The following is a 72,089-nucleotide window of genomic DNA, read 5'->3' on the forward strand; positions in this document are numbered from 1 at the left end:
TAGTGTCAAGTCACTCGCATGTTATAGGCCAAACCATTCACATGAGAGTTTTGCATCATTTTTATGAATTTTACAATACTCTCTCGTTGCATGTTTAGATATAACTAGCAAAAAATTCATGCTTTTAGTATAATCACATGTTCAAATGCATTCTCTTAATGGTTTTTTTTTCCATTGAAATTCAAATTCAAACGCATCAAATCTGTCAGCTAAAATTGCACGTTGCTTAAATAGTTAGATGTGACCAAAATTTAAATTATTATACATGCACACGTTACTATCACAATCTAATTTTAAGCTCCTATCAACATATTTGACCAGTTGCATTGGCCAAATATATACTTATATACATAAATATATACATACAATTACACACACACAAGGATATAAACACGCATATGTTGATGTTACAAACCCAATATTTAGCTTGTAAATATTGTTTATAGATATATACTACGCGTGTATAACTTTTGGTAGCTATGCATGCGCACAATCAGCGGTATCTTTGATAATTCTTGAGGGGGTGATATTAATAATTTTGTCTCTTTGACTTAGCTGAAAGTGAAACTAATTTATTTCCAATAAGTAACTAATAATAATATTATTATTTAGCTTTAGGGACGTTAAAAAGGAAAGAAACGCATATGGATTGTAATGGGAGTATGGGACCATGGCCATAAAAAAAATGGATTACATGATTAATAAAAAAACACTCATGAATTCATTATCATATATATAGACTAGAGAATAACTCATAATTATAGTCCAGTTTAGATATAGGATATTTTTTAAGCATCAACATATTGGCCAACAGAAATAATTAGTTTGATATGATGTGTGTGTGTGTATTTTTTTTTTTTTTTTTTTTGTGAAACGAATGTGTGTGTTTTGTGAAACGAATTCCATATCATTTTTTTTTTCTTGCTTTTGAAGTATAACAAATCATATGTCGTTGTCGTTATTTGATAAAAAAAAATTAACAGATAATACCTTAGTAGTACGGTCAAAAAAACAAAGATAGCACACCCATATCTTGTTCATTTGACTTGATTTTAACATCCATATATGTGGGCCCCATAAGACTATAAACCATGTGGGCAATCTTACAATCCGGACCACTAGCTAGTAATATGATTATTAGCTAGTAGTAATATATGATCATTGGAAAATTTTCAATGCTGAGTACTCCCAAGTATTACGCTTGTAGTTTTTTATTAAATAGAATATTACATATTAAGGCTAAACTACCGTTTACACGTAAATGTGACTTGATATACAGAATATTATTATTTCATATACCAAATTCTCGTTTTCTTTCTCATTGCTTTTTCGATTTAGAGCATAAATCAGGCTTCAAATGATTGATTAAGTATTTGATTTATCTTCTATGAACTATGCAGAAAACAATCTCTTTTTATGTATTTACAAATATGATATTCATTAGCTCCGGCTCTTCTTGGTCTTTCTATCTCGTTGGTCCTCTCTTTTTTAACGCTTTCAGTCTAAGCCCTTTATATAATATTCTTTGCTTTGCTTGATTTGTAACTGTTCCTATCAAAGAGTTAACTTTTCTGTCGTATTGATGATGTGGCCATTAGTGAAATAATCGGCTTCTCGATACATAAAGAGCCATGGGGACTCGTTTTTTAGTGCGACATGTCGTCGAAAACAACATTCAAATGGAAATTATGGGTATGACACCTCTTTAATATTCGAATCCTAAAGAGGGTCGAGGCACCTACAAAGTATTAGATACTGTCAAGATCGAACGAAGTAAATTTATCATTTGACTTAGTTCACCTTATAATAAATCTCTTAATTAAATATATATCCGGACTCAAATATATCAACTATAATAGAGTGTAACGTAAGATGCAGAAAATCTCCAATCAACTCACATTGAGATCTGTACTACATGTGCTTAAACTACACTGCAATCTCTTGTCTGTTTATAAAGTGAATAAAGACTCAAGTTGCCTAACAATATGTGATAATGTGACTGTGAAATTCAGGAAAAGAGATCAGGGATGACGATTGGCAGTGCTGAAATGTGTGGTGGACTCTATCTCATCAAGACAAGCACTGATCCCAGCAAAGTTGCCTCTGCCTCAACCTCAATCCTTCAAAATAAGTTAGCTTTCTCTCAAGCTGATAGAGATATTATGTTGCAGCACTATCGCTTAGGCCACCCTAATTTTGTATATCTCAAGAAAATGTTTCCCAAGTTGTTTATCAATAAAGATACAAATTTGTTTCAGTGTGATGTGTGTCAATTATCAAAGCATACTCGTAGTACTTACACCCCTAAGCAATATGTCCCCTCAAAACCTTTCTCAGTTTTACACAGTGACATTTGGGGACCCTCACGAGTAAAAAATCTAAATGGTACTAGAAGGTTCTTAACCCTCATTGATGACCACACTAGACTAAGTTGGGTATATCTTATGAAAGACAAATCTGAGGCTAGCTCAATCATCATCCAATTCCACAAAATGATCAAAAACCAATTCACCACAGACATACAAATCATACACTCAGATAATGCCAAAGATTATTTCAATTCACAACTAAGCAACTATTGTCAGTCTCATGGTATTATTCACCTTAGCTCATGTGTTCAAACACCTCAACAGAATGGCATAGCTGAAAGAAAAAATAGGCACCTATTAGAAGTTGCTAGGTCTCTCATGTTCACCTCTCAAGTTCTTAAATACCTTTGGGGAGAAGCCATCCTAACTGCCACATACCTCATCAATAGGATGCCCTCAAGAGTCCTGAAATTCAAAACCCCTTGTGAAAAACTGAGAGAATTCTTTCCTACAACTAGACTCATATCCACCATTTCACCTAAGGTATTTGGATGCTCGGTTTTTGTACGCACATATGATCACATCAAATTGGATCCTAGGTCCATCAAATTATGTCTTTATTGGTTATTCTTCCACTCAAAAGGGATACAAGTGCTACTCACCACAGAATAAGAAAACCTACATTTCCTATGATGTCACATTCCATGAGACCACACCATACTTTGCCACCTCTGAAGGACTAATGGAAACCTTAAACACACAAAACCAGCACTCACAACCCATACATGACCCTATAAGCCTCATAGACACCATACCAGAGCCTCAGCAAAATCCAACTCACTCCACAGAAGAACCTCACCAAGATCAAACATCACTTGAGACACACACACTTCAGCACTTCTATGAATCATCTCCGGCGCAATCCTCAATCAACAACACAAATGACTCTGAACAAGGTAATATTAGTCCTAACTCACCTATAACTAGTCCAGTTGACAGTGAAACAGATCTTGATCTCCCTATTGCCTTGAGGAAGCCATCACGTGCATGTGGCCCATATCAGATCCAAGACTTCATCTACTATGGGAATCTCTCCACAAAATATCAAGCGTTCCTGACTCAACTGGACCAAGTCACCACACCAGACACAATTCAGGAAGCACTGTCAAGCCCTGAATGGAGACAAGCTGCAATTGATGAGATAGAAGCACTGGAGAAAAACAAGACTTGGAGCATTGAGGAACTACCAAGAGGGAAGAAAACAGTTGGGTGTCGATGGCTGTTCACAGTCAAATACAATTCAGATATGGCTCAATTGACAGATACAAAGCTCGACTTGTGGCCAAGGGATACACTCAGTCATATGGAATTGACTACCAAGAAACATTCGCACCTGTGACTAAGCTGAATACAATCAGGGTAATCATGTCCTTAGCATCTAATTTGGATTGGCCATTGTTCCAATTAGATGTTAAAAATGCATTCCTCAATGGCACACTTGAGGAAGAAGTATTTATGGACTTGCCCCCGGGATTTGAAGGTGATCATAAGCACAAGGTATGTCACATCCACAAGTCCATCTATGGACTTAAACAAAGTCCACGAGCCTGGTTTGGGCGCTTCACAAAAGTCCTCAAGAACTGTCAGTTCAGCCAAAGCCATGCAGATCACACCTTGTTCACCAAGCATTCAGCTCAGGGAAAATGTACCATCCTCAGTGTCTATGTGGATGATATAATTCTCACAGGTGATGATGAAGACGAGATCATGAAGGTCAAAAGGGTTCTGGCTACTGAGTTTGAAGTCAAAGATCTCGGAGAGTTGAGATACTTCCTAGGCATGGAAGTAGCAAGGTCCAAGATTGGAATCTCAGTGTCTCAGAGGAAGTACACACTGGATCTACTCAAAGACACAGGTATGCTGGGGTGCAAACCTGCTGAGACTCCAATGGATTCAACTGTGAAGCTATTGAAGAGCAGCACTGAGAAGCGAGTGGATAAGGGTCAATACCAAAGACTTGTTGGGAAGCTTATCTATCTAGCTCATACAAGACCAGATATAAGCTTCTCAACAAGCCTGGTGAGCCGCTTCATGAATGACCCCTCAGAGATTCACATGGAAGCTGTAATGAGAATCCTCAGATACCTCAAGTCCACACCAGGAATGGGATTGATGTTCAAGAAACAATCAAGCCGTGAGATTCAAGTCTTCAGCGATGTAGACTGGGCAGGCTCAAAGACTGACTCTAGATCAACCTTAGGCATGTGCTCGTTCGTCTGGGGAAACCTGGTTACTTGGCGGAGCAAGAAGCAATCAGTTGTATCCAGGAGTAGTGTTGAGTCTGAGCTGAGATCATTAGCTCATGGAGTGTGTGAAGGAATATGGCTAAAGAAGCTGCTCGAGGACTTGAAGATCAAGATAGATGGCCCAGTGAAGATATTGTGCGACAACAAGTCAGCGATAAGTATGGCTAAAGACCCGGTTCAGCATGACAAAACGAAACATGTCGAGATTGATCGCCATTTTCTGAGTGAGAAGATTGAAGAGAAGGTGATCTCCATGCTATATGTAAGTTCTGCAGATCAAGCTGCTGACATATTTACCAAGCCATTGCCACGTCAACTCTTCACCAACAATTGTTCCAAGCTCGCCTTGATTGACATCCACCAGCGAGGTTGAGGGGGAGTGTAGAATTTCGGGTATTAGGAGTTGACGTGTTAGTCAAGCTCCCTTGTATTTAGGAGTTGTTAGCCGAGTTAGCTTAGGAAATAAGTTGTAATCGGTTCCTTCGTTATAGCTGATAAGGTTGTTGTTAGTTCAGCTATTTTTCCTCTTCTAATTCTTGTATTTAAGCATTGTTAATGAATGAGAATGATGATCAAGTATTCCCTCATAAACACAAGCCTAAATTCTATAAAAGTTTATAAATTAACTTCTTTTAAAAAAATTACTTTATCCCCCCTTAAATTTATAGTCTAGATCCCCTCCCTCGTTGAAGATTATAAGAGTGAAAAAAAGTGTCTTGATCATGTCTTGACCACGTACAAATTAGCTCTATTAATACATAATGGTCACCAAAAAACGGGTGATCATCTCGCATTGTCATTCCCGGACGAGTATATTTAGCACCAAATTATACATACATACAGATGTATAATTAGTTAGGTGCGTAGTGCTATGCAAATAGATAAGTCCACTTTGACTAAAGGAAGAAAAAAAAAACTAGTGCCATAAATCAATCTGGTAAGAAAAGTCAAAAGTACTGCTCATGGGTACATATCTCCACCGAAGGCCATTGGCAGATTTATAAAAAAATATCTCCTTTTGTGTACAATGCATCGTTATTCTTGACTGCACATCTAATAGTAGGGCTAAATTTAGGTTATCGTCCATTCAGAAAAAAAAAAAAAAAAAAAAAAAACCTAACATATTTATTTTTATATAATGATCTCTCTCTCTCTCTCTCTCTCTCTCTCTCTCTCTCTCTCTCTCTCTCTCTCTCTCTCTCTCTCTCTCTCTCAAGGGTACGTATGACTAAGAAGACAATTAGATTAATTAACCATTAGTTAAGTACGGAAAAACCCTAGGGTATAATGTAAGTGTATGTACGAGTATACTACACATATGGCAAGCACTTATGACTATTTCTAAACCATTTGTGTGTATGTATATAGTTTTGTCCGTTTTTGGTAACAAATAAATGACTATAACGCGATAAAAGAAAAATATGTATATGTGTATTGAGTGGCCATAAGAAAGAAAATGGAGACACCAAATTAATGTCAACCATAGTGCAAACTGCAAAGTATATAGTGGGGATTGTAATGTTTTGTGTTTTGAACTTATTGGGAAGACTATATATATAAATTGACGAACTATTTCGTGATCTCTACTTGTACTGTCTCTATTATTTTTTTGTCTATTGGCTTATATTCATGATTAACATGCATTCTCTTTGATGAGAAAACTAAGGGTTTCAACAATGAATTAATGACCACTCGATGAGTTCTTTGAAGGGAAAAAAAGTCTCTCCAAAGGCCAAAGAGTGGAGAGAATAAAAGCTGTCGGTTGTTTGAGATTCATTCCCTACAATGCTGGGGAATTTGGGACCGAAGCCAAATTTTGCAATCAAAGAAAGATAATATAATTACAATTAAACAAAACCATGAGCGATATGACCGTTGGATATCATGTCTTTTCTTCTATTATTAGTTAATCTCATATATGCATGATTCGGAAGTGTATCTAACAAACTCCATTATTTTAATATTAGAAAATATTTATGATAAAAACTTGTATTTTATTCATTTATTTATTATTAGCTAAGAATAGATGGTGGGAAATCCCATCTTATATCACTAGAAATGAAAAATCAAAGTGTGATCATTATATATAGAAATAAATTAAATGTGAATCTATCGACATGGATTATCGGAAGTGGGTATATTAGTTATTGTTGACGAAGATGATATTTATTATTTTTTAATTATTTATAATTAAGTAAGTTGGTATAACTAAATGCACATGCATGGTTCCATGCAGTTGCGACAAGAGAATTATTTTTAGTGGCAGTGTGATCATTACATAATTATGTCATCTTTGTATAAATTAACTATATTTGTCTAACATTAAATACACATATACGACATCTGTATCATATCAAGTCTATATGAGAACAAGACTGAAATCTTTAAAGGAATGTGAAAGCGAATCTCTACCGATTTTTATTAGATTTACTCTTGGGTAAAAATTCCACTTTAACTTTGAATCCACGAACGACTACGTACTATGGAACATTAACTAATTTTTTTTCGTTTGAAAGAGACTAATTTTATTGAATAGTCTTAAAAGTAACTCTACTTGTTTGACAAAATGAAACAAGTAGGCAGTAAAATAATATTATTAACTGCAACAGTTAAAGCGCAACACGTATTAAAAATTAAACAATAATATTTATAAATTCCCCTACTTTTAACTTTTAAGGGCTTGAAACATCTTATTCTTTCAACTAAGTTGACCAATATTAAAGCCAAATTTCCCTCTCTTAATTGTATCACGCTCAAGATATAGATATAGATATAAATATATATATATTATTGCATTCTATGTCATTGATGACTTCTGTTGTGTGTGTACTGTTTTTCTTCTTCATGTAAGCGTAGATCGTCCACTTCACAAATTAGTGCAAATATTACATTTATATGACAATAGCACTATGTGTATACTTTTCAAAAAAAAAAATTTTTGTTGTTTCATTGCTCGCCGACGTGTAGCACGTAGTCTTCAAAAAGAGAAGAAGAAGAAAAAGAAAAAAACTAGCATTAAATGTCGTGATATTCCACTCCATTCACGGTGAAAAGTTGAACTATATAGCTGCAAAAGGTGACATTGATTATGTGCTAATCCAAACTAATAAAATAGATATTTGACTTATAATTAATAAGTTATATAATGGTACCACAATACCTAATTATTAGTAAGTTAATATGCAAATATATATTTTCCCGTTAGTATAAGTGTATATATAATGACATCATACGATCGTAATCCCTTTTTTACGCATATTTTGTGTCTCCTTTCTAATTGACATTCTTAGTTAGAAAATGTATGCATGGGATCGTTTGGCAATATTGACAATTAGCTGCATATATATGTAATTAAATTATATATATATATATATATATATATATATATATATATATGATAATCTCTCACGTAGATAGAAGCATGGGCAAGCAAGATAATTATTTAAATAAAATAATATTACAAAATTAAAAAGTTACTAAAGGTTGTCTTTTTCTCGGCACAATCTTAATTAGTTTTTCTGCTTCGCAAGAAACTGATAATTTGGCCGGCCATGTTGAGTGAGAACGACCCCAATATATAACATTGCTCTCGTTTCTTCTCTTATTGGGTCGTCTCATAAATACCTACAACGACATACACTTGATAATGACACAACACTAACATTTGAAAAGGTGCAACAACAAAAACAAAAAAAAAATTAAATACATTTTTTTAGACATCTTATTATACAAAAATAAAAATAAAGCCCCCCTCATATCCAATCATAATACAAGTGAGCATAGGGATGGCAATTTGACCCGTTACCCGCGTTCCGGCCCGTTATCCGATTTATTCGGGTCGGGTAATACCCGTTCTTTTTGGGTAAACGGGTAATACCCGTTAAGGTTTTAACGGGTCCGGGTACGTACGGGTAACGGAATAATCATCCCGTACCCGGTTACCCAGGACCCGACCCGTTAACTTTTAAATATTTAAAAATATAATAAATCATATGTTTACCTAATTAGATGATATATTTTAAACATTGTTTTTATACATAAGAATAAAAAAAAAGTTGGTTCTTTCATATAGACTACAACCAATCTTTCATATAGCACTTTAATATTTTTCACCTAAATTTTATTATTTTTAAACTTTATATTGTTGAGAGATTTTTATTTTATAAACGGGTAAGCGGGTCTACCCGACCCGCTACCCTTTTTTTAAACCGGGTAAACGGGTAACGGGTCTAATATTTTTAACCCGCTTACCCGGCGGGTATCCCCGTTACCCGGCCCGTCTCAAAATTCGGGTAAACGGGTCCGGGTAACGGGTAAAAAATTATAACGGGTACGGGTAACGGAATAGGTGTACCCGGCCTTACCCGTACCCGTTGTCATCCCTAAGTGAGCATAAGGTTGTTCAATTTCCTAGCAAACTATGTGTTTCTTAATTAATAAAAATTTAATGGTCCCCTAACATGATGTCAGAGAAGCTATTTTCGAAATATTATACATTTAAATATATATATATAAATATATATATATATAATATATTATATATATATATACACACACACAGGGATGGAAAGATGCAGTTCCGTCCTGTGGATATAATTAAGGGTATACAAATATCCAAAATATAACAAAAGTTAATTTTTTCACATCACAATTTGAAACGTTAGCTAAATAGTATTGTTAACGTTTCAAGTGGTCTAATCAATTAGATCTATAAAAAAAAATAATCATCTTGTAAGATAATTTATGTCACATCTCTAGCAAATTATATAAAACTTATCTGAACTCTTGCACAAATCACAATTTGTCCCCGATTTTTTTGTTTACAAACGTTTATTTTCAAATTTTAAGTAGTTACAAATTCGCTCATTTGGTCTATCTTTAAAAGATATCATTTGAACACGTATCATGTATTGCTGAATAAGGTTACTAAAGTATCAATAGCAAATAATTTATAAAATAAGTAAATATTATATATATATATATATATATAAAGCTGAAAAATAAATAAAAATTCAAAATAGGTTCACGTAGATCTCACACTTAAAAAAAATTCAGAAATCTTAAACACAAACAAACCTCATATATCACTCTTTATTTATTATTTTTATTTTTTTTATTTTTTTTACTTAGAATATATCACTCATGTTCATTTCATAAGAATAGGCCTCATCTGAAGTGACGACGAACTTTTGCTCGCTGATGAAAATATTTTTCTTATATATCAATAAATATACTATATATTTTTAAGGGCGTACTTGTTTGTAAATGTGAAGTAATAATTAGTTAGCATAACCGGAGAGCACGTAGTTTGCATATAAACCACTCTATTTATGACACTAAACAACATCAAAGCTTATAAAACGAAAACTAATTCATATCGAGAAAATTATGTAACAATAACGACAACCTTGCCATAGTAATTTTTTTTTCCTCACGTGAACAAAAGATATTGGTGACATTAGTGGGTGTGTCTCCCCGAATTCTGAAAAACGACAAAAAAAAAAAATGGGAAAACACAGTGGCGTAGCAATATTTCTTCTTTAATACCCCACGGTTTAAACAAGCTTACCTTTATTATTATCAATTTTCGCAATATTGCATATACGTTGGTTTCCACACATTTCTCTACTCTTCCATATAAGATCATGACACATTTTCCTCTTCCCTATAATAAACACCTAACCAAGAAACTGAGGAGAGATATAAAACGGCAGAACCAAATCAAGTACACTTATTTATATTTTTTTCTTCTAATTTTTTCTTTTTTAATAATAATATCAAGTACACTTGCTATATATATGTTCAATACCCTCCTCAAACTGACCAAACTTATAATAATAATAATAATCACTCCTAGCTAACTTATCACTACTATATAAACCTTCTAGTCCCACTAGCAAGATTTCCAACACTCCTCCCACTCTCTCTCTCTCTAGAAACCCACAAAACAATAGTTTTATAAAAAAAATAAAATGGTTCAAATAGCCGAAGAAAATGGCCAAAAATACCCAACATCCTCGGAGGTACATATATATATTTATATATATATAAGTACATATTAAAATAATTATGTATATTAATTAATTATTTTTTGTATATATATAGGTGTTGGAGGAGCTAAAGAGCACAGCAGAAATAGGTTTCCCAGTGGCAGCGATGAGCTTGGCGAACTACGTGAGAAACATGGCCATGATAATCTGCATGGGAAGGCTCGGAACCCTAGAACTCGCCGGAGGAGCCCTGGCCGTCGGATTCACCAACATCACCGGCTACTCGATCCTCTCCGGCCTCGCCGCCGGAATGGACCCACTTTGCAGCCAAGCCGCGGGGTCCAAAAGCCGATCCGCGGCTCTCGACACGCTCCGCCGAACAACCCTAATCCTAATCTCCGCTTCCTTAACCATAGCCCTCCTGTGGCTCACTTTAGAGCCGTTGATGACGGGGCTTCATCAGGACGCTGACGTGGCGAGGATCGCCGGCGCGTATTGCCGTTTCGCGTTGCCCGACTTGCTGGCCAACAGCCTGTTGCAGCCCCTCCGGATCTTCCTGAGGAGCCGGGGCACCGCGTGGCCGCTGATGTGGACGAATCTGATTGGCGCGGGGATCCACGTCCCGTTGGCGGCTTTCTTGACCTTCAAGCTATCTCTCGGGGTCGAAGGCGTCGCCGTCTCCGCTTTCCTCGCCAACTTCGCCGTCCTCTTCTTCCTCTTGCTCTACCTTCGCCTCGCCCCGAAACCCGATGACGTGGACGAAGATAAGACGTTGTTGGTGGTGGTGACGTCATCGTGGAGCGGGGGTTTCTTGTGCGACACGCGACGAGGGCGGGAGAGTTGGGGGGTTCTGATCAAGCTCTCGATCCAGAGCTGCCTCGCGGTGTGTCTCGAGTGGTGGTGGTACGAGCTCGTCATGATATTGCTCGCCGGTTATCTGCCGAGCCCTAGGGCTTCGCTCGCCACGTCAGCGATAGTGATTCAGACCACTTCTCTGATGTACACTCTTCCGTACTCCCTCGCCAGCGCGGCCTCGACTCGGGTCGGGAACGAGCTCGGGGCGGGTCGGCCGGGGCGGGCCCGACTCGCGGCCCGCGTGGCGGTCGCGCTGGCGGTCGCCGCGTCGCTGGTGGGGCTGACGTGGACGACTCTGGGGAGGGAGGCTTGGGCTAGGGTCTTCACCGATGACGTGGAGGTTCTGAAGCTGACGGTCTCGGTTCTTCCGGTGATCGGGCTCTGCGAGCTCGCCAACTGTCCGCAGACAGCTGGCTGCGGCGTCCTACGTGGCAGCGCTCGGCCGGGGATCGGGGCCGCGGTCAACTTCTACGCGTTTTACCTCGTCGGAGCTCCGGTGGCCGTGGCGTTAGGGTTTGTGTGGAAGCTAGGGTTTCTGGGGCTGTGCTTTGGGCTTCTCGCGGCGCAGATCGCCTGCGTCGCGTCTATGCTAGCTGTCGTGCACCGCACGGACTGGGAGAGTGAGTCCGTCAAGGCAAGGGACTTGGTCGCTAAAACCGATCACGTGTTCGCACGTGCGAACCATATCGAGAAGCTGGTTATAAATTCGGTGTGAGGCTTTGTGAGATAATAATATATATATTCCGGATAAAATGTCTAGCTAGATATATAATAGGTCTAGTTTCTTGATATACTTTTCGGATGATATATAATTAGTTTTCATATATATATATATATATATATATATATATATATGTTTTGTCTCTTTCTAGTTTTAGTGATCCCACGCGAATCTCTCGTGATAGTGCATGATCGTTGTATTATTGTATCAGAATATACAAATGAGATATAATCTAACCGAACTGATGATCAGTTTTTTATTTTTTATTTTTATTTTTTTATTTATTTACATTCGAGCTTAGAAAAATGTCGTTATATAGGTATGTAACATATGAGTGTACGTAACATAAACACTTACTCTCGAGCTCTCAGATAATGACGTGGTATTCGATCAAAAGATTTTTTTTTTCCCTCCAAATTTATTACTTGACCTAAAAGCAGATACATGTACGTAATGAGTGTATTGTGACATGTGTGTACATTTCAACTACTATCTATGTATTTATGTGCAACATGTATATAGCATCGCTACGTGACAGCTCAAATATGTAATAATATAATTAATGAAATGAAACCATAATTAATTGTTATATAATATCATTTCACATCATAGCATATAGGCCACTATTCGTTAAGGAGCGTATAGAATGGCCTAATGGGGTTTATAGAGAGACAAAACTATGACCCATCTTTGTAGGAAAAGTACACAAATATGAAACAGAAATGTGTGCTATGAAGCAACATGCATGTGCAAAAACACATGCCCAAACAGAAATATTTTATCAATTATTTAAAGCCAGTGCACGTCATTGTCCAGCCCTAATTTATATTATAATTTTAAATCAGAATTTAGTTAGAATGTCATTTAGTAATTAGTTCGATCCCAATACAAGTGCTAGTGGGCCAATAATAACAATAAGTAATAATAATAATAACAATATTCATAAACAAATAATAATAATAATAATAATAGTAGTAATAAATAAATAAAAATTTAAGTTTAAGTTGTGAAATAAAAAAAATAACATGTATATTGGTCGATTTTATCTTTTTTCTTTTGGGATTATATTGCTAATTATAAATTACAGTAATAGTAATCGTTATTGTCGATACAGCGCTTTCTATATGGATGAAAAATAACTTACCAACCGAATTTGATCGTATAAAGCAAACACACACACACACACACACATATTTATATATATATATATATATATATATATATATATATTCATGGAAAGGAGTTTTTTCTTTTTTGCTTTTTTTGGGCTTTATATATATATATATATATATATATATATATATATATATATATATAAATATGTGTGTGTGTGTGTGTGTTACATGAATGGTGTGCATTACTGTGGCAAAAGAGAAATGAGAAGTTGAAAATGTGTTAACGCTATGGGGGACTAAGAGCAAACATTTCTCTGTGTGAAATTTCTTTGTCGCATAATGAAACACATTTTTGACTTCACCATACTAGATATCTTTCGCATACGACACAATTATATACCATCACTATTCACTACTTCTGCTAAACTAATGGGTTCATGCATAAATATTATCAGATAATTCTACTATCAACTAAGCATTACGGTACTTTTTTAATACTAATATGTATAGAAATAGGCGATATTGCGATGAGTTACTACTCCATTCATAGTTAAATATTTTTTAACATATATATATGTATTTTTTTTTTTTTTAAATTTACAATAAATTCTTTGAGTACATAAGAATAATATGAGGACATAGATATATACTATAAAATAAAGTATAATCATAAATTTATTTAATTTATATAGTCAATATTTATAGAGATTAATGGTAATTTAGTTCAATAGTCAATTAAAAATGAATGAGCGAAATAGTATAAATTTGTCTCACAGTCAAATTGCGAGTAATATTTGTCAATAATTTTTTTATCTTGTTAAATAGTGGTAAATAAAGTTGAGCGTTTGGCCATAAACGGTATCCGTCAAACATAAATTCCGATTCGGGCGGGAATTGAACGTTTTAACTATTAGTGCACCGAACTTCTGATTTTTCGAAATGGAAAATTCTTGGTGTAAAACAAAAATTCACATGCTGAGATTAAAATATTAAAAAAAAAATTTGATTTTTTTGTTAGATTTAGACGGCTAAGAAGGAGAAGAGGGTCGGGAGCTAGGTGAAGCCAATGGGGAGGAAATCCTTCTCGAGGTTATAGATCTCGGTGCACACACTAGGAAGAAAAGAAGTTTTAGAAGCGACATAAATCACTTCTAAAAACCTAAAAAGAACGAGAGAATACATAACTAGGTCTATTTTGTTAAAAGTTTAAAATTATGATTATTTTACTAATTTATTATTTTCAAACCGCTGTTTGAATACATTTTTAGTTATTATTATTATAAATAAATGACCCAAAACCGACTAAATCTTCTGTGTGGTCCACATGGATTATTAGTTGGGTCTTTTGATACTAAACTTTTATTATTATCGGATTTAAAATTGGCACTAAAAAATAGCTATAGTCCAAATTATAAGCTAGAAGTCAAAATGCAAGACTGGTTTTTTTTTTTTAACGTCAGCTAAATTCAAAACTCATTCTGGTTATCTTTATACAAACAAGGTTTTCAAGAATGATTTTTGTTGTTACAAAAGTGACACACTAAAAACACTTTTCTTCTCTAAAGGAAGCCGTGGATTATAATTTATATTCATCATGGTCTAATATTTCTGCTGATCAAGGTTCAGTCATTATAAATATCAATTGTTATAAATAATTTGTGGAAACGTTGATCTCTCTTTTTGACCGTTTTCACAAATGAAGCCTTGCTTTGTATTACTTTTTACCTGTAGTTTTTTATCCCAAAATTGCATATAATATATTTTCTAAAATTTGCCTCATTCGATTCTTAAAAGTACATCCGCACATAGTTATTGTGCTTAATTAAGTATTATGCACAATAACTATGGATATATATATATATATATATATATATATATATATATATATATATATATCGTGTCCAAAGATTGACGTATAATTATAGCATGCGCTATGAATCTATATTATAAATAGATATTTTGCAAAAATCCAAGATCTCCCATTAGTAACAGGTCAAATAACTCAGCATCCAAATAAGGGATTCCCAGTCAATAAAAGTTTTTGGAAGAATTATGTGTGGATATTGAGCGAACATATCTATTTTGCTTGCAAGTTATATGATATCTAACTATCAAAGTAAACAATACTTTACAACTTTTGTGATGGTGGTTTCATATATAGTCCATGCCGCTTTATACGCTGGACCATACATAATATATATAATATATGGTATATACATATATAATCAATTCGAGCTTGTTTATGTTCTAAGCTCGGAGCTCCCCGAGCTAATCATAGATATCGGAATCGAAAACTATCAAAAATTTCGTTCCGATGCTTATATATAACCAACCAGAAGTATCGCTTCCAAGGACTCGATCGCTTAACGAAAGCCTTCCTTGACAACAAAGTACCGGTAGAAGTCTTGACCTCCGATAAGTACCATTAAGAGAGAGAGAGAGAGAGAGAGAGAGAGAGAGAGAGAGAGAGAATAGATAATGTTCATTTTTCCTATTTAAAGGTTTGAAAGCAATCTAAACTCTTTATTTCCTATTTAAAATTGATTTTTTCCTTTATTTTTGTAATTGCTGGAAATTAATTGAAATCATTATTTTTCAATAAGCATAACGAAAATACCACTTCCGTTAAGCTAAAAATCCGATTTTTAGCTAACGAAATTACCGTTTCCGTTAACCATTGGAAGACACACTAATGAAAACGGTATTTCAGTTAACTTTCGATGCCCATGATTACTCTAAGCTCACTTTTTCAACTGGCTTTCAGAGCTATGATTAGTTTTTTAGAACTAGTCTCTACCTTGAAAATAACTCTCATATCAAAATTAGTATTGTACTTGTTGTTTGGTAGTTTCTACATATATATTTCCACAAAATATCTTACATTCATTCATTTATATCTCATCTAACTAGTATATATAAGTATAATTTAACATCCTCAATATACAAGTAGAAAATCATCTCTATAGATGAATATAGAAGAAAATTAATATTCTTCGAGTCAATACCAAGCTCCACGAGCACAATTCAATTCATCAATTCATGGTTTCCATTTACACATCCGTATCTATTTTTATAAGAAAAATTACATATCTAGTCCAAAATGTGCGTCACTTTTCATATCTCACTCATGTTTTCAAAACATTTCAGCAGTAATCGTTTCTTTTTTCTCCGGAAAAATACCATTGTGTTCTAAATATGATCAATAGTTATTGAAATTTGGTCAACAACTATTGAAATTTGGTTAATACAGTTTTTAAAATCTGGCTAATAGTTATTGTATGTTCAACAGTTATTGAAATCTTGTTAACATTTATTAAAATATGTTCAACCGTTATTGAAATATAGTTAACATTTATTAAAATATGTTCAACCGTTATTGAAATATAGTTAACATTTATTAAAATATGTTCAACCGTTATTGAAATATAGTTAACAGTTATAAAGTACAAAATGGACACTTAAAAAATAAAATGATTATTTATGAAAAATAAAAATTCAGCGGTTAATATTAAAAAAAATATTACGGAAAAATGGTTATTGGAGGCTATTTCCACATCCTTATATACCCTGGCCGATGAACTCCTAACACTCCTATGGCTAAATGTGTCATTGGGCCTTTAAACAAGCCCAAGGATTTAAGCCACAGTTGAGCCTACTTTAGTATCAATAGATAATCTTTCTATGTTTTTTCTCTCTCAAATTTTCTACATGATTGTCTATAGATTCGCAACTATCTGTATATATATACATGATTTTCATACAGAATAAAGCAAGACAACGTTAATATCATTCACTAATAAGCATTTAAAGTAAACATTAATTACGATTAAGATATTAAGGGATAGTTTGTTAACCGTTCAAGGAGAATTTGCGTAGTTTATCTGATTTCTTAACCAACAAAAAAAGTTAGGTAACTAGGTAACTAAAACATTTGAAATTGCTATATAGCCAACGTTTCGTAAATCTTAGGTAAATAGTCGTAAAAATGACGTGACATTACTGAATTGCCGTTTCATTGAAATAAAAGGGTTGAGTATTTATATCAATTTACATATAAATATATAGACATTGCTATTTATTTAAAATTTACGAAACGTTGGTTTTATAATAATGTGAAACTGTAAATATGTCTATATATCTAATGGACCATTTCTTACTTCATACTGTTTTTAATATTAAATTTTTAGCCACGTTTGAGGATGACATTTAACATACCATATTGTCCATTTGAGGGCAAATTAAAACTGATACGCAAAAGCCTTTTACTTCTCATATTTTGGGTCTAAAAATTGCCCAAAATTGAATGGGAGATCCAATTTGGAGATGGTAATTACTTCCGCAGTTTTGTGAGTTGGAGTGTAAACAATGTAGCTGTACCAAATTTGGTATAAAATTATACCAAATTTGGTTTTTGGGTTGGAGGTGATCTAAGGCTTATTCTAGTCGGCATATTGGATGTTTAAGAAGAAAAGTGTTATAATAGTTTTTGTCATAATAAACAAGATATATTAATTAACTGTGGGTCTTTGATTTTCTTTAATTAACTTAAACATAACAAGTAATAAAATTAATAGCAATTAGCAAGATTCGTTGTAAATTAAACTTTGGTCACATGATTATATATGTCACACTCCCTCTTTCTCTCTCATGGTTGATGGTTCCTAAATGGCTATACGCAATATATGAATACATGTATATACATTCAAATGCTAATTATAGATGTACCGTAATCAAGTATCACTTGCATAATTATAATCTTTCAAAGAAATGTATATACCACTTGTATATAAATGTTACGTGCACGTACGGTAAAAGCCTTATTAATTATGATCAATATCTCACTCACATGTTTTTAAGCTTCAGAATTAGTTTTTTGTTTTTGTTTTTGTTTTTGTTATTTTAAAGGTTGTTATTAGTTTATGAGGTATCGCCGGACTCCGATAATAAAGAAAGAGCGTGAAAACTATTGAAACCAAATTACTCAAATAAACAAGTAATAAACTGATTATTATAGATTGCTTTATCGAGAAATCATAATCTCAATATAATTGGGATGAATTCTTTGCTATGTATCTATTTACCTATATACTAAAAGAGTGGTGGGTGAAACGTTTCGTCATTCTCTATGCATGCCACGAGTCAAATTGGTTTTTCTTTTTTCTTAAATTGAAATTCTCATGGCTTTTTTTTTTTCTCATTTTTTATTTTTATTTTTTTTATTTGCTCAGGTCCCTCTCTCTTGGCCTATCAATTAATACAATAGTAATTTTGGCTGACTCTCTCTTGGCCTATCCGTTGAACTTCTTGGGCAACAAGTTGATCTATCTCCTGATTTCTTTTTTCGAAAAAAAAAACTTCTCCTTTTTTTTTATATATTCTCTACAATACAACATTCAATAACTACATTAATAAATTATGTGATAAAATAATTATAGTGTTTCATTTAATTTCTGTCTACATCACTATCATGTTTATTTTTACATTTACTAATATAGTATTAAAGTTTGTAGAAAAATCTATTATCTTATTTTCTGTCATTTAAACATAAATTTACCTTTTATGTTATTTTGGGTATTATTTTCCCCTTTTGATTTATAAAACAACATTATAATAATCCTTAATTAAACAATCTATTTTATTATGTCCTTAGAATCAATTTAGCTTTCCTAAAAATGCAATTTAGATTTGAATGTTAAATTAGCACTATTTGAAATATAATATTTTAAAGGTGTTTGAATTTGTCCCACTTACAATAAATTATTCTCTTATATTATCTTTAAAGAAGTTTAATCATATTTCTTTTAATACATAATTAATAATATATGAGATTTGTAAGTAACTAGACCACTTTAAACAATGTGATTTTGGATCTAGCCTATGTTTGACAATTTTTAGGGATATAACCAAATGGCTTATGTGGCAATAATTAAGGTCTGATTTGCCCTTATTTATTAACAAATTCGTCACTTTCTCTCTCCTATTTTTTTTCAAATAATTTTTTTTGCATCAAAACTTCAAAAATTCGTATCTTTCTCATACGAACTCGAAATTGAGTGATTTCAGATCCTACAAATTCGTGGCGTCGAGATCTTCAAAAATAGACCCATTGTATTTAATGAAAAATTATGTTTAATGCATCATAGTTACGTTTCCATTTATTTTTTTGATAATTTCAAAAATTTCTAGTTATTTCCATATTTAAGGTAGTAACATGATTTTTTTACATCTATGGTATTAAACATGATTTTTCATCAAACACAATGGATCTATTTTTGAAGATCTCGGCGTCACGAATCCGTAGGATTTAGAATCACTCAATTTCGAGTTCATATGAGATAGATATGGTTTTTTGAAGTTTTTATGTAAAAAAAAGTGTAGGAAAAAAGTAGGAGAGAGAAAGTGACGAATTTGTTAATAAATAAGGGTAAATCAGACTTTAATTATTGCCACATAAGGGTGTTGGCTATTTCCCTAAAAATTGTGAAACATAGCTAAAAACAAATTTTATAGTTTCATTTTGGCTATTTCGCTACAGTGCCCATAATATATTTATGCGTATCAATTAAATATACATATGAGCCATGCAAGGGCATGGCTAAGAAACTAGTATTTTTTAAAAGAATATTGTGGAATACGAAACGTCAAATGCACGTATTAATTCAGGGAAATTTCACAAACACCACTTTCAAACATTATATAAATAGCTTGTATTTTTTAACTTTTAAATGTATTTTTATTGTTATTTTAAAGGGAAATGCTTTACATCACTACTCACTACTTTGAACTACCCACTCAAGTGTTGACATGTGGACAGATTTGTCCACGTGTCAACAGTTGAGTGGATAGTTCAAAGTAGTGAGTAGTGCCAAATAGCATTGCTCTATTTTAAATGTAACGGTAAAGAACTAAGAAAAAATTGAATGAAACTGTACACACTTAAAAAAATTAAGTTTAATAAACTGTAAACAGCAAAGAAAAAGTTGTATATTGATATATTTTCAAAATAAAATAAAACAATTATCAATAATAAGTATTCAAAATTATAATATATTTTTTTTACCAAATCTATCAATTGCTTCTAATTCCAAAATTATGAGTATTTATTGACAAGTTTGTCAATGAATAACTGTGTTTATTGACAAACATGTCAATAAATAATAGTATTTATAATTTTTGTCATAGTTTTAAAATTAGAAGCAATTAATAGATGTTAATTAAAAAAGTTTTAAATAGTCATAATTTTGAAATAATCTTAAGTATTATCAAAGATATTAAACACAAGAATTTGTTGTAAATAGCCATACTCCTAACTCCTTTCAAGTTTCTAGTGAAAACTTCATTTTATTAAAAAAAAATAATAGCCCACCAAACCCCACGGTAAATTAATTAACTAAAGCGTAAATTTAATTTACTATTTAGTTAATTGATTTAATGCTGGCTTGGTGAACATTTTTTTATAAAATAAAACTTGAGCTATATTTAAAAAAAAAAGAGTGGATTATTGGACTATTGCTCTAATTGCCCTTATTAAATAAACAATTATAATTTCTTCCCACTTAGAAGGTAGTTTAAATTTAAGCCCACAGGCCACATATGAGTCCATTATGACTTGGTTGAAATTTATACATAGGGCCCGAAAAAGTCCATGCATATAAGGGGTTTTAATAGATAAGCTTCCGAGGCTTGGGACAATTTCAATAATTTTTTGGGGAAATAGACGGATCTATTATCATTTTTCCCATAATCAAACAAAATAATAATTTGGCCAATTCTATTAGTGTCCCAGTGTGCAAATACATTTTTTCTCTTAACTTTATATTTTCTATTATCACTGACCAAGTCTGCAACCTCTCTCTCTATTTTCCTCATTTCTTTGCAAAATCCTATCTTTATCCCTCTTTCATTCAGCCGCAACACCGGAAAAAAAATGGCACGTTAATTCGGGATCCAATCTCTCTTTCTTGTTTAGCGATTGTCGTGGACTTGATTTTCACAGGATCCAATTCGGCGATTTTCACTGGAGCGTTCTTGGCTGGAGCCGAGGAGCGACCAATCATCAACATCGTTGCCAGAGAAGAAATCATCATCTAGGATTCCGACGCACGCGAGGAAGGTGGAGACTCGATTCTAAGAACTTCGGGGATGATTCGCTAAACCCTAGATCTACAACGACGAGACTCAATTCCAAGAGCTTCGGGGACAATTCGCTAAACCCTAGATCTACGACGACGAGACTCAATTCCAAGAGCTTCGAGGACAATTCCAAGAGCCTCGATCCCACTCATCGACCTCTCATTGCTTATGGCCAAGAGGAGAGACAAAGCTTTTTCGATCTGGTCCCTAGTCCTTTTCTCCGCGCTCTAGAGGGTCTTCAACGGCAAAGCGCCGTACATGGAGGTCTCCTAGAGTTTTGAAATTCTCAAAAAGTGCATATCTATGCGTGCCGGTTTGGGACACGAGGTCTCCTCGGCCGGCAGATATCGAGTCGACTGTGAAGTGGGCGTGTTGGAAGAGGGAGATGAATATATTGGTGTTCGTTCACTGCGCTTATGATATGGTATGGGATCTTGTACTCTTTCTCGTCGTCGTCGGCAGGCACGAAGCCAGTAGCAGTCCAAGTTGGACTATAGCCCCCCCACCCTTAATTTTTTTTTTTTGCACTTTTTGCCTATTTTTCATTTTATTTTTACATTTTTTTTACCCTCAAAATTTACAAATCAACTACCCTGAATTTTTTGTTGCAAATTAGCCCCCCTAATCTAGATTTCTGGCTTCGTCCCTGGTCGCCGGGATCTCGTACTTTGTATTCCATTCCAGAGGACTTGATCTGTAATATCCATTGTGTTAGATGATATGGTGGTTTGGAAGGATTCTTTTCCTCCCTTTCTTGTTGATGTAATTCTGGCAGATTTGCCATTTTAATTGTTAGTAAATTTTTTTTTTAATGTTTTCATGTGTTCATCTTTTCCTAATTTGAGTGACAATCCTAGTTTCTAGATTTGATTTGAGTCAATTGTTTCATTCAAGCCTAGTTCCAGGTCCCTTGGTTCTAACTTTATTAAACAAAATATTAAATCATGGCTGCTATAGTAGGGGTGGCAATTCGGGTCACGTGTCGTGTTCGTGTCGTGTCCTATTCGTTTTCATGTATTTTTTGACAGACCCAAACCCGACCCATTTATTAATCGTGTCTAGGAGCAAAACCCAAACCCGACCCACTATGTTTTTGCCAAACCCAGACTCAACCCATTAAGACCCATTTATTAATCGTGTCTTAATGGACCATGTAACCCACGAACCCATTTAGACCCACAAACCCATTTAGACCACTAAACCCGTTTGAACACGTGAATCGGTTTAGGCTCTTACACATGTTTATTTCAAAATATTAAAATTCTCTAAATCAAATTAATTAAAAAATTAGTCATAATAAGTAATTAATAAAAATACTCCATATAATCAACTAAGCCACCAACATAATATTTGTAATACAAAAGAGAAGTTCAAACACAATCTTTCAAAAAGCAATGTATCTCCAACAAATCATTAACTAGAGATTATTCTATGTAAAGTGGATACACTTCACTTATAATTTGTATTGTATATAATATTTATTCTTATAATTTAATTTGATAGTTGTTTTTAATATTTTAACTGGGTCATTACGGGTTTGATCGTGTTTACCCATTTAATATTCGTGTCTAATCGGGTCCCAATGAGTTGTCGTGTTCACCCGTTATTTAATCGTGTTAATCGTGTTCGACACGGATGGATCCAGATCCATTTTAGGTCGACCCAAACCCATTTAAACCGTGTCGTAACCGTGCCGTGTCTCGTGTCCGGCCCAAATTGCCACCCCTATGCTATAGTATTTAAAGTGTCACTAAGCTTCTTTGTAAGACTAAATCGTATCCCTTGTAGATCGTAAGTATCTGATTTGCTTGATTTTTTTTTCCATAAGAACATACACACTGCAAATGAATTGGTGGAGAGCGTCATGATATTCAGCTTCCTAATCACCTGGATAATATGGATTAGGTCTCAGAATTGTATTAATATTGTAATAGGAATATCAAGAAAGCATCCAGCTAAATTTTGGCAATGATTTTCTGAGATTTATTCGCCGCGACAAGGTTTTTAATGCAATAAACAACAAATCGTATTATTATTATATCATTTGTTGACATATATGTCAACAAATCGTCGAACAAGCTCAGATTTACTGATATATATATATATATATATATATATATATATATATATATGTCAACAAATCATGTTATTTGTTAACATATATATAAGTACAAAGAGGATTAAATTGTACACAATATATTCTCTATCCTCTTTTTACTAATAGAATTGATCAAATTATCATTTTTATTGATTATGGGAATTAATATAAAACGATAATAGATCCGTCCATCTCCGGAAGTGTAATTTCGTGTGAGCTAGCTATAGTAGGTACAAAGAATAGCATTTATAGATTTTATTTTCTTAGAAAAAAGAATACCATTGATGTATTTTATAGATAAAAAAAAAACAGTGGTACATTATATTCCGATTGTTACTACATATTATTGAATGCAATTCTATAGGATATAGGAGTACGATACAAATGTGCGGTTGCAAAAGATATAACACAATCAGAGTGGTGCAAAAGTCAATAAAGTGTGTTACCTTTTATTTTTTCAAGTGTCCAAAGTCCAAACTAGTGGTGAAAGAAAGACACATTATAACATAACTCTTTTAACAAACCCAAAATAGCTTTATATATATGTATATATATTCTCTAAAATTCATTGCAATAAAATAATAAAATTATTCTAGGCTTTCTCAATTTTGTTTTGTTTAATTATATATCATATCTTCAGTGTGAGTACCAACATAATTTTCATTCCCAACCATTGTTAAACACACGTATGCATATATAAAATAAATATAAAGGAAATAGTAGCATAAATATCTAATGTTTTAAAAAAATATACACTTAAATACCTTTTTTTTACGGTAAAAATATCTAATATTAAATTTCAGTTGCATTGTTATATAAAGTCAGTTAAATTTGACGGAAATCGACGTGACAGTCTTAGATTAAACACAATTTAGTATTTTTTTCTTAAAAGTAATTCAGCATTAATCATATTATTCCTATAACAAAATAAATTATTAAAAATCTAATCAAACAATAATGATATTATTAAAACGTTTTTAATATTAAAAAACTATATCAAGCTTTTTTCTATAAAATAGTATATTATTTGTGCTTGATTAATTTAGATAAATAAATATGAAATCGTTTTAATAATATTTTTAATTGCCTAATTATAATATAAAAGTCATTTATAATAAAAAAAATTATTAAAATGATATTATTAAATTTTAGTTAATATTATTAAAAAAAAATGTGTTAAATTATGTTTAATACGAGGCTGACGTGGATTTTTGTTAAATTTAATTGATTTTGTTTGACAGTACAACTGAAATCCAGCATTAAGTATTTTTGTCGCGAAAAAAATAAATATTTAAGTATATATTTTAAAAGTTATTAGATATTTATGCTGCTGATATTCATCATTACGTCCACAAACACTTTGCTGCATCAAAATAAAAAATGTTTGAACTGAATTAGTGAAACTGAAGATCCAATTATTATAATGGGCTTTCATTGTCACAAACAGCAATTTGGACCCAACTCCACTTCTTTTTTTCCTTTTGTATATTATAATGTGATAAAAGTATCTCCATCACTTTAAGTTTGTTCCTAAATACCATTCTTGAAAGCTGCTTTTTAGTTGCAAGAGTAAAAATATCTTATAAGCAATTCCTGCCAAGTTGCCACCTAATATGAAGACAATAAGGACTCATCTGAATCCTCATTTGCTTTTAACAATAAACTGATAAATAAATAAGTGTTTCAAAGGGAATAATCAGGTTCATGGTACAATGACTTTAACTGTACGTAGCTTATTTTTAATATCTTCTTACAGCTCAAACTCCGAATGTAATGATGCTTATAGAGACATAAAATATTGGGTTAAGGTAATATTATTCGTTTTGCTCGCCGTTTTCAATATTGTACCTATTGATAGCGTACGTGACATTATGTATGTTCAATAAATAATGACATTATATCTTATTGATGACTAGTATCGTTTAATAGTGAATGGCTCTATGCTGAATCTAATGCCTTCTTAGAGTAGTTGGGTACAAATTTAAAATATATTGATATGGGTTTTTTTTTTCATAATAAAGAAGAGCCATGTCACAAGAGTTCCATGGTTCTCAAATGTTCTAAATTTATAGTGTCTTAAACACAGACTCACACAGCGATTTAAAAAAAAAAAGAGTTACCTTCAAAGTCTTAATTTATTTTTATTATTTTATTATGTGGCTTCGTCGTAAATCATAAAGATCGGAACAAATAGATTGGTGACGAAAAACATATAAGGCGTATTTTCGCACAATATTTACGATGTGCATATCACAGAAGAATTCAGTTACGCACGTCATGTGATGATGATTGCCTTCCCTCAGTACCCCCAAAGGAATTAGAGCTATCGGGAGGTGAGACCCGTGAGATATCACTTTTCAAGGTTCTTCGAGAAGGTCAATCGTGGTGGTAGAGATCACTCCCTTTGGCTACGAAGATACCATGGCAGATGGAGACGAACCCAAAAGGCCAAGACCTCTAAAGAGCCTTAGATGAGTGATTCTAGATAACAACAAACCTCCCCGAATTGGTTCTTTTATGAGTGGTTTGACTCTTTCTTGCTTTGTTTTCCTAAATCAAGTGATGAAATAGAAAAGTAGTGAGATGTTTTCTCTTTATAAGGTGATAAGCTTGAGAATATGATTTCAACAAGCCCCTAAATATCTTGAGAGGGTTAGATAATACCTTGAAAACCACCATAACTCTTAAATTTATTAAATTATTAGTCTATTACATTCTCCAATGACATATTGTCATTGAACTTCTCTCTTTTTTTAAGTGCTCTTGGTATTCTAATTCTACATAGAAATACAATAGTTGAATGATCTTTGGAAAAAAAAAAATACAGTCTACTGTTGCTCTACCAATAGTGGCATATGTTACTTCAAAAGCCAGTCAACACTCTTCACATATGTGATTAATCAAAGAAAAGAATGAATACTTGGTAAAATTATCTCTTACATAAATTTTGTAAATTTTAAATGTAGGTTTAGATTACCCTATTACAGGAATAGCTTCTGGCACACCTGTCACAACAATCGAAATTTTTTTTGTCTTATACTCTCTGCCCATGTGTGAGTGAATATGTGAGAAAAGATGGTGAAAGTGATTTTCCTCCAATTAATTCTAAATAGAAAGTAAGGAAAATACTACTCTTCTATGTTGTTTTTATGAAAGGGTAGATAAATGTGATGCGAGTGGTACATGATGAAAGATGTGTATATGAGGTGATGAGAACGGAGATGTTTCTTTATGTGATGGAAAAGAAAATGTGGTGTTCTTCAAGTGATGAGAGAAGAATATGGTGTTCTTGAGATGATCGGGAAGAGAGAGATGATGTGATGCTCTTGGAAATTGTGTTTGTGTAAAGAGAAAATGAATGAAAGGATAAATGTGTAGAGTTTTGGTGTAAAATTCGTGGCCCCTTTTGTGTGGTGAAAGAAATGGGGTTTTATATAGTTTTTGGAGTTTTACGGTGTGTTTGGATGGATTGTGGGACCCATTTTGAGTGTTAAGGCCGAGAAAAGTGTTGAAGGTCATTTCTGGACATTTTGGCTTAGTTTTAGCATGTTAGACGAGGATTTTGAAGCATGGATTTATTTGGAGCCCTGGCACATCAAGGGCGGCTGGGGGCTTGAGCACTGCAGGGAGGCCCGATTTGGGATCTTGGCCCGGCCGTGGACAGTGGCCCGATCGGTATGGCCGAGGATTCTAAGCCCGCTCGAGGACATGGGCTTGGAGACACGTCTGGACGAGGAGATGGGGCCCGAAGCATGGTTGGAAGGGTTGTGACCGAGGGGAAGACATGTGTTTTGACCGAGCCGTGACCGAGGGAACAACCAGGTCTTCCCGTGTCATGATGGAGTGGCTTTTCTCCATGTCATTTATGTAGCTTTGTCTCAGGGCGAGAGGCAATTTTCGGTGCAAAAAAATGACGCCTCAACAAAGCACCAAGCTCATAAGATAAGAGCACAATTTACCGAACATGACCATGAACATCGGAAGATGCTAGCTCAAAAAAAGGATCACACAAAATTTCTGAAAAAAAAACGTAGTCTCGTGACATACAAAAAGAATCATTCGGAGTTACGAAACTTCGCGATTAAAGTCAACACATGTCTAAATTCACAATATTCCCAATTAAACTTTAAACAAGATTGTGAGTCTGGTCAATCTATGAACCACGCAAATAATAAACTATAAAAAGAATCGTAACAAAAAAAGAGGGCATATTCAAACACAATAACTCAGCTCGAAATATCACACTATCATATAACAACTTCGATTATATATATAAAATTCAATTATATATACAAATTTATATAGATAAATATCACATTTTTTTGCCAGTGATGATTGAACTAATGACCTCCACTTTGAAAGTGGTGTAGAATTATCACTAGATCAAACGAGGTACTATGATAATTATCACATTTGGTTATATATTATCTCAAAAAATAGAATTATATGTATTTTTAAATAAATTTATGAACTCAGCTATAATTAAAGCTGGCCATATGATATACAGCGGGACCTAATTTTCTGTATTATTTGTACTATGTGGAAAATAAGAAAAAAAAATCATATTATGAAATGTGGTACCAAAACTTTTGTCTCAAAACCATCCGGGAAATGGAACGGATACGGGAGTCCCGTTTAGCATAATTTAGTATAATTTTTTAATTTCAATTTTTAAAAAAAAAATTGTAAATAAGGGAATTTTTTTTTAAATTGTATTTGTAATTAAAGTAAAAAAAAATTGAGAATTCCGAAACCACGAAATATGGTACTATAAAATTTTCCATACCGCAAAAAATAATTTTAGAATTTTTCGATATCATTTTTTATGACTCCGAGAGTGTCATTCCCGGCAAAATATGAGACAGAATATAAAAAATCTTATTTTTCGGATTACACAATGCCAAACAATTGTTATAAGATTACGAAAATATAGGCGCAAAGAGATTTATATATATGGGCCCACAAAAACCAAGTAAGGAGGCCATCACATCTGTCTTGTCTATCTTTGGACAAATTAGATTTTGAATAAACGACAAAACATAGTTATTTACATAAAACGTATAAATGAGCACCCTATTCCACCTCCAAAGCGGTATACATAAATACATTGATATTTATACTTTTTTGTACCGCTTCGTAAATTCAAACAAATATATTAGTTATGACATGTCATCACGAAGTCTCATTTAATAGAACCCGAGCTTCATTAATAATGTGAGTGGTTATCATCAACTAATTAAATAAATGTAAGCAACAAAATCGGGATTACCATTAAACTCAAAGAGAGAGAGAGAGGTGTTGATTTACCACCTGGCGAGTCCTGATTTGTGTAATAATTAAATTGAATTATAAAATAAAAGAATCTCGTACGGTCTTTCTTGTCTTTCTCTTTATAACTCTACGAGTCTCTATGACCAACCAAAGTCCTCACACGAATGACACGTGTCGATTTCGATACAACATTCATTCCTTTCCTTCTCATACTTATCTTCTTGTGAACGAGTTTTTATTGAATCACTTTACTTTTCAACAAATCACCATGATGATCAATTAACACATAAATTTTGTCGCGAACATCTACAAAATATTATCCGACGTGTACATTTCAAATAATATATTTCTTTGTGAAATTTTAGTCTTGTCATTGTCATGTATGTTGATGAAAAGTACTCCTCCTTAAAACATATGTTCAATTATAAGTTTTTAACCCATGTAAAATGATGGGAGATAATTACTCCTCCTTAAAACATATGTTCAATTACAAGTTTTTAACTCATGTAAAATGATGGTTATAATTACATCTCTTTTCATAACCTATTATACAATTTTATATATGCGGATCTGCTTGGTGTTTTTATTTCATTTTATTTTTCATAATGCTTTTGAAGAGCTTGTTTTAAGATCTATAACTCTCTCAATCCCATGACAAAATAAATGCACATCTATGATCAATGTTAACGAAAGCAAAATCGATAAGCTTGTCTCAAGCAAAATTCGCATTTCGAAAGGTCAAGGTAGAGACATCTTAAATACATTCTAGATCTATAATAAGCAAGTATTTCGATATACAGACAAATCAAACTAGATGTATCACAGAGATTTCAGATATCACGATCAAGAGTCTGACTCAACCAAACCCCTTTGATAATCAATAAGGATATCTAAATTAAATTGATCATTTCATCTTATATTATTGTGATCCAAGATCAAATCTAATTAGAAAACAACAATTTGTCAACGCTAAATTCCATTAAAAAGTGCACTTGAACACGTAATAAGCTAAGTCGCAAACACTCAAAAGTCTGACCTCCCTCATTTCTTTTTTTACACTTTGGTTACCTTTATTGCATTAAGTGAGCCTCGAGTCTCGACCAAAACGAAACATTCCGACCTTCTAAATTTGTACATGTTAATAAATAAATAAATAAAATGTTGTGTTTAATGTTAAATTTTTCAGCATAGACATCATTCTTTATAATTTATTTTCTTTATATGTGCTAGAAGCAATAGGATCCTAGACATAACATAGAAATTAGATGTAGAGATTATAATTTGTTTTTATCTTAAAGAAAAATGAGAGATTCATTCATTCACCTTTCAAAAGTTAACATGGACTTCATCTCGGATGAGATCATCGGTTCGAATAACAATAAAAGTAAAAGTTAAAAAAAATATCTTACTTTCTCACTCTTGTTTTTCGTTTTTTTTCTCATTTTATTTTTTCTTCCGACCAAGCAAAGGAATCTATGTATGCGAATTTACTTACCGGAAAGCATAGTTTTATAAAAAAAAAGGATTTAACCACGTTAATTACATTTGCGTGTATGCTTAGCTAAAAATTTATGGCCATTTAATTTCTTCCCCATTAAAAGGTTGATGAGAGGATAAAATTGAATCATTGAGAAGTATGAGAAATAAAGCAAGGTTAATTAGTTGGGATAAGGGAGTTATCTTCTTTGCACCTACCTCATTAGTTATAGTCAAAACCTTAATCAACAAGCTAATGTGTTGCTTTACTATAGGTAGGCACTTCTTATAGGCACAATGTTCATATCCAATAAGCAAATGACCGTTCATGGTCTCAGCTTTGTGTTTGGCTATCGTGAAGCTTAGAAATAAAAAAAAAGTATAGTACTATATAGAAGTAGGGAAAGAGATTAATAAGATAAAAGAGGATAGGTAAAGATGATAAGGATTACCCTATGTGTGTCCAAAATGAATGTGGAGAGAAATGATTCTTTTCAAAATGGGACCTTTGATTGTGTGTGGTTAATTTGTTTTTGAAGGTACACTTGAAAATGCCATGAAAATACAATAATGGACAAAAAAAAAAAAATAGTCTCGTTCCATTATTTTTTTTATTTGAAACTTTTTTCATAATGTTGGGGAGAAGTATATTGGCTAAGTTTCTATCACACTATAATAATTCACATCATGTTGGTACTCCAAAACTTTATAGTACTCTTTTGGAGGCTATAGTCTCATTTTATATATCTTTTGTTATTTTCCAAAACTTGCATCCTCTAGTAGTTTCGAGTGCCAAACTTAAAACAGTCATGTATATCATATATCACCACACGTATTTATATTCCCCTTGACTTTTTCATGACAATAGACAATCCAAATACGAGCGAGTTAGAAGACGAATGCTAGGCTATTAGGAAATTTTGTTTCAAAGAAAATATGAAGGGAAATGAATATTTCCAAATGTTGAGTATCGAACAAAAAATTCCCAAATATATCATAAGTTTTATTGCTGTCCACGTCAGACATCGACCATTTCTTGACGTTATTAGAAGGACGAAATTTGAACCGAAATCATATTAGATTTTTTAACTTGTAGCTAAGTTATAGTAGAGCATAATTTCCGAAACATGAAGAGGCAAATATTATTTCCATTCCGTGGGCTGGCATTTTCCAGTGCGTACTAAAATAAATACTGCCTATAAAATTCCACAAGTATTCTTTTTGGTTTCTCTTCCCACAGTTTTGGGCGAGTATTTATTGTACACAAAAGGGTTATTATTTTTATTAAACCTAAGAAAATAGTAATCCCGGTTCAAGCAAATAATATATGACCAAAAAAATGCAATCCTTGTGTACATTCATGTCATGTGTTTAGATTGTCCAAAAACGCATTTTAAGCTCACACATCCCATGCAATGCAAGAGAAAAACCTAATTACAAGCTTAAACACAAAAGGACAAAAAAGGGTAAAAAAAAAAAAGAAAAAAAAAAAGAGGAAAATGAAATGAAAACTAAAAAAAAAAAAAAAAGATACGTGGCATTAAAGTAGAGAAAGGAGTCAAATCGTTTTGCCACTCTAATCGTCCTTGTTAATGCTTCTCTATAGAGAGATAGCTTTTGTTGTGGGACCCACCAAAAACCCTACCGTACAATCTCTCTCTCTCTCTCTCTCTCTCTATAAAGAACACCTTGCTCATCCTCTAATTTATATTTTTTCATACAAAACGACCGAAGAGAAAAAGAGCAAAGCCATCGGAGAATGAGACTATGGTGGGACTGAGCATAGTATTGGAAGGCGAAAAGAGTGGTGTAATTAGGGTTGCCTCTTCTTCTTCTTCTTCTTCTTCTTCTTCGTCCAAAAAAGTCACTAATAATAGTAAAAGCAATATTATCGTGAACAAAACAAACATGATCATCAACAACAAGCCTTCTTCGTGCTCGTATTTCCATAGTCAAAGTCATACCACTTCTTTTCTCGATCACTGCTTTCTTTGCAGCCAAAAGCTCTTGCCCGGAAAAGACATATACATGTACAGGTAATTTTTTTTTTTTTTAAATAAAATTAAAATAACCCATGTCGTGATTTTCTCTGTTGTTTCATTTTTTTTTTAATGAATGGTTTATTTTATTTTTTTTTGGTTATGTATGTATAGGGGAGATAGGGCTTTTTGCAGCGTAGAGTGTAGATGCAGACAGATTTTCATGGACGAAGAGGAGAGTAAAAGCAATCACATAAAGAACTGTTCATTAATGGCTGCTATGAAACCCTCTTCGTCTTCTTCTTCTTCTTCTCGGAACCGGAAAGGCACAAGAAACCGAGCCTTGTGACGATTATGATGATGATGAAGATTGAGGGAAAAAGGAAAAAAAAAAAATGTTACCACCAGTTACTACTACTAGCAAGGAAGTTGGAACTGGAAAATGTTTTTTTTTTTTTTTTTTTTTTAAATTTGAAATATTTTGACGGTTTTGCCCTTTAGATGGTTTTGTAATGACTATGATGTCCTCATTGTCGTTTTTTGCCCACCTCTCTCTCTCTCTCTCTCTCATGTTGATGAAAATTTGAAGAACAATGTGATGTAATCTATAGCTTGCCATAATTTTTTTTTTCTTTTCTTTAAGCGTTTACCGAAAGACGTATAAGTGTGGTTTTGTGAAACGGTTGAAGGGTGGTATTGGTATTTCGGGACATAAATGTATACACGGCCATGTTGTTAGGTTATTGGGAGCAAAATGACTACGGAAAGTAAATCAATAAATAATGAATGAAAATAATTGGATGTTTATATGCGTACTTTAGAGGTGGTATTGGAGGGAATATCTAGATTGCGCACCGAGGGAAACAGTGCACCATAGTGGAGAGCATAATGAAGATTTTTTTTTATTTTTTTTTTATTTTTTTCGTTCTTTCATGGAACATAATGAAGAATTAGTACGTAGGGAACAATGTCATATGGTCCCCAATAGGTAATAGACGATTGATAATTATATATATTAGTTGCCACAGTGGAGTATATACATATATTTGATGTCAAAATGCAAAGATTTCTCTTCGGTTTATCACTTTCCTTGGGGTGGGTTTTCAATTTTCATGGCCATTCAAACTTTGTATTTCTTGTTGTACTTTTCCCATTTTCGATTTTTTTTTAATTTATTTAAAATGGGAAGTACGTACAAACATGCAAATTAAAAATTACTGCCGTATGTAGTGAATGGATTTGATCCTTAACCACCGTTTTAACACTTTCCTTTCTCTTTTACATTTTCTCCTCCAAAATTTAATTTGACACCACCAACCCATTAATTTGGTGGTGTACTATGAAACCTATTAGCTCTGCTGATTTCTCTATAGCTTTAGCTACTTTGTCCATATGTGGGTATGAGCAAAACGACAAACTAAGACACTTGAAAAGAGAGAGAGAGAGAGAGCAGACTTCAGGCTTTGGTGTAAAAAAAAAAAAAAAAAAAAAAAAAAAAATTGATGGGTTTTACTGTTTTAGTAGTAAGATTGTAGGAATAGTTTTTAGTAACTCTACACCGATTCAGTAGCTTAAATCTCTGACAAAACAAGTGTAAGAGAGAAACTCAGGCAAAGCAAGGCATTAACACATCTAGAACTGCCTCTTTGAGCATTGATAAAAAGAAAAAAAAACTCTGCTTTAGATACGGCTGTGTATGTGTGTGTGCGTTGAATGTGTCAATGCTTCAATAAAGAGAGTTAGAGAGAAAATAATTACATTTAAAAAAAAGGGATAAGGGGTTTATTTTTTTAGTGATTATGTAAGAGAGGTCAAGTGTGTTAATAAATGGGGACATCCTAGAAAAAAGCACAATTACTGTGTGTAACTCCTTTATTCTTTTTTTTTTCTTTCTTATTTATTTATTCTCCTTCCCTTTTGTTGTGAATTGTGATACGAGTATTGATTTCAAAGCACAATATCACGAGGAGAAGGAATCAGGACCATGGAATCGCGACTTTTCATATCCATTTTTTTTTTAGTTGTCAACAAGTTAAATCAAAGCAAAAGCTAGAGCTCTATAGTCTATACAACTACTAATAATGATAATAAATAATTGAAAAAGGACCACATAGAGAGAACGATCGGATGTTTTTTTTTTCCTTAAAAAAAATAAAATAATAATAATAACAATAAACGAAGAGCATCAACGTTCCTTGTATTTTTCTTTTGTGATAATTTCAAAACCAGGTCTCTTTGTCAAAAAGAGGGAAACAAAATTCCTATTGTTTCTTGATTGCCAAATACCATCTAATATTTCCAAGAAAACTCATGTAGAGGAGAGAATACTTTTCACCAAAGATATTTATTAAAGTCAGATAATATATGCAACAAAGAAATAGTAGAAAGACGTGTACGGCTTCACTTGCCAGCTGAGTTCTAATCCCAGAGAAACCTTTTAACAACACTAATTAATAAAAGAGAAAGGGACTTCTTGGATAAGATTTAAGAAAAATGTGTCATTACCAGAAGTAAATGACCCTTTTTTATTTAAAGCAGTTGTCTCTTGCTGTGAATGGTTTCATTCAGTATAAAATCATGGTGACATAATATTCACAGGTAAATGTGATCGAAACAAACTTATATTTACACACGCACACACACAAGAGAAAGGCCCAAGTGATATGAATTAATATTCGATCACTCGAAATATGAGCGAAACGGATGACACTAGTTGATATCGGACTTTCGAGAGCTATCGTTCACTCCTAAACGAGAATTTTCTTGCTCACTCTTATTTATAGGCTAGCTAACTTCTAAGTATTTCACATTTAACCCCCTAAGTATCTCTTATTATTACTATTTTAACCAATAGAACTGGAAGAGTGAAGCTCAAAGAGAAGTCCATAGCCAAAGGAAGTAGATATTAGATATACAAGGTAAGAACGAGAATTTTTTTTTTTTCGGCAAACATAGTGTCGCATACACTGGCAAAAAAAAAATATACGTACAAATTTATAATAGTTACCATAATAATCACACCAGCGTCTTCGTTGTTGTCCTCGCTCGGCTCCTCTGTCTCGGGTCTCGAGATCGCAACACATTACCCAGATTTGAACAGCAACACCGCTTTCTGATCCAAGTAGAAGTACACAAAATGATTCGTCTCGTGGGTTACATATGAACCTGCGCAAAAAAGTTTTGACGGTCTTCAAAGCTACTTCACTATTGTAAAACCATATTTTTTTTTTTTTACATACGAAATGCAAGATAGCGCAGACTTTTATCATTTTTGGAAATGAAGCTGAAAAAGATGATACTTGTAAAAGAAGACAGAAAACTCTAGTTAGGTGTATTATCATACCCGAGCAAATTTGTGGTGCTTAGTTGAAATGAAAAAAAAAAATGTCATGCTCTCGGTGGTAGAGTTACTATTTATGGGTATTAATGAAAACTATGAACCGAAAAATATATGGAAAAAGATGAGCTTGTCAAATGTGTAGGGTTTATAAAACCTAAACTGCAGATGAGCTAGAACAATATGGATTCCTTATTCAGCCCAAACATGAAGAAATAGAATAAAAATATAAGAAAAAAGGAAGGAGAAAAAAAAAACCGTTTCTTGTATGACCATTACACTAAAGCATTAAAGATAATTGATAATGATCAAATAGTCGGAACACCAAGCGAGTGAGACTGATGAATATGGTATGACTAAGGCTTTAACTTTGATTCCAGTATCAATTCAACTTTTACAACATTATCATCAGAATTATTTTCTCAAAAGATCATGTATTGGACATTTTAGAAGATAATAGTGATTTTTATGATTAGAAGAAGAAAAAAAACATGAGAAGAGTCTCCTAAATTGAGAAACAAACATGATAACCCATACTGTTAACAAACAAGTTAACACCTTTCCTATTACAACCAACAATCAATTCAATCTCATAATGTGGTAAACCTGTGTTCTAATTCTAAATAGCATACATTAGCAGTATTTTTTTTTTTTTTCCTTTTTCATTTTTATTAGAGGAAATTAATCTGCACATTGTACATACCATTGAATCAAGCCCAAGGCAACCATATGAAAACAGAAAGAGAGGGAGACCCAAATCTCAAATCCATCGGAAATACAAGCTTAGATCTGCTGATTTCTAACTAACCAATCTGATCACTCATTCACTCACTCAATCCATGTCCGAACCAAAAAATAACTAAATAAATAAATAGAAGAAAAAATTACCAAAGTTTCGACCGACGATACAATGCCAAGTGGGACCGTATTTCTTGTCGAAGTCCTTCTTTATACTCTCAGCGACATCCTTCTCAACGCTGTGCTTCTCAAACGCCTAGAAAAGAGAATCACGAGATCAATCGAACAGCGAAACCCTAGAAATGAAAAAAAAACAGAATCGTATTGCTAAATTAAGAGGTTTTACGGCGATGGCGATATCGACGGCCTCCTTCTGCATGTCGGAGAACATGTCGGCGCTCTTGATGACGACGCGCTTTCCGGCGGCGGCACCGGAGTTGGCGGCGGCGGCGGAGGGCTTCCGATCGTCGGGGTTGGTCTTCACCGTCATATTCCCCTGCACATTTCGCTTCGCTTCTTCGCTCATTTTTTTGTTTTTTGGGTTTTGATTCGCTTCACGATGAGCCACACTCTAAACTAAAGTCTAAATAAATAAATAAATAAAATTATTTTACATGCGAAAATAATAATTCTTTCGATTTATTGTACTGCAAATGGAATGGAAACAAAAGTGAGACTGTTGAGAGTGAGTAACTAGTAACTTTTGATGGAAAAACAAATTATAATTTTTTTTTTAATTTTTTTTGGGCTCAAGAATTAAATGATTTTTTGCAATAATAAGCAATTAGTTGTCATTGAACTAGACAACTAGGACGACTCTCGTCTAGATGTCAATTGACGACTAATTAGACCAGAAAGACTATGTATGTCAACTAACCGACTATAATCCGATTAAATTAGTCGTTCATGCTATATTTTATATTTTAATTATCATATCTTATTGTGATTAAAATAAGTTACAATTAATTAAGTTTGATTATAATACGAGTACTATTAATATGAGATCGACCGAGTCGACCAGATACAACTGAGTCGGCTGTAAATTTTATAGAACAGTTGACCTCTTCGTCTTTATGCGAAAATTTCAGTAAAAATAATACCAAATCACACATGTATTGCATTTTTTTTATCAATCTAAACTCCTAACTACTTACTTAGTAACATAAGTCTTCTTTGATTTCTTTCTCAAGAATTTTGAAGTTGAAGAAGATGATAAGAGATTAATCTCCATTAAAAAGGAGGAAATGGCTAATGAAAAAAGAGTGTTATTAATGAATAATCTCCATTAGAGATGATAAAATGCTAATGAATGAATAATTTATGATTTTTTAAGATTAAATTCGTTTTTTATTTTTTATTTATTTTTATTTTTTAAAGACATCTGATTTCTTTTTTTTTTCTTTTTTTCTTTTTTTTTTTTTTTAAATAAAGGGCATTATAGGTTTCTGATTTGTTTCATTAAATGAGAAGGTTAACCTTGTAAATTATTTAGCTGAAAGGTCACTAACCCAAACAAAATTCAATATAAGGTCAAATTTACAAACAGTGAAAAAAAAACCCATGAGCTCTCTTTTACCTAAATTTCAATTTTCAATATTTAAAATCGATAATCAAATCAAATGTCTAAACTCTAAACCAAAATTTAGTTATGGTTTGTATATTGGCCGGTAAATAGTGGATTGTGAGGTTACACATGGGCATATGTTCATGAATTTTTAAAAATTGTACTTTTTATGTCTATTTTTATTTATATTTTTAACTCAAAATTATATGAATGTGAGTATTATATATAAATGTATGAAATTGTGAGTAAAACGAAAATCTTAATAATAGCCATAGCCCATAATAGTACACCGATCGTGAGAAACTTAGCATTGTAATAATATTATTTATTTTCTAAAATAAATAAATAATTTTCTAAAATAAAATAATTACATTTTGATTTAAAGCCGTCTGAGTGAAACTTTCTTTCATTTTGATTGCCAATTGATTTACAATTCGCTTTAAAAACAACTTAAACTTACAATTTCCTTACAATAGTAAACTTGAGAGACTAATATATATTTCAGTTACCACCAGTAAACTAATAATTTTCTTGAACTCCCTGGACTCTCCAGTTTTTTTGTACTCTGTTACCTTTTAAATCTTAAAAAAAATATGCATGAGAGAAGCAACAATCAATACCCCTAGAATTCAAACACCAAAAGGATAATCACGTAACCTGAAAAGCTTTGATGATTATTAAGACCTTTGGGAAGATCATATGAAAGACTAATCCTTTGACCGTTGACTTTTTTCTAAGCCTCCTCGTCGGAGTCCCTCACAACTCTGTCGATCCTCATCCTCTTCCCGTTTGGAAGATCATCTCCTTCGTCGGACTCTGAGTCCTCGGCAGCCATTACGCCGCAACCCGATTCGGGGGATAAAACCTTCTCGGCTTCTTCGTTGTCCTCTGAATCTCGCTGCGCCTCGTTGTTCTCTGCTGCGCCGGCGTTGGAAACTTTATCCTGCACCGCCGGCGCAGCGCTCTGGTCCTTGGAGTCCGATATCTTGAAGTCCCGGGCGGTGCTGCGCTTTGCGTATCGCAAGAGGTTGACTTTGGTCGCCTTGCTGAGCTGGATCAGAAACTTCTCGTAGTCTTCTATCTGGAATATCAAGTCCGGAATGCACTTGTTCTCTCTCTTGATCTTGTTCATCATTCCTTTCCCGCTCGAATTCTCTTGCTGGCTCTGCAAGTTCAAACATGATTTTCATCAAACAAAAAAAATGTGCTCTATCAAAGCCTTTTTTTTTTATTTTCGAGAATTGAAGTTCGTACGTTTTGCATATTCGCTACGAAGTCATACAAAGGCGACGTTAGTTGTCTGCAAGTGATCTCTACTAGCTTTTGAAACCTGAGCGATGGCAAAACCTGTTTGAAACCCTTTGGAGCGATTCTAAGCTTCGATATCTGAGCCAAGTGCTTGTAAAACCTTGTCACCAATCGGATAAAACTTTCGGCTTGAGACTCTGCATGAAGTAATATGTCTCTATTTTTAATTTTCACAAACACAAATATGTCTTTATTTTTTTATTTTTAGACGATTTTGCCATTATTTTAAAAGAAGATGTAAGCACACAAAAAGTTAAATGAATGAAGCTATAAATAGAAAAGGTCAAATAAAAATGTATGCAACAAAGAAAATAAGTTTTAAAATGTAGATCCTGGAGGTCATTTCCTCGAACCAAATCGATGAATTTTTATATTTAGAATGTAACGTAGGATATGGAAACTAATGTGGTACTTGTACCTTTGAGGCCCATTAAAGCGAAGGAAGCTAGTACTTTGGCGACTGATTCTACTCTTGAGTAGAGATTTTCCTCAAACACTTGCCCAGAAATGTGCTCTCCATCGGGTTGAGCCTGAGTGCTTTTGTGGGTCGTAGAACACAAAGACTTGAGCTTCTTTACGGCCCAGTCCACGTCGAGTATAGATGTCTCGATTAATTGTAGGAGACAAGAACATATTGCGTTGCGCGTCGAGTGATTTAAGAAGGGATACACTTCAGAGACTTTCACGGCTTCGTGTATCTCTGACCCCATAACTTGAAGTAGCTCTTTGGCTATGTCTTGAGATATGGTCAAATCGTCCGGAGGAGAGCTAAGAGAGATAGCGAGTGTTGCAATGCTTTTCGCTACCTTGGAGTTCGTTATCTTCTTCTCTTTGCATACGCGAATAGACCAAGCTCCGTGAGAGCTCCTCAGATCACTCGGCAAATTTTCCCCCACGATTAGAATCATACTGCAAATAACCTGGAAAAAACGACGGAGTTTCGAAAGGATGGTCAGTCAACTACATTGCGGAAAAACACAACGATATATGATAATCAATCATAATGTAATTACCTCAACCTCGTTAGGCGAGGAAAGCTCAAGAAGCTCGAAGAATAAGGGCTTCAACGTTTTCAAAATGAACAATTCTTTTCTTCGTGTAGGTTGGTCGGTAATCCTAGAGGCCTTTTCATATTCATCATCCGGAACAAAATCCGGAAGAGCAGAAACAGACAACATATCTTCGAGCAAATCAGTTGGATCTGAATTTTTCAGGCAATTCTTTACCAATTCCTTTAAGCAAATCAATGCTAGATGAAGATATTCTCTCTGTTCTTCAACTTCTTTCTTACCCCTCGCCTCTCTTTTTGTTTGACCTGCCTCGTGCTTTTCCCGTAGTTTGAGAAAATTTATTAATCTCATCAATGCGGGTCCGAGAATCTTGATATCCCCATATATCAAAGTTCTTACAGGATCACTTTGCCCGAAATCAGGGTATAGTCTTAGATGCCGAAGACAGACTCCCAAAGTGAAAGATATAATCACAGAACCTTTTGATTTCTTGGACGGCGATTGTTGGGAATGGTTTTGAGAAGTTCCAATCTTATCGGAGCCTTCGGAATTATATAGTTTTGGAATCATTTGCATGATCTGGAAGATACTTGAGGTTGATAAGTAAGAATTTTGTCCTTGAGTCGTCACTTTTGAGTGACCGGGCTCCAAGTTTTCGTGTGTGTTCGCTCTTCTTGTCCCAGTCCCAGGTCTTGCCAAGTTTGCATCTTTTTCAAGAGACTCGTGAAGCTCCACAAACTCAACAAGCTCCTTTTCAAGATCCGGTTTACTAGTATCTGTTGCTTTTTCCAGTTCACTCGCAATAGCATTGAGTACTACTTCGATGATTCCATATAAAACTAATGCACAGGATTTGCGTTTATCGGTATCCAGCGATGCCGAGCCTCCATCTTGACTTTGTTGTGCTTGACTCAAGATGCCTAATTCATCAATTGAAAAAACCACAAGTCGTATAAACATTAAAATGAGACTTTATACAAGAAAGAAGAAAATATAATACATAACTAACAGATAGCATCCCAACTTTCTCCATCGCCGTTCTTTTATTAAAGGGTCAATTAGGAAAATAGCCAACTTAAACGTTTGACATTGCTAAATAGCCAACGTTTGGTAAATTTTAGGTAAGTAGCCACTTTCAGACGTAAATCTTAGGTAAATAGCTACTTTCATATAACAAACGTTGGCTATTTACTTAAGATTTACGTCTGAAAGTGGTTATTTACCTAAGATTTACCAAACGTTGGCTATTTAGCAATGTCAAACATTTAAGTTTGTTATTTTCCTAATTTTCTGTTTATTTAATCAGCTGCTATCGATATTTCATGCTATTTGTACAGTTCCGGTATATCTTTAGTTTTTACCAAAAAAAAATTAAAAAAATTAGAGATAATTATTTAACCAAATGACTTCAGACAAACCTGCCAGTTTCTTGTTTCTAAGAGACTTCCGAATCTTTTGGAGTGCACTGGAGAATGTTTCAGAAGACAAATTTCTTCCTGCCTGAAAGCAAGCAAGTTGATATAAAGTTTTATGACATACACTGGAATTTCAGTTCATTTCCTTCTCAAGTAACAGAAAGAAGAAAACACACGTGAAAAATTAATTATTATTTTATGACGGAACGTAGTACCTCATTTTCCTGTGTCAATGAGAAACCAAAGCATGCCCAGGAAGAATCCAAGACACCATCAGTTTTACCATTATGCTGGAGAAGCATAATCCAGGAAATGCAATGGAGTAGGCAATCTAGTGGCTCTTCAATGTAAGCTTTGCCATTTTCTGACTTGACACAGCTTGAAATTCCAAGCTCGATATCCCCATCCTACTAGATTTACAAATTTATTGTTAAGTAGTACGACTAGATATTATTTTTATCATATTTGATCTAATCTATTAAATTACCTCTCTATAAAACTGAAGAAAGTGAGGCAACAAAAGATCGAAGACAGCACTTCCCGCTGATTGGTCCACCAAGACAAGCTTCATTAGTCCTTTATACAAAGCTTCCTTTACTTTTGCCTATGAATATTACCCTTGGCTGTAATTTCAGAATTCATTTAAAATAAAAGAAACACTTAAGCGCCACAAAAAAACAAAAAATTAATACCTGCTGATAGAGACACCTCTGTAGCAAACCACTCAGCTCTTGAAAGAGACTCCGCACAGTACAAGCTCTCTCGGTCTGTTGGCTACACCCAGCTTGGCTAGAAGAATCTTCGAAAGAAAAAGGTCCATCTTTCTTTGATTGCTTTTCCTCCAATATGAGGTTGATAATGGCATCGGTCGCTGCAAGACGAACTGCTCCTTCTTGCCTGAACATGGCCTTACGCATTACCAGAATGGCATAATCCTGGGTTATTAGGCTTTGGAGATCAGAGATTGTGAGAGAAGAGGAAAAAGAAGGAATTTTGTGTTAACTCTGAACTCAACTCATTACAAAGCTCGATTGCAGTTTATATACCAAGAATTAACTAACTGATATACTAAGCAAAAGCAACTAATCAATTACTAGTCGTTGCCACGTCAGAATCCACTTTAGACCCCTTAATATGGATCATTGATTGTCATATGTTAATATTAAAATTCATTTACAAAATATAAGGACTTGTACAAAATATAAGGACTTGTACAAGATATTCAAATCTTGTCACCAGACGAGTTCATTTCTAAGTTCACGGGTCATCGGTCAATGTTTTGACAATCTCTCTGATGAATCCTGCAATTGATTAAATGGTGACATTACCTGAAGATCGCGGCTGAATTTGGTGAGAGGCAGTAGGGCAGTTACCATTCCCGAAGCAACCTTTCCATCCATGAAAGTGAAGTAATCTAACAATTCCTTGAGACGGGGAACATGCTCTTGTATGGCATACGGGTAAGCGTGAACCAGGTAACCAAGTAATCTGCAAATCCAAGTTATGTTAGAGCGCAATTCCAAGTGAAGATAGAAATTTTTGTTTATCGAAAGTGAAGATAGAGCATTTACAGCAAATCTATGGAAGTTCCTGATACGGCTCAAGATTTAGATCTCGTAATGGGAGCCATTGTGCTTTAATTTCTGGAAACAAGAATACTTGCAAATGCAAAACTCCACCGGAACCTAATATATTCTCATTAACTTAAGGTCTCTTAAATAGACTGAGGTTTACAACATAATGGACCGGCCCCAAAACCTAGTTACATAATAAATCCCTAATACTTAATTTGACTACTCTGAATTCGTAATTATAAAGATGCATCATTTAAAATACTAATAGCACGATTCAAAACCCTAACTTCCTAATTAAAAATCCTAACTAATCAAGCACATATCAGTCACCTTATAATTGCCATGCTCTGCTCCGGCTTCAAGGAAAGGATCCGTAATTTACATTGCTCAATAATCTAGAGTTTCAACAATCCATTAGTGCGTAAATTATAATTTTGAACAAACACTAAATTGAAGCAGAGTTTACAATATAACCAAAAAGCACCAACCTCGTTTCTTGCCATATCATGTCCCTCGAAGAGGGTCTTCACCATTTGAAAGGCGAGACCTTCCAAGCCCAAGAGAGCATCGGTGTTGCAGAGCTCTTTACAGTTTCCTTCATCCACCGACTCCAAGAGTGCAAAAGCAAATTGCACAATGCTTGGGACAATGTGTTGTCTACCATAGTTGCTCTCATTAACCTAAATTTCAACCAAATCATATACATACTGCGATAAGTTGAAAGATATCAGTACATTTGTTTGGGAAATGAAAGGGTTTGGGAAATTACAGATCGTAGCATAGCTTTTTCGACTACTTGGACATTTTGTATATGCTCTGCCTTCAAGTCATCAGAGAGCCACTTGCAATCTCTACGACACAAATTAGAAATCACAATATCTACTGTAACTTAGAAACCAAGCAACAAAGGTATCATCAACACATACTTGGCAAACTTGTAATCGCGATAGGCCGTGACCAAAGACATCTTCAGAGTCTCGATCGAGCTCTCCCTGAACCTGCGAACCCTCGCGACCGACAGCAAAATAGCGATGGTGAAATGGTTGAAAGCTCGCAGATCCGACCTCACGAGCCCGATGACCTCTTGCCCGAGACTCGGATCCTGCTTCACGGCGAAATTAACGTGCAACAGAACAGTTCCTTCGACTTGCCTCGCCATCGAGCTCGATTTCTTCTCCGGTTTCGACCCGAAGAACACGGCTAGCCCTTCGACGACCTCCTTCTTCCCGAGCCCCTTCGACGCCAAGACCAACAACTGGTACACGAGAGAAGGCAAATCCTGCAAATCCACCGTCGACATTCCGTCGAACACCTTCGCTACAAACTCACGAACCCTAACCTTGTCGAGAAACGGAAATTCCCCGGCGATCGAGACCATCTTCACCAGCAATCCTTTCGACCAATCGCACTCGAGAATCCGGTCGACGAATCCGCCTCCGTCGAAACCCGCCGAGTTTCGCGCCAAATTCAGGCACCTCGGAACGAGGTCGACGATCTGAGCGTCGTCGGAGTTCGAAATCCGAGGGAGATACTCCAGAATCGAATCGACGATCCGAGGTACGGTATCGGCGTTGACGTGATCGAGAAGCGTCGCGAAGAATTCTAGGGTTTTGAGAGAGTTCGAGTCGTGAGCGATTCGATCGGAAGCGAAGAGGTCGATGTAGGAGATAAGGAGAGAGGAGAGGAGGGAAGGGAGAGAAGGGGTCTGAGGAGAGAGAGCGATGAGAGAGAGAAGAGACTGTGCGTATTCGGAGACTGAAGAAGAAGATGAGAGAGAAGCGAGGTTAGAGAGAAGGACCGGGTGAGAATCGGGAGAGAGGATGTACGGAGGGAGGGATGCGCACGTTTGTGCTAGGCGCACGATAGCGGCGCACGTTAGCTGCGGCTGCTCCGTCCCGGCGGTGGACATTACGGCGTCGTTTGGGAAGCTTTGGCTTGGCTTCTCCGTTTTTTTTTTTCTTCTTCCTTTTGTCGCCAAACGAAGGCGGGGATTGCTCTATTTGGCGGGAAAGGTATAGAGAGCGTAGAGCAAAAGATTGACGACTTGTCGTTTTCATATTTGTTACTTTGGCTCTTTTTTTTTTTTTTTCTTTTTTTTTTTTTTTTTAAATGACACTAACATATATGGAAATCCACTTAACAAAAGTAATCCTAAATTCTTAATTTTTATACAATATATATACTGCTCCTATGAATTATGAAATGAATGTAGGTAAAAATCAAACATAGTTATATGGTCGAAACGTGAGAATTGCATATTAGCCATAACTTAAATTTTGTTATTAGTTGATAGAGATGGTATGCAGTTTATACTCGTCTCTAGGTCACATAATGCATTGTCGATGTTGACTTTTTCTATAGTGCAAGATATCGTACATCGATTTGGGTCTTTCAACTTTAGCGGGAGCTCTTGTTGTAGAAGTGTTGTACAATCTTCGGAAAATGTTATTGTGAGCTTTTTTGGAAATAGGAGCTGAGACGTGTATTTGTTGGCCGGTGTAAGAGGTTTGGGAGGGAGCTTCATTGGTCGATTTAGCCGTTTCTTCCTTGACTATCTTCTGGCTCTCAACTAACGCAATATTTTGGTGTCATATTACATTGCATTGCTCCTTCAAGCTCACTTAGGTGGTGCTTGAAAACGTGCCTTAGGGTCGAGTGTTGATGGTGTTTACGGGTTGTCTCATTTGCATTTCAAGGCTTTGAATTTGAGCCGATTGACTTTGGAGTGTAGCCACCGTCTTGATCATAAACTTGTTGGTGTTGGTTCCTATTTGCACCACGATATCCTCGAGGTTCGGCCTTGGCTCTTACATTTGATGCAGTTGTTTGTATAGTTGGTCGAGGATAAGCTTGTGGAATCACTTGAATGGGCATATTGTTCGGGTGGTTATTCCTTGCCCCCATGTAGTTTTCCGTGTATGCACGCTAAGATGGGCTCCGCTACACCAAACACATAGCTTGTTCGATAGGGGCATGGACGACGTGGCCGATGATTGCTGCCCAGTAATGATCTTGGTGAGATTGGAGACTTGAGTCGCAAGCGCCTTGGTCTTTTAGAAGCATGACACTCATGTAACGGTGTTGATGGGGGTGTGCAATGATGGAGAGAGGCTGTCGTAGAAGATTTTCACCGTCATTCACCTTTGGATGTCGTGGTTGAGCCTCTTTCACTTAAGCTCTTTAAAGCGGACCCATGCCTCATAGAGCGACTCTCTCTCGATCTGTGAGAACGAATGAATCTCATTGCGCCTCCTATGCATCTTCTTGAAGTGGAAGAATTTGGAGATGAATTTCGTGCGCAATTTCGCCCAAGTGGTGATGGAGCCTGTCATGAGTTTTGTGTAACCAACCCTTCGTGCGGTCACGTACAATGAACGAGCGTCTTTCCTCTGTTGTTATCGGTGGCACATGCCTCGGTTTTTTTAACAGAGTTGTCTGCGGTTCAGGTGGTATGGCTTTCGCCTGGTTGAAGTGGTTCAATCACCTTTTTGTGTTTTCGGGCTTTCTATACCCTAAAGGCCTTCTCTTCACACTTCATGTGGAACTTCAACTTGCCCATTCACACGTCAATGAGGGCGCCTCTGGTAGCTAAGTATGGCATTCCCAAGATAATGGTATGTCTCAGTGTTCTTCCAAGTCAAGGATGTAAAAGTCCGCGGAAAAAGTGAACTTACCGACCTTGACAATAATATCCTCGATTATGCCGCGTGGGTGTTTTATTGACTGATCTGCTATTTGAAAGATGGTGCGCATAGGTTTGACCTTTCAGATACCAATTTTGTTAAAGATGGCGGATGGTATGAGGTTGATGCAAAACTTCAAGTAAATTCTTCTTCGAATGATAAATTTGTTAATATTAATAGAATACAAGGACTAATTTAATGATAAATAAAAAATTCTCATAATTGTGTATTTGACTTGAAAGTGCATTAAAATGTAAGATACTAAGGCATCAATTGACTAAAATATATGAATAATATTTTCTCATAAATTTATAATAGTATAGATTAGAAAAGTATTTAAATTGTGTGTGATGATAAGAAAATAGAAAGAAAAAAAATAACTACAACGATATAAAATGTGTATGACTTTGAAATAATATGAACAAACTAAAGTTTGAAAATTGAGAAGAGTGGGGATTTCCCGAGCAATACGAAAGAGGATTGTAATTCTCCTACGCGATATCACTCAAATACCGCATAAGGTAAAATAGAAGAAGAAAAAATAAGAGAAATTGCCCTATTTGCCACTCTTTTGATAACTTTTTCCCACATTCCACTAAAACCTTAATTTGTCCCAAAATGCCACCATGACAAGAGTAAAAAGTCAAGTTTGCCCTTCACTATTTATTTTCTTTACAAATTGGCATTTATGGTTACTCAGCCATTTTCTCGTCCAGTACATCTAGGTCTCAGTCTCTCTCTCTCTCTCTTCTCATTCGGCCATCTCTTCTCTCTCTCTCTCTCTTTCTCTCTCTCTCTCTCTCTCTTCCAATCCATCTCTTCTCTGTCTCTCTCTCTCCCCCATCTCGTCCAAGCTCTCTCGTCCAGATCTTCTCTCTCTCTCTCCCTCACTCTCCCCCATCTCGTCCAAACTGAGAAAACTCGTGAACACAGCTCAAAAAAGTCGTCGGAGGAGCTCAGTTATCGTCGGAGGAGCATTCCGAATGCCAGCCCAAAAAAAGAGAAGTTGCAATCCACGAAATAAAACCCTAGGTTCGTTTTTTTTTCATTTTCCGGTTATAAAAAAGCTTTTCGTCTTGAAATAATGAAGTTTTTGTTGTTTAAAAGCATGAGTTTGTTATGGGTATGTTATGTGATTTTTGAAGATGACGTTCATTATTTGTTGACATATATGTCAACAATGTTGACATCAGATGTCTTCAATGTTGACATCTATGTCTAATGTCAACATTGTAGACACATATGTCTTCAATGTTGACATCTATGTCTGATGTCAACATTGTATTGTTGACATCGGATGTCAACATTGTAGACACATATGTCTACAATGTTGACATCTGATGTCAACATTGTTGACATAGATGTCAACAATTTATTGTTTTTTTTTTCTTGATTCTCATTTCATTTCCTTATTTGTTAATCTTTATTTTCAGGGTTGGTCGAAATTTGTTCCCGAAGGGAACATTGTTGACCATAAATTTCAGTTTCTTTGGATCCCTCGAGAAATTCGAGGAAGCTGCGGATATGAACGAAGAAGGGAGGTCATTGTTTAGCAACTGCTGCTTTGGCCAGTTTCCGCAACTACCAAAAATCAACCGTTCTTCGAAGATTATCAAATACGTGAAGAACGTTGGCGGGAAGTCCGACTCAAAAGGAAAGATCATGTGTTGGAAAATACATTCCAAAATTGCGACGCTGGAAATCGGTGACGACTCATGTGTTGGAAAACACATTCCAAAATTGCAAGAGAGGCACAATCGGACAACGACAAGGATGAATGAGCTAAATTGATTCATAAACTCTTATTTATTTAATATCAGTTTTTGTTAAAATTATGGTACTTTAATGATTATGGTATGTAAAACTTTAACTTAATCTTAGTGTTTTGTAAAAAGTATGGTACTTTAATGATTATGGTATGTAAAACATTAACTTAATCTCAGTTTCATTATATATGTACTTTATTATGATATTGTGTACATATATATGTCAACAATGTTTGATACTCAGATGTCAACAATGTTGACATCCGAGTATCAATACCAACCACTACCACGACTGTTGGGAGTGGATCCAATCCCTGCTGAATCGGGACCCGATTGTTTTTCATTTACTTCCAATATCAATTGAAAATTCTCCATGTCATCTTCTCGTCTTCTCCGCAAATATAAGAAACCTTTGAGCGTGTCATCGTTGGTTATCTCAACAGGCTGCACTGCACCAGCCATCGAGTATGCAACACCAACAGTATGAGTGGATGGTGATTTACGCAAGTTCGTGTAAATGATTTGCATCAAACTAGCGAAGTTGACGTTGTACGGCACCACGATTCCGAAAGATCTTTTCTCGTGATACCGACCAGGTTCAACTGACTTTAGATGTCAACAATGTTGACTTTAGATGTCAACAATGTTGACATCTGATGTCAACATTGTTGACATATATGTCAACAAATAATGAACGTCATCTTCAAAAATCACATAACATACCCATAACAAACCCATGCTTTTAAACAACAAAAACTTCATTATTTCAAGACGAAAAGCTTTTTTATAACCGAAAAATGAAAAAAAAACGAACCTAGGGTTTTATTTCGTGGATTGCAACTTCTCTTTTTCTGGGTTGACATTCGGAATGCTCCTCCGACGATAACTGAGCTCCTCCGACGACTTTTTTGAGCTGTGTTCACGAGTTTTCTCAGTTTGGACGAGATGGGGGAGAGTAGGGGAGAGAGAGAGAGAGAGAGAGAGAGAGAGAGAGAGAGAGAGAGAGAGAAGATCTGGACGAGAGAGCTTGGACGAGATGGGGGAGAGAGAGAGAGAGACAGAGAAGAGATGGACTGAAAGAGAGAGAGAGAGAGAGAGAAGAGATGGACGAATGAGGAGAGAGAGAGAGAGAGACTGAGACCTAGATGTACTGGACGAGAAAATGGCTGAGTAAACATAGATGCCAATTTGTAAAGAATATAGATAGTGAAGGGAAAACTTGACTTTTTACTCTTGTCATGGTGGCATTTTGGGACAAATTAAGGTTTTAGTGGAATGTGGGAAAAAGTTATCAAAAGAGTGACAAATAGGGCAATTTCTCAAAAAATAAATTATTTATGCGGGCCTCCCATACATAGTAGTTGAAAACTGATATTGCTCAAGTATGTGATCAATGTGGGACTTCTGAAAACTCAATTTAATCTCACAAGTTATTTATTTATTTATTTTTTTTTTTAAAAAAAAGTGGTGCTGCCAAGTAAATTAAGTATTTACATTTTTATATATGTAAACTCATTTGTCTAATGCTTAATTAGTGAAGTGAAGTCATCTAGTTCGTATAAATATAAACATATAGTCTAGGGCTTGATTAAATTAATTAGATGGGTGAAATAATTAAATATAGGATATATCATTAAAATTTAGATATCAAATGTGGTATGAAATTATTAAAGTTTACAGTTTTTGGAAACTACTCCGTTTACCTAATAAGTTGGTAACTACTGCACGTCGTTGGGTTCTAAACTAAAGTTCGAAATGACGTTTTCGATGCAATTTTGAGTCTCCTGATTTACGAAAATTCGACACACCGACGAAAAACCGAACGAAAACAATGTGGAAAATTGCAAATGAAATGCCGTTTTTCAAATGTCATTTTTTTTTTATGGAAAACCGACATGACAATGAAAAATCGAACGGAAATATTGTTGTTGAATATGTTAATATATATACACATGATACATATATCTTTTAATTTTTAAACTTAAGATTTATGGCAATTATTTTTTATAATCTTCGATACATAATTGTTTTTACACCAATCTAATATCCAATATTTTATAATCTCCAACTATATTTTTAAACTTAAGATTTATGGCAACTATATTCGAATTATTTTGTATAACTTTTTTTTTTAATCAAAATGATGACATATCTATTCGTGTACTCTTACTCTCTCTGTAAATATGTGTCACCATAGAAAAAACTAATATACATTATACAATAGAAAGAGAAAAACCGACACTCAAGTCTAGCATAATGTATGCAAGAAATCTTGCACCCTAAAAAATCTCGTTGAAGTCGAGCATCTCTTACACGAGGCATTTTATATTCATTAAAAAATATCTCATCTTGATTCTTTCCCCCGAAAAAACTCATCTTTTTATTCTTTGCTTTCGTCCATGCATGTCCACGTGTCAATACCACCGCAAAATCAACTCATTTGCAGTTCTTTTCCCCAATTTAATTTAGGGAAATTAACACATTTATACCCTGTGTTTTAGTGAAATGTCGAGTTTAACCCTCGGTTTTCAAAAATGTCGAGTTCATACCCTCTGTTTAACTAAAATGACGAATTTCGACGAATTTCGTTGGCATTTAAAACACTGTTAGACAACTTGAATCGTAGAAGATTTTGGGCTTTGAGTCTTCAAAACCGACAAGTTGAAATATCTTTGGGAGGTTAGGAAAATTCTGAAATTTTCCAAAAGTCATGCTAGGAAGCAGGCTTCAAATCTCACACACCCGTTGATTTGCCTTAATGTCATTGAAAATGGTATAGTTTCATGTCCTAGGGCAGGACTTTGGAAAGTTGTAAGGAACATTTTTCTTTGTCAAGCCTAGAACAATAAAGGTTTGTTTTCTGGTACAACAAAGACCCGGTTCAACAAAGATCCCTATTTCATTTTTATAGTGGGACTTCTAAAAACTCAATTTGACGGTACACGTTTGTCATTTTTTTTGTGCTAAGATATCTATCTGCCAAATTAAAGTATTTATATTTTTAAATACTTAAACACACTTGTCTAACAAGAATTTGCTACAACTAGTCATTCCCCTAACTCTTTTTAAGATTCTAAAAAAAATCATTTTATGAAAAAATAGTCCATCAAACCCGGAATAAATTAATTAACTAAAAAAATAAATTTAATTTATTCTTTAGTTAATTATTTTATTTTGGATTTAGTGAACTATTTTTTTAATAAAATGAAACTTCAGCTACTTGCAAGGAGTACGAGTTATTTGATTAGGGACTTAATTACCCCCTTTGTCATGCTTGAATACGGAAGTGAAATAATTTGGTTTACATAAATGCAAACATATAGTCTAGATCTAGTGCTTGTTTAATTTATCTGAGGAGTGAAATAATTTGGTCTAGGATAGCTCATTAGAATTTAGATATCAAATGTGTTCTGAATTATTATTATTATTATTATTTTTTTAATAACACGGATTTTCCATTAAAATTGGGTAAAAAAACTCATCAATACAAGAGAATAACACCTTAATACAAGGAACACCTCAAACCTAAGTCAAAGTGAAACTAACACTAAGTTCCGGTAATCGTACGTTTTGTGCATGCTTCCGACAAGAAGAACGACGAGCACAATATTCGAGCACACATATGGCTCTTTCAACAAAACCAATAATGGTTGATGGAAAGGTCCACTCAACATCGGTCCGATGACCACGAAGAAGATGTCTCTTCAACCTGTATAGAGCAAAATCTAACAGGAAATCCACACCGAGATAATGGACGACGGCTAATCCGACTCCATAACAAAACAAAGCAAACAAAATCTTGCTACCAAATATACCATTCGCAATTATTCTTAAACTGAAAAAAACCAACATAAAATTAAAACTAGCCACCAGAGTTGGGTACACAACACCGATAATCCATGCCTCACTATCCTCGCCGTGGAACGGCCACGCCATCACGCCGTCGCAGCCATACAGCCCCGTCCCCGTCACCGAGGAGCCAAACCATAACAGCGTTACCGAGGAGTCACGCCACTCTGCTCTTGTCGCCGAAAAACCACGCCGCGCCCTCGACGTCACTGAGGAGACACACAGCGCCGTCGCCATTGTCGAAGAGCCACCCAACGCCGACCCCGTCGCCGAAAAGCCACGTCGCACCGTCGCCGGAGAGCCACGCAGTGCTGTCGCCGGAGAGGCGCGCAACGTCGTCACCGGAGAGGAGTCACGTTGCACTGCCTCTGTCGTCGAGAACACGCCACAACACGAATCTTCGTTGTTGCTTCACTATCTCTGGTTGCTTTCCGTCGCCCCTTCTCCCCCGGAGCCGAAAAACACCCAGCAATGACCGGAATCCCTGCCGGAATCGGCCCCAGGGGAGAGAAGAAAAAAACTAGATCTAGATCTAGATCTGAAGAAAACCAGAGAGAGTTAGAGGAGAGAGAGAAAACTTTTTCATTTTTTAAGGTGTTCTGAATTATTATTAGAACATTACATTTTTTTTTTCAGAGTTCATATACGGTTATTTAAATAAAATAAAAAGGTATGATATACTTTATAATAATAAAAAAAATAGATTGCTCTTTAATATTCTATTATATGATAGATAAGTAATGTGAATTTCAATATTGAATTTCAATATTGTTTATCTTATCATATAACACATGATTATATACTACGTCACAATATCTTACTTAACAATTTTTTTTTTAATTGAAATTTGTAACTTATTAGGTCATTCCAAACATCACGTTTGAAATATAATCAACGTTTGAAAACTTATTAAAAAAAATAGTCAAACAGATGAACTGACACTTGAATAAGTTATTTAAATTTTCTATTTTATTCTTAGCCTTTTTTTCTCATAAAAACTTCAAAAATCCATAACTTCCTCATATGAACTCTAAATTTGGTGATTTCAAATCCTACGGATTCGTAACAAGGAGAGCTTCAAAAATAGATCTATTGCATTTGATAAAAATCCTGTCTACTACTGTAGAATTCCGTCGGAGTTCACTATTGGTACATATATTGTCATTAATTATCGAATTTTTTTAAATTATTTACATTTTTTTTTGTTAATTATAACATGTTTAATATAAAGATAAGTCAAATATAATTTCCATTGGCTATATTCTTAAACGTTTGTAAACGTTGGCTACATCCCAATTTTATAATTTAGTTTTGACTACAAATCTACAACACCCTTTTTATTTAAGCTGTATAATGACTGCATAACAATATTTTTTGCTAAGCGATAAGTTAATTATTTGACATATGACATACTGCATACTGATGTTTTTTTTGCTAACGTGTATAGTGTTTTTAAATTTATTTATAAGTGTAATGTTTTATTTATTTTTTATGATAAATATTTATGTGATTAATCCTCAAAATGAGAGGTACAACACTGATATTGGCAGCAAAGACTTTCAATTAGTATATATCTCGACGCATGTTTTTTTTTTTTTTTGGATTATTACACTACAACTAAAAAAATGAATAAAAAACTGAAATACCTACCAAACAGTTATTTGAAACAATTACATAAAATTATTAGACTACAACTATAAAAACCGAAAACAGGAAAGAAAAAAACAGTTTCAGTGAACTACTAAATTGACCATTAATTTTTGTGGGACTATTAGCTTACTCTAACCCTATAAATTTTGAAAATGATAAACGCGTCGAATTGTGGATCTGTATAGTAAGTGGGATTCACTTAAAAATATATATATATTATAAGTGGAATTCACTTAATAGGTATGAATTCATACCAAAGCTTGAAATTTTGGTTGTCGATTTTGTGCCCATGGTCCAAAAAACGGAAATTGCGGTGTGTGGGGGTATAAAAATACAAAAAATATAAATATTATTTCGGATGGGCTTCGACCCGACTAAAGCCCATAATCAGTTCGAAGATCGGCCCACGAAGTCAATTACGAGCCTGATTCGCCCTTGAACCAGATCGGCCCAAGCCCAATGACACTTCCCGTCTCGACGAAGGATCCCAGCTCGACCACGTCTTCTCGATTAGAAGGATCAGTCAGTCAAAGAGTAGGCCACGCCGCAAAGACCGGATCTCGGGTAACTACGACCTCGGCGAGGAATGTGGATCAAGGAACACGTGTCTTCGGCCAGAAGGTTCCATCTCGCCTATAAATAGAAGGGGAAGAGACGATTTTCGACACACGCAAGCTCTCGGTCTCAGTTTCCAATTAATATTATATTTTGTACTCTTTTACTTCGGTCTTGAGCTCGACCTGTTGAGTTCGTCACCTCGTCCGTTTGTAATCTTCTCCCAAATAATAAAAGTATTCAATATTCGTACATTATTATAGCTCTATATTATTAAATTGTTTCTTATACGACGCCTTTCTTAACCCCCTTCGAAACACTTCGTTATTTCATTTTCTATTTGTATGTGATTGTTGATCGATCTGAAAATCGACATCAACAATTTGGCGCCGTCTGTGGGAAAATTTCAGAAGGACCAATCTCGGAAGAAACAGTTCGTAAAAAAAATTTAAAATCATGTCTTCCACTCTGACTCATTACGAATCCGGAGAGGAGATCCCCCAGGGGATCAGGGCAATCCTGGATATGCTGACCAAAAAGATAGATGAGCAAGCCGAGACCAACCGTGCTCTTAATGACCGGCTGGATACCCTCTCGACTCCTCAAAACACCCCAGATCCTCAGGTGGGATCCGGAGATATGACCGCCTCTGAGTCAGCTCGCCAAGCAGACCAACCTCCCATCACCAGCTTTCAGCTTGGGGGAACTGCTAGCGAGGTCGCGACAGAAGTCACGATCGATCCTTCCGGACTCCATCCGCCTCCGCTCGGGGGAGCACCGTCCGGGTCTTTCCCGACTAATCCGGGACCTCGCCCTCAAGCGGCCTGTCAAATGTTCACTCCCCAGCGTTTTGGCGGGGTGAATCAGTCCCGTCAAGGCCCAGCAAGTGTAATCGCGGCCAGTCCGGCACGATCGGGACCTCGCATCTCTCATGATGGCGAACCCAGTATGACCGAACTGGACAGGTTCAAGGAATCTATAACGGCCGAGTTGAGAGCTGTTCGTTCAGAATTTCATTCTGCGACCAGTTCGGCTCCCGAGATAGATCGTCTCGTAGAAGAAACGAGGCGAACTCCTTTCGCCAGAAACATCACTGAAGTGCAGCTGGGAGATACCGGAAAGGTTCGCCTCCCACGATACAACGGCACCTCAAGTCCGAAGGCTTTCATATTGTCCTTCAGAGTCGCAATGGGACGGGTTATGCTCTCTGAGAGAGAATTAGAGGCGGGATACTGCCAACTATTCGCCGAGAGTTTATTCGGACCCGCCTTGGAATGGTTCTCCAAACTCGAACCAAACTCCATTGATGGTTTGATAAGCTATCGGCTGCATTCCTGAAACATTATTCGATGTTCGTGGAGGACGACCTGACCATCGCAGACTTATGGGGGATCCAACAGAGAGAGAACGAATCTTTGAAGGATTTCATGATCCGTTACAAAGACGTGCTCTCGAAAATCTCTAACGTATGCCACGAATCGGCCATAACCTCTCTGAGGAACGGGTTAAGACACGATTCAAAGATGAAACTAGAGATGACTGTTAACCGCCCCCTCACGCTAGAGGATGCAATTCATAAGGCCGCAAATTATGCAAAGGCCGAAGAAGAATTTGCTTCCTACGAAAGGCAACGCGCGGCCGTACCTCACGCCAAAAAGCAACACGCCCCTCCTAATTATATGCTCAACGTCAATGATGACGTTAAGGATGGAGGCCCCCAGGCTAAGAAATGGACACGGGACCCCAATATGCGTATTGCAGTTTCCACAAGGCTAACGGCCACGCCACGGTTAACTGCGAAACCATGCGTAAGGCTTTAGCCGAGAAATATGCGAATGGGGAACTAAAAGACGTTGATCTAGGACCCCCGCCAAAGAAGAAAGTCTTCAGTAACAACAACAGGGGAATGGGCAACCCCTCCCCAAAGAGAGCGAGACCCGAGGAGGAAGGGGAACCAAATTCTCAGCCGACTGTAGCAAAACACCGGGTCGACTTCATAATGGGCGGCTCGAAGTTTTGCAATGACACAGTTAACTCCATCAAAACACATCAACGCCGATTGAGTAACCAAACTACCAAAATCAGACTAGAACAAGATGTTCAAATCTCGTTCTCCGAAAAGGAAGCAATTGGGACAACCGAAGCACATGACGACGCACTCGTGATCACGATCGACGTGTCTAACTGTGAGGTTGCGAGAGTTCTAAACGATGGAGGTAGTTCTGTAGATCTTATCTTCAAGGATACCCTGGCTAGGATGGGAATCGATGAAAATGAGATCGAAAGAGAACGAACCCATTTGACAGGTTTCAATGGGTCCACTACTCCATCCTTGGGAACAATCAGGTTGCCCACAAAAACACATGGACTCAACAAACTAGTAGAGTTTCAAGTACTAGACTGTCTCTCCCCTTACAACATTATCATGGGAAGGCCTTGGATACATATGATGAGGGATGTGCCTTCAACCTTTCATCAATGTATTCGTTTCTCAACGCCTGAGGGAATAGGAGAGATCCGAGGCAATCAGGCAACCTCCCGCAGTTGCTATCTCACTAGCCACAAACATTGTGCCAAGACAATTAAAGAAGAGCAATAGCAATAAATGAACGTGGAGTCAGCCGAAAACGTCTCCACACTAGAAGACCTCGACTCCCTTGATGCGTCAAGCACTGAGTTAACGGTCCAAGTACAGCTCGATGGTTCCGATCCTTCTAAGTGCGTAGGAATCGGAACCAAGCTCAAAGGTGCCATCCGGCGAGAGCTGATCTGTTTCTTAAAACGAAACAAATCCACATTCGCCTGGTCAACCGAAGATATGCCAGGAATAAGCATCGACGTCACGTCACACCAACTTAACGTCGATCCCAGTTTTAAACCGGTAAAACAAAAAAGACGAAAGCTCGGTCCCGACAGGGCACGGGTAGTCAACGACGAAGTTGAAAGACTGCTCAGTGCAAATTCAATCCGCGAAGTGAAATACCCAGATTGGCTGGCAAACACTGTCGTCGTAAAGAAAAAAAAATGGGAAATAGAGGGTATGCGTCGATTTCACTGATCTAAATAAAGCATGCCCCAAAGACAGCTTCCCGTTGCCGCACATCGATCAGCTAGTCGAAGCGACCGCGGGACATAAAATACTCTCATTCATGGACGCATTCTCAGGATATAACCAAATCCTGATGCATCCGGATGACCAAGAAAAAACAGCTTTCATCACCGACCGAGGCACATATTGCTATAAGGTCATGCCCTTTGGACTAAAGAACGCTGGCGCCACCTATCAAAGGTTAGTCAACGAAATGTTCAAGGAAAAGATAGGGAAGACGATGGAAGTATATATCGATGATATTCTAGTAAAATCCCTAAGGGAGAACAACCACATAGGGCATTTGGAAGAATGTTTCGAAGTACTGAATAAGTATAAAATGAAACTCAATCCCACCAAATGTTCGTTCGGGGTATCATTCGGCAAGTTCCTGGGGTATTTAGTTACCCAACGAGGAATTGAGGCTAACCCGGATCAATTACACGCCTTACGAGAGATGCCTTCGCCCCGTAATAGGCGATAAGTTCAAAGGTTGACAGGACGCATGGCCGCCCTCAACCGCTTCATCTCTCGGTCAATTGATAAATGTCTTCCCTTCTATCGGCTCCTTAAGGGAAACAAGAAGCTCGAATGGGACGACAAGTGCGAAGAGGCGTTCAAAGAATTGAAAGAGTATCTATCGACACCCCCGATCTTGGCAAAACCCGTTGCAGGGGAGCCGCTCTATTTATACGTCGCAGTATCTCAAGTGGCAGTTAGTGGAGTACTCATCAGAGAAGAGCAAGGGGACCAACGACCAATCTTTTATACAAGCAAGTCGTTAGTCGATGCTGAAACTCGATATCCTATTATGGAGAAACTGGCCTTGGCCGTCGTTTCCGCCGCGCGGAGACTTCGACCATACTTCCAGTCTCACACCATAATAGTAATGACGTCACATCCACTCAGAAGTTTCCTACATAGCCCTAACCAATCAGGAAGATTAACCAAGTGGGCCGTGGAACTGAGTGAATACGATATTGAGTACCGAGTGAAGACATCCGCTAAATCGCAAGTTCTAGCAGATTTCATCATCGAACTCCCGAGGGAAAGTCCCACCGTGGCCGAAGTCGAAGGAACCTGGACACTTAAAGTAGACGGGGCATCTTCGAAGCAGGGGGCAGGAGTAGGGATACACCTGACCTCCCCTCACGGTGAGACTATAGAACAATCATTTAGGCTCGACTTCGTCGCATCAAACAACGAAGCCGAGTACGAAGCACTAGTCGTCGGACTTAGGTTGGCCACTGCAATTGGATCAAAGAAAGTGGCAGCTTTCTGCGACTCCCAACTCGTAGCAAACCAATACTCCGGGGAATACGAGACTAGTGATGAGCGAATGGAGGCTTACCTAAGAGTCGTAAAAGAACTAACAAGAAACTTCGAAGAATTCTCCCTGACAAGGATCCCTCGAGGCGAGAACACTTCGGCCGACGCATTGGCCGCCTTGGCATCTACTTCGGATCCGGGCCTCAAGAGGATTATACCAGTCGAAACAATCAAACAACCTTCTATTGCCACGACCGTCGCCGCGGTCATAACAATAGAAGGGGGGGATTGGAGAGATGAAATACTACATTACATCAAGACTGGTACGGTCCCTTCTGATAAGATGGCAAAACGCAAGCTCGTGCTGAGAAGCGTGAGATTTTGCATTATAGATGGCAGCCTGTTTAAAAGAAGCTTCGCAGGACCCTACCTCAAGTGCGTCGGAATGGAGGAATCTAAACGAATCCTGGAAGACGTGCACGAAGGAGAATGCGGAAATCACACAGGCGGACGAGCGATTGCCATCAAAATAAAAAGACAAGGCTACTTTTGGCCGACCATGCTGGCAGACTGCGAGGCGCACTCGCGCCGCTGCGATCAGTGTCAACGTCATGCCCCCAACATAAAAAGATCCGCGGAAGAATTGTCGTCTATCTCGGCTTCATACTCATTCATGAAATGGTCTATGGACATTGTGGGACCAATGCCGGTCGCCCCTGGCGGGTTAAGATTTCTGTTAATCTTAACAGATTATTTTTATAAATGGGTGGAAGCTGGCGCCTTCATCTTGATAAAGGACGTCGACGTCACAGCATTCATCTGGAAAAATATAATCTGTCGACACGGAACTCTTCACGAGATCATAACAGACAATGGATCACAATTCATATCGAAAAAGTTTAGAAAGTTTTGCTTCCATAACAACATTGAGTTAAGAATGTCAACGCCACGATATCCTCAGGGAAATGGGCACGCGGAAGCAACGAATAAGACCATAGTCGACTCCATAAAGAAAAGGCTCGATGCCAAGAAAGGGCGGTGGGCAGAAGAACTGCCAGGCGTGCTGTGGGCATACCGAACCAGCCCGCGGAGGCCAACAGGGGAAACTCTGTTTTCCCTCGTCCATGGAGTCGAGTCTGTCATCCCGATCGAGCATCAGGTGCAAACCCTTAGGGTAAAATATGCACCTGAGGATGAGCCAAAAAATGACGAGGTTCTATGCGATGCCTTAGACCTAGTAGAGGAAAAACGAGATCCAGCCCTATCACGGTTATCCCGTTACAGGTAATCCATCGCTAAATTCTACAACAAAGATGTTAATACGAGAAGATTCGATGTAGGGGACTTGGTCCTGCGAAAGATCTTCCAGAACACTGCTGAGACAAACGCTGGTAAACTCGGGGCAATATGGGAAGGCCCCTATAGGGTCACCAGAGTAACCTATCTCGGCGTTTATGAACTTGAAACACTCAACGGAACCCTGGTTTTAAGATCATGGAACGTCTTGAACCTCAAAAAATATTACTGTTAAAACCAGTAAAAATTGAACTACGTCCGACTTGATCCCTGCATAAGGGTACGTAGGCAGCCTCTTACCAAGGCACAGTCCCCCTACCCTCTTGAGCCACGGAGCTCGCACCTCGGCCGATGACCCCGATCTCGGACTAGGCTAGCAGTGCAAACGCCTCATGACGACTCTGGCGAGAACCGACATCTCACAGCGTCTTCAGAGATCGCACCCACGTAGGTCGATCTCGTCCGAAAATATTTAAGGGAAACGTTTTAGGTCCCCGACGATCTAAAAGACTTGAAATTTTCACCAAATGTAATTACGGACTTCGGCTTCAAATCTAAAGGGAAACGCTTCGGATCAGCAATACTCCGAACAACTAAACGGATTTTGAACGAGCCAATTCCGAACCTCAGCCTAAGGGAAACCTTTTAGTTCTGCGACGAGCTAACTAACTTAAAGCGAAATCATATGAAATTTTTAAGGGAAACGTTTTGGGCCAAATATAGGCGACCTAAAAGACTTATATTATACTGATCCGAGCTGCCTCAAGAGTAAACCAAGACATTCAGATCGGTCGGACGGACTAAATAAAATAAATTCACAATAGATTTTGGCGAGCTAAAAAACTTGGCAAAGTAAAACCTGGAATTGCATAAAATAGTAACATAAATTCAAATAAAATAGGGGTACCGAAGCCCCCTATAATTGTATCAAAAGTAATAAAAACTCCGCCCAAAACACGGCCCCCAAAATAAAATAAAACAAAAACGCAGTTTATTCAGGAAGAAAAATAATAGAAATAGGAACGGGCCAGGAAGATTCAGGCTTGATCGCGAGGCTCGACCTCGACATCTCGACGCTCCGGTGTAGGCGTGAATGCTGCCGTCTCTTCATTCTCCTCAGGGATGGAGTTAAGGACCTCGTTGGCATGATCAAGCATTGAGCCATGCTCGTTGATAGCTGAGGTCTCTCCATCGGCCGCCGATGCATCGACAGGAGATCGGTCCGAGTACGGAGTGAACGGGACATCCTCGACCTCAGGATTAACGACAGCCTGGTAATCGGCTTCGTACTGAGCTATGTCGTCCTCAGTGTCCTTTATCTCGGCCGCCCAGTCCGAGATCTCGCCTTTCAAGGCCTCCGAGATCAGCTCCTTGTTCCCCCGGCACTGCTCGAACTTCTTGAGAATAAGGACGGCCTCGTCCATCTTCTCTTTCTGCACGCGATGTTTGAGTATCTGCTCCTGATACCTCAGCGAAGTCGCCCTCTTCGCCGCACGCACCGCCCGATCCCGCTCTGCTTTCTCTGATCTCTTCATCCGAGCGATCTCCTCTAGAGCATCCTTCAGCTCTTTATCTCGCGCCTCGAGATCGGCCGCCAGCTTGTTCCTCTCCTTCTCGAAGCCGCTAGAACGAGATGCCCATCCCTTGATCTTCTCCTTCTTATCATCGATGTCGACGGATAAGAACTGAACTTTGCCACGAAGGCGTTCAATCTTACCGTTCGACCTCTCCAAGAGAGCATCCTTGGCCAGAAGGTCGTCCTGGAGGGTGGAAATCTTTTCATTCATCCCCTGGAGCTCGGCCTGTAGAGACTCCGTCCCCTTCTGAACTTCTGCGAGCTTCTCCTGCTCGACCTTAGCGTCATGAAGGCGCTTTTCATAGCGAAAAACACCTCGGTTCAGTTGGGTGGACAGCTGAAATCAACCCAACTCTCATTAGTTCGACCGTAACAGAAAATAGACATTTTTCACAAGTATAACATATCGGTTATATATATATAAATAAATAAAAACTTACCCCAGTTATGGCCGCAACCATCATCCTGTATCAGTCCGCCTCGACAAGGTCAGGGACCTTTGGGAGCTCCATCCCGGAACACGTCATTTGACGAAGAAGCCCCGCCGAGGAGTAAAGGTCATCGCACAACAGGTGATCCCGAGCGTAATGGAAATTGACGATGTGTTTCTTCTTCCGGGTTGCGGCGGATTCATCTCGACCCCCAGACCTCGACTTCGAGGAAGACTTGCTTCCTTCAGCTGCGGCTTTGCCATTGTCCGCCCGAGTCAACTCTGTCGCGGGGACCTCAGGGGCGGTCTCTCCGTCGCCCCTGCCAGCAAGATCGGGACCCGGACCCCTTTTCTTCTTCTTTTTCGCTCCGGAGGCTCCGCCCTCAGGAACCCGGTTCGCTGGCGTCTTCCTCTTCTTGGGCGCCCCCCCATCTCGTCCCTCTCGGGGACTCGATCCTCGGCTCCCTCGGGGACTCGGTCCTCGGCTCCCTCGGGGATGTCTTCGTCAATTCCAGGGGCTTGAGTTTCCCCGGCCTCGGGAACTTCGGCTCCCTGAACGTCCTTCGGAACGACCTCGGCCGTCTCGGGTACCTCGTCAGAAGGCACCAGAACGACCGGGATCTCAGACACCAGACGAACGCCGGTCACTTCGACCTCGGGATCGTCGACGTGGATAGCCGGGGTCGGGGTCGAAGTCGAGGCAGCGCCTCCCTTCTTCTGCTTCCTTGCCTCGCGTGCACTAATCGGTGTGTTCATATTGTCTCCAACTGCTAAAATAGAAAATAATAAATAATAATCAAAATTGATAACACTGAAGATAGCGTCAAAATCGTCGAACTAACCTTCTTCCTGGTGCTCTAAGATATTTGGTGGGAAAGGCCAAACTCTGGCCGATATAAATCTAAACGGAGTGAAGCTCGACCACTCTATTTCACCCAATTGCAGCAGCGTCAACTTCTCGGCGAACTCAACCCCTTGTGATGGCGCTTTGATTTTCTCTACAAAAAAAAAAAACAATCATAAAACAAAAAATATATAATGTATATTTCACTACGAAATATGAATGTGAGCGAGCTGAATTCTTATGCATACTCGGCGAGCTCGCCCATTTTGACGAGAAAGAACGAGCTCGGTCCCCGAGTGAATGCTCATTCACGGCGAAGTAAAAATATCGCCTCCCCCAAAATTTGTCCTTCGAGGGTAGACCCGAAATCACACCCTTGCCAGCGGCTTTCGAAAGGTAGAAGCACTTTGGATCGTGTTTCAAATTCGCCTTAACCACACAAAGACGGACTAAATCCATCAGAGTGAGTTCGATCTTTTCCTCGTAAGCCACGACTATCAAGCCCATATCCTAACGAAGTTTGGGCACATTTGGGGAAGGGTCAACCCTAGAGTCTGGGCGAAGTCGAACATGAGGGGGTGGATAGGAAACCTTAGCCCACACTTCTCTAGCCAGATCTCATATATACAGCAGAAACCTTCCACTATGGTATCGGCTGTAGCTCCGGGTGGAGGAAGAAGGATATTAATTTCTAAGGGAATCTGGTATTTTTCGCGGATCCTCCTAAGGTCGGACAAAGTCACGGCGGAGGGTAGCAAGATATCCTCATTCCCCAGAGCTTGAGACCCCGCTGGACGAAGTCCCGAGTTCGACATCTGATTCTAAGGTGTTCTACGGACGGAGTGTTTAATCCTATAAACCCGTTTGAGTTCGCTAGTCGAACTGAGAGTCGAAAATAGCCAAGATGTAAGAAAGCTAAAGAACTTAGAGAGAGTTCGAAATCGGAAAGAGCGAGAAGTTAGAGAGAAGAGGAAATACCTTTTAACCGCGGATGATGAGAATATAAGTGAGAAAAAGTGACTCTTCGGCGCGCTTATTTATAAGTTTCATTATTACCAGAAATCCCGAAAAATATAATGATTTCGGAAATCAAATCAAATCAAATCTAAGATATTTCCCTCGATATCTGCAAAGGTAACAAATTCTCCGACTCTTCGACTTCGACCTACGAAATACAGTTACTTCACGACACGTGTGAAAAGGACGCGCTCTCATATAATGCCACGTGGTTCCAAATCTTCGATCTTCCCCTTTTTTATTCAAAACAATTCGAATTCCCCGCGTTAAATATTTCCAAAATATTCGAAATATTTTCAAAAAATTTGGGGGCTAATTGTGGGGGTATAAAAATACAAAAAATATAAATATTATTTCGGATGGGCTTCGACCCGACTAAAGCCCATAATCAGTTCGAAGATCGGCCCACGAAGTCAATTACGGGCCTGATTCGCCCTTGAACCAGATCGGCCCAAGCCCAATGACACTTCCCGTCTCAACGAAGGATCCCAGCTCGACCACGTCTTCTCGATCAGAAGGATCAGTCAGTCAAAGAGTAGACCACGCATCAAAGACCGGATATCGGGTGACTACGACCTCGGCGAGGAATGTGGATCAAGGAACACGTGTCTTCGGCCAGAAGGTTCCATCTCGCCTATAAATAGAAGGGGAAGAGACGATTTTCGACACACGCAAGCTTTCGGTCTCAGTTTCCAATTAATATTATATTTTGTACTCTTTTACTTCGGTCTTGAGCTCGACCTGTTGAGTTCGTCACCTCGTCCGTTTGTAATCTTCTCCCAAATAATAAAAGTATTCAATATTCGTACATTATTATAGCTCTATATTATTAAATTGTTTCTTATACGACGCCTTTCTGAACCCCCTTCGAAACACTTCGTTATTTCATTTTCTATTTTTATGTGATTGTTGATCGATCTGAAAATCGACATCAACGCGGTGTTCGATGGAAATTGCGACAAGAATAATGTAAATTTTTTTATAAAAAAAAACATGCCGACGAAAATTGCGGTAAAACACAGAAATAACGACGGAAATAATGTTGCACAATTTCTAATATAAAAAATAAGTTCCATACACATATAAAAGTTCTATACATACATAATAAGTTTCAATTACGAACACACATAATACACAACCATAATAAATTCAAATTTTAAAGAGAAATTGCCCCATTTGCCACCAATTTTATAATTTTTTCCCATTTTCCACAAAAACACTAATTTTTCCCAAAATATCACCATCCATGTCAACAATGTTGACATCTATTTTTGCGCTTCACTATGAGATGTCAACATTGTTGACATAGATATCAACAATGTTGACATCTCGGTGGCATTTTGAGAAAAATTGGTCTTTTGGTGGAAAGTGGGAAAAAATTATAAAATTGGTGACAAATTGGGCAATTTCTCAATTTTAAACTCAAATACATATAATAAACACATATAATAAGTTGAAAATATCAAAGTCAATCACAATATAAGAAACACATATAATAAGTTCTAAGCACATCATAATATCATGGACTATCCCAAATATGAAATTCACTAACAAGTTATCATTTTTCATATTTTCAAATACTTGTTTTAAATACATATATACAACTACAATTTTATAACAATTATCTTTAATTTAAAATCTGTAACTTCTCAGAAAATATTAAAACAATAATACGTTTACCTTGAAACAAGTACAAACAACATCCGATAAAAAAATGAAAAACGTTAAAAATTACAAAATATATGCTGAAAAACACAAATAAACGAAATTTTCACATAATTTTTCGAAATATTGTTGAATTTGCACTAAGTTGTTCGGCTTTTGGACGACGCGACTGACGTGAAATGCGACAGAAATTATGACAAAAATGATACAAGTTTTTATGTTTTATACCATGAGCTAAATGATACTAATGGACGCAACAATATGAAAATTTCCACGCAACTCGACGCAAACCCGTGGCACAAAATTGCCACATATAATCGTAAACATATTGAGCTTCTCAAATTACCGCAATTTCGATGCAATTTTCACACAACTTCTCAAAAATTTAAACCTTGATTCATGCTCATCTCGTAAACTTCATGTTCATATAAAATAATTATAATAATTTTCTTTTACAATTTTTACTTTTGGGATAACTCATATCTTGCCAACCTTACCCAACTAGTCCGTCCTCTTAAACGAGTATGGATATAGAAATTGTGGATAGACATAAAAATTACATCGAGATGTGTGAAACTAGATATCATCTTCGGTTTCGTGACGGCATTGGTACGTCTGGGTCACCGAAGTAATAGCTAATCAGAAGATGCCATGTCAGCAAAAGTGGGTCCGGGTCATTGGCAGGTCAGCCGGTTACCAAAAATAATAATTAAACCATATCTACTCCTTGTGTTGGTCACGTGGCACAATTCGATATACCAATAGATATTATTGTTTTTAAATATATCCTATAATTTTCTTTTTTGCTAGAAATTTATCCTTTGCTTTTGCAACTTGCCATGATCGTACGTGGTACACACACTCTGACTTCTTGACTTCTTTTTTATTTTTACTAATTACTAATAATTGAATATGCTGGAGTACGCTATTTTGGTGGTTCCGGAGGACTCCGTATATTCATTGCATGTTTTGATTGTCATTAAATCGCTTGAAAGAGCTTTGAAATAAGTAATTAAATCACGCGATAGAGCTTTGAAATTATTAGAGCAAAATTATGCGGTGGACTTAATTTTTCAATTTTAGATTTGAATTCACATGCATTTTTTTTAAGAAAGAAATTTATGCGCAATATATAAACAAAAAATTGGCTGTATAAGCCACTGAAACTCGGCCAATTTAAAATTAGCCAACGTTTTGTTAATAATCCGTAAATAGCCTAGATGATTACGTGGCAGCTCATTTAAGAAGATTTTTTTACTCATTTGCCCTTGATTGACCGAATATGTAATTCTTTTTTAGGCAGTTTTTTAGTTTGAATTTTGAAAAAAAATTCGGCAACTTTTAATTATTCAATAATCAAAATCCCGAATTTATGGAAAACGTGGCTGCAGTTATTATGATTTGGATGCAGTTACTTAAAACGTGGAAGCAGTTATTCAAAATGGCAAGTTTTAATTTCAGCAAGATTTAATTATTCAAAATTTCGTCAAGTTTTTAGGAAGTTTTTTTGTTTGAATTTTGAAAAAAATTACAGCAAGTTTTAATTATTCAATATTCAAAAATGGCGAAATTATTGAAGAAGTGGATGCAGTTCAATATTCATATTTTCCAGAATTTTCGTGCTCAAAATATTTCCAGAATTTTTATTTCAGTTCAAATATACTGTAAATATACTGTAAATAAGCTTCTTATTTACACTGAATATACTGTAAATATGCTTCTTATTTACACGAGGCAGCTGTAAATATGTTTTCTATGAACAGCAACAAAAAAAAAAAAAAAAAATGTTCTTATTTAATCATGTCTGTCTCTTCCTACGCGGACCTCGGAGGTCACCGGCGGCGATGGTGACGTGACCACCATCAAAATGGACCGGCGATGGTGACTCGTTCGCGGCTTGGTTCTTGGATCGGCTCGTGGTCGCTTTTCCCAGCCATCGCCGGTTGGATCTTCTTCGCGCGCGCTTTTCCCAGCCATCGCCGGTTGGATCTTCTTCGCGCGCGCTCTCCGACGGTCCGACGCGACTCGATCTCCGCCATCGTCGCTCGCGGCTTCCCTCGCGTGCGTCGCCAGCCACTGCAGCTTGACCCGGTTGAGGATCTCCTTCTCAGGCACGGCTCGAGCACCAGCCTGCAGAAATCGCTGCAACAGATTTGGAGAGGATATTATCGTTGCAGCGGTTCTTCTTCTTTTTTTATGGAAATTAATGTGGGCGGTTGTGTGTGAACGCATATACACGGTTTTAATTACTTTCCTAGATTTTCGCCAGCATTAATTACGAAATTTTTGTGCTGATTAAAAATGAAACTGGGCGGGAAAATGAAAAAGGGTAGTCTAGTCAAATTTTGGCTGTTAATAAATCGTCCGGGCTATTTACCACTTATTTACAGAACGTTGGCTAAAAATAAATTGGCTATTTTCAGGAGGCTACTTAGCTTAATTACCCATATATAAAAGCACAAAAAGATGCTTTATTTTACATTCAAATAAGCTATAATACTATAGGAATTGGAATTCTTATTAAAATACGAAAATATGATGCACACTCGTTCTCGAAAAAAAAAATATTTTAGTTTTTTTTTTTGTTAATTATGGGTTGGGATAAAAGATACCTAGAAGTCTTGTTTCTAAATACTTCCAAAAATACAAACAAACTAAAATCGTCACACTTTCCAAAAACTCAATGCAAATCCTATTTTCCCACGGCAGTTCAAAACCCCTCAACAAACTCTTTTTCTATCGTTCTTCTTCGTTCCTTATTTTCCTCTCTTAAAAGCTTTCCAAAGCGAAACGACAAACACTCGCGTTTCGTACAGAAAGACCGAGATAGAGTTAGAGAGAGAAACTACTGCCACTACTACAGAGTTTTAGAGAGAGAAAGAGCGATCGGAATGGGAAGCACCGGGAAAGGTCGGACCGCCATGGAAGTCGGAGCCGACGGCGTCGCTCTCATCACCATCTTCAATCCTCCGGTCAATTCGCTGTCGTTTGACGGTATTTTTATCTACTCTCTCTCTCTCTCTATCGTATTCGATTGTTTGTGAGATCAGATCGAATCGTTCGTTTGCATGTTTTCCTTTTCCTTTTTTTTCTTTCTATAAATATAATTCGAGCTCGTTCTGTAGTGGATATGGTTTGAATTGGTTTGTATTGATCCTGTTTAGATATTTTTATATACAATTTCTTTTGCTCGTGATCAATTCTTCGTGAGATCAGATCGAATCGTTGGTTTGCATGTTTTTTTTTTTTTTTTTAATTTTATTTCCGAGCTCGTTCTTTTACGGATATGATTGGAATTGGTTTGACTTTATGTTACTGGTTAGAAATGTGTAGATACAAATGGATTTTTTTTTAAACAGAACAAATGGATTTAATTGTCAACTGATGTTTAAACTTATTGTTATATAATAGTGTATCTTCAAGCTGATTTTTATAGTTTGACTTTGACCCAAAAAGTAATGAAATATAAGCTGATTGTTTATAGCTGAGCAAAAACAAGCTTTAACTGTTCTCACTAAACTAATTTGGTACAGTGTTTTTGTTTAAATGAATTTATTTGAAGTATATCATGTCATTAAAAGTTTAAACCTGATTTTTTTTATGTGATATATATGTCAGCTAATTTTGAATATCATGTCATCGATTTCCCTCTCTGTTTCAGTGTTGTACAGCTTGAAAGACAACTACGAGGAAGCTCTACGAAGAGATGATGTGAAGGCGATTGTTCTTACTGGTTAGTGTGATTATTATGCATTGTTTTTTAAAAGACTTTTTAAAACTTAATTGTGGTTTCTGTACATGAAACTGAACTCGTATATTGGATCAGGTGCAAATGGAAAGTTTTCTGGTGGTTTTGATATCGGTGCTTTTGGTGGTCTGCAAGGAGGACAAAAGGGTATATTTTTTTTTTCATTGGTTTGAAGATTTCGGACGTTCATTTTTTATATGCTTACTAATTTCGTTCCATGTTTCACAGGGGACCATTCGAGGCCGGGTTTTATATCCATCGAGATTCTCACTGACATGGTAGAAGGTAATTTCACTTTTAATTTTTTATTATAATATATATCAATTTGTTCTCGTTTTCGAACTTTTCTGGGTTGTTGACATTTTATCCATCTATCAGCTTCTAGGAAGCCTTCAGTTGCTGCTATTGATGGCCTTGCATTGGGAGGAGGACTAGAGCTTGCAATGGTATATACGGCTATTTACTTCACAAGAACATTCACATGCGAATTTTCCTCGAAGGTTTTTATTTTTTTATTTTTTAGGTTTGCCACGCACGGATATCAACTCCGACTGCGCAACTGGGTTTGCCAGAACTCCAACTCGGGCTAATTCCTGGATTTGGAGGTATGGATATCTTTATTTGGCGGAATCTAATAATGTGTTTCTAGAATATCTTTAGAAATTTTGAATGATAAGAAGATACTAGTTGTTCGACATGTATCTGAATCTTGTTCTATGTGCTGAGCAATCAGTATATGTGTATCTCAAATATTAAAGTTTACCCTGTTTTATTTCTACAAAACTCTTATCTTAGATGATCCTCAATGATAAGATCTTTTTGAGGAGTTATATAATAGTATTGATGACTTGGTGTTTATTAGTACGAAGTGTTGACGGAATTGTGATATGAGAATTTTAAGTTCATCAAACACAAATATGAAGATGTTGGTAAGAAAATCTATTCTCGACTACGTTCTAATTTCCGTGAAATGACTCAGGAACACAGAGGCTGCCACGACTCGTCGGTCTTGCAAAGTCACTTGAAATGATGCTGGTATGCTCGAGATAGGATTTTATCTTACTCCTCCTTTGCTTTTTTTTTATCTTAGAGCTTCTCTCAACTAGATTTCACGTTACGTACCTCGACCAAAATTTTGATCGGACCGTCTTTGTGTTTGTATAGATGTCAAAGCCAATTAAAGGGGAAGAAGCTTTCTCTTTGGGCCTAGTTGACGCCCTAACCCCACCTAATGAGTTGGTAAGTACTGCACGCCGGTGGGTTCTGGACATCCTGAACCGCAGAAGACCTTGGGTTTTGAGTCTTCACAGGACCGACAAGCTGGAATCTCTTGGGGATGCTAGGGAAATTCTCAAATTTGCCAGAAGTCAGGCGCGGAAGCAGGCTCCAAATCTCACACACCCGTTAGTTTGCCTTGATGTCATCGAAGAGGGTATAGTCTCAGGTCCCAGGGCTGGACTTTGGAAGGTTACAAACTATCTAAATACTCTTTTCGCTTCGCCAGATTATTGAGAATGCAATTTAATTTTTATATATGATGTTGACAGGAAGCAACAGATTTCCAAGGACTTTTGCATTCTGATACTTGTAAGAGCTTGGTCAACATCTTCTTTGCCCAGCGTGGAACAACAAAGGTTTGTTTCCTCTTTCGTTGTTACATTTGGAATATTCAATACTTACCGTCAATGATTAGGATCTAAATGAGAAGATTCGCCATTAATTATCGGCAACAAAACTATCCAAACAACATGATTGTTACGGCCCGAGATTCGATCTCGAAATGGTAGCTTTGCCAATCTTTCACCGAGCTTAAGTCTCCCCTCCAGACTATACTTTTTGTGACTAATCATTCACTCATTTTCTCATTACGTTAGGGTCTCTTAAATAGACCAAGGATTGCAACCTAAAGGGCCGGGCCCAAAATAACAAAAGTAGGCACGAATGAATTAATATGAATTCGTTCTAGAAACCTAATTGCATAATTGAAAACCCCTTACATCCCTAATTAATAACCCTATATATTAAATACGTAACAATGATACAATTGTACACCCGCACTACTCTCAAGTCTCTGTAGTTGAAAATTTGAAATACATCCGGTTTTTGTGTTGTTATCATATAGTTTATTGATTTGGGAAAATGTAATGTTCTTATCCTAATGAAGGTGTATCGTTTTGTGATTGAAAAGTGCTTTTGATAATCTCTTATAAAGACCATCATTTGCTTGATCAATTCCTTGATTTTGTGCATGTGAACACTGAACAGGTACCCGGGGTTACCGATCGTGGTTTGGTTCCCAGGCGAGTGAATAAGGTTGCCATACTTGGCGGAGGACTGATGGGTTCCGGAATAGCAACAGCATTGATCCTTAGTGGTTACCAAGTTATCTTGAAAGAAGTAAATGAGAAGTTCTTACAAGCAGGGCTTGATAGAGTTAAAGGTAAGCTCAAAGAG

General features: G+C 36.5%; 6 protein-coding genes across 6 annotated transcripts in view; 4 read left to right on the plus strand and 2 right to left on the minus strand.

Moving 5' to 3' along the window:
- The first annotated feature begins 10,587 nt into the window (after positions 1 to 10,587).
- On the plus strand, positions 10,588 to 27,298 carry LOC149392760 (MATE efflux family protein). Its single transcript, XM_089617039.1, has 4 exons — positions 10,588 to 10,638; positions 10,721 to 12,134; positions 14,360 to 14,385; positions 26,966 to 27,298. The coding sequence occupies exons 1-4, from the start codon at positions 10,588 to 10,590 to the stop codon at positions 27,296 to 27,298; spliced, it is 1,824 nt and encodes a 607-aa protein (XP_089473165.1).
- A 4,666-nt stretch (positions 27,299 to 31,964) lies between these two features.
- On the plus strand, positions 31,965 to 33,340 carry LOC149392761 (DUF581 family protein, putative (DUF581)). The gene is made up of 2 exons (XM_089616481.1): positions 31,965 to 32,310; positions 32,428 to 33,340. The coding sequence occupies exons 1-2, from the start codon at positions 32,042 to 32,044 to the stop codon at positions 32,600 to 32,602; spliced, it is 444 nt and encodes a 147-aa protein (XP_089472607.1). The 5' UTR covers positions 31,965 to 32,041; the 3' UTR covers positions 32,603 to 33,340.
- Positions 33,341 to 35,118: 1,778 nt separating this feature from the next.
- On the minus strand, positions 35,119 to 36,919 carry LOC149392762 (Dynein light chain type 1 family protein). Its single transcript, XM_089616497.1, has 3 exons — positions 36,675 to 36,919; positions 36,479 to 36,584; positions 35,119 to 35,418 (listed from the first exon to the last, which is right to left on the minus strand). The coding sequence occupies exons 1-3, from the start codon at positions 36,852 to 36,854 to the stop codon at positions 35,336 to 35,338; spliced, it is 369 nt and encodes a 122-aa protein (XP_089472623.1). The 5' UTR covers positions 36,855 to 36,919; the 3' UTR covers positions 35,119 to 35,335.
- A 1,110-nt stretch (positions 36,920 to 38,029) lies between these two features.
- Positions 38,030 to 45,169, minus strand: LOC149392763 (fanconi anemia group I-like protein). The gene is made up of 13 exons (XM_089617453.1): positions 44,126 to 45,169; positions 43,969 to 44,050; positions 43,688 to 43,879; positions 43,530 to 43,594; positions 42,954 to 43,113; positions 42,318 to 42,560; positions 42,113 to 42,229; positions 41,841 to 42,032; positions 41,629 to 41,710; positions 40,214 to 41,130; positions 39,619 to 40,120; positions 39,147 to 39,337; positions 38,030 to 39,057 (listed from the first exon to the last, which is right to left on the minus strand). The coding sequence occupies exons 1-13, from the start codon at positions 45,106 to 45,108 to the stop codon at positions 38,626 to 38,628; spliced, it is 4,158 nt and encodes a 1,385-aa protein (XP_089473579.1). The 5' UTR covers positions 45,109 to 45,169; the 3' UTR covers positions 38,030 to 38,625.
- A 10,882-nt stretch (positions 45,170 to 56,051) lies between these two features.
- Positions 56,052 to 57,301, plus strand: LOC149392764 (uncharacterized). The gene is made up of 2 exons (XM_089617040.1): positions 56,052 to 56,329; positions 56,464 to 57,301. Exons 1-2 carry the CDS (start codon positions 56,052 to 56,054, stop codon positions 57,299 to 57,301), a joined length of 1,116 nt encoding a protein of 371 aa, XP_089473166.1.
- An 11,253-nt stretch (positions 57,302 to 68,554) lies between these two features.
- The window catches only part of MFP2 (multifunctional protein 2), a 5,763-nt gene continuing 2,228 nt past the window's right edge, over positions 68,555 to 72,089 (plus strand). The window contains exons 1-10 of the mRNA XM_089616740.1: positions 68,555 to 68,881; positions 69,549 to 69,620; positions 69,714 to 69,782; positions 69,864 to 69,920; positions 70,014 to 70,081; positions 70,159 to 70,240; positions 70,615 to 70,670; positions 70,800 to 71,102; positions 71,183 to 71,269; positions 71,901 to 72,075. Of these exons, the coding sequence (XP_089472866.1) occupies positions 68,779 to 68,881; positions 69,549 to 69,620; positions 69,714 to 69,782; positions 69,864 to 69,920; positions 70,014 to 70,081; positions 70,159 to 70,240; positions 70,615 to 70,670; positions 70,800 to 71,102; positions 71,183 to 71,269; positions 71,901 to 72,075 (1,072 nt within the window). The 5' untranslated portion in view covers positions 68,555 to 68,778. The remainder of the gene's footprint in view (positions 68,882 to 69,548; positions 69,621 to 69,713; positions 69,783 to 69,863; positions 69,921 to 70,013; positions 70,082 to 70,158; positions 70,241 to 70,614; positions 70,671 to 70,799; positions 71,103 to 71,182; positions 71,270 to 71,900; positions 72,076 to 72,089) is intronic.

This window comes from Urtica dioica, chromosome 6 (genome assembly GCF_054948205.1).
Source record: "Urtica dioica subsp. dioica isolate 48M chromosome 6, U.dioica_male_clone48M_v1_H2, whole genome shotgun sequence".
NCBI lineage: Eukaryota > Viridiplantae > Streptophyta > Magnoliopsida > Rosales > Urticaceae > Urtica > Urtica dioica.

Bases quoted from the DNA above. Each gene is read 5' to 3' on its own strand.
- LOC149392760 (XM_089617039.1), top strand. From the start codon at position 10,588: ATGGTTCAAATAGCCGAAGAAAATGGCCAAAAATACCCAACATCCTCG. The intron at 10,639-10,720 runs GTACATATATAT...GTATATATATAG, and splicing joins AATACCCAACATCCTCGGAG to GTGTTGGAGGAGCTAAAGAG. The intron at 14,386-26,965 runs GTTATAGATCTC...GGTTTTATATAG, and splicing joins GGGAGGAAATCCTTCTCGAG to TTTTTGGAGTTTTACGGTGT.
- LOC149392761 (XM_089616481.1), top strand. From the start codon at position 32,042: ATGGTGGGACTGAGCATAGTATTGGAAGGCGAAAAGAGTGGTGTAATT. The intron at 32,311-32,427 runs GTAATTTTTTTT...ATGTATGTATAG, and splicing joins AAAGACATATACATGTACAG to GGGAGATAGGGCTTTTTGCA.
- LOC149392762 (XM_089616497.1), bottom strand. From the start codon at position 36,854: ATGAGCGAAGAAGCGAAGCGAAATGTGCAGGGGAATATGACGGTGAAG. The intron at 36,585-36,674 runs GTAAAACCTCTT...TCTCTTTTCTAG, and splicing joins CCGTCGATATCGCCATCGCC to GCGTTTGAGAAGCACAGCGT. The intron at 35,419-36,478 runs GTAATTTTTTCT...TTTTTTGCGCAG, and splicing joins TATCGTCGGTCGAAACTTTG to GTTCATATGTAACCCACGAG.
- LOC149392763 (XM_089617453.1), bottom strand. From the start codon at position 45,108: ATGTCCACCGCCGGGACGGAGCAGCCGCAGCTAACGTGCGCCGCTATC. The intron at 40,121-40,213 runs GTAATTACATTA...CGTTTTTTCCAG, and splicing joins CCTCGCCTAACGAGGTTGAG to GTTATTTGCAGTATGATTCT. The intron at 39,338-39,618 runs GTACAAGTACCA...TACTTCATGCAG, and splicing joins CGCTTTAATGGGCCTCAAAG to AGTCTCAAGCCGAAAGTTTT.
- LOC149392764 (XM_089617040.1), top strand. From the start codon at position 56,052: ATGTTCGTGGAGGACGACCTGACCATCGCAGACTTATGGGGGATCCAA. The intron at 56,330-56,463 runs GCAACGCGCGGC...TGCGTATTGCAG, and splicing joins GAATTTGCTTCCTACGAAAG to TTTCCACAAGGCTAACGGCC.